The 72,089-nt window shown below is 42.4% G+C and overlaps 1 protein-coding gene across 1 annotated transcript; it reads left to right on the top strand.

The window, feature by feature from the left end:
- The first annotated feature begins 41,021 nt into the window (after positions 1–41,021).
- Positions 41,022–71,438, top strand: LOC147726282 (uncharacterized). The gene is made up of 3 exons (XM_086962911.1): positions 41,022–41,142; positions 41,394–41,635; positions 71,360–71,438. The coding sequence occupies exons 1-3, from the start codon at positions 41,064–41,066 to the stop codon at positions 71,363–71,365; spliced, it is 327 nt and encodes a 108-aa protein (XP_086819037.1). The 5' UTR covers positions 41,022–41,063; the 3' UTR covers positions 71,366–71,438.
- Positions 71,439–72,089: the final 651 nt, after the last annotated feature.

Here is a 72,089-nt window from a genome sequence, read left to right as displayed (position 1 = left end):
CTTCCTGTTTATTTCACTCCTGCAGGGTTTTTATCCCTTTTTTCTCCTTTTGACATTGATTTCCTATCATTCTTTTCCTCCTTCTTTCTCCTTTTTTTCTGCCTGTCTCTCTTTTGTTCTGGGTCAAAGTCAGATGATCGAAGAAGAAACAGATGAAGGGATTTTGCAAATTGCTGCTCTGACTTGTTTAAAGATGGTTGGGAGGGGGGGATTCTAGAACTGCTATTTCTGTATTGACATGCTCGGCATTTTATATCAATGACCCACATGTGCTATTGTAACTGTACTATAAGCTTTGACTGGTAAGCAAAAAAGTTTGTAAAAATAAAAAAATGTCTGCCGATCAAAAAATGTTTTAATTTTTTTTATTTCCATTTATATATTTCTACATTGTCTTTAAACCACTCTTACATTTTTCCGTACTTGTTTCTTTACTTCATACCTCAGCATGTTATACATTCCTGGACATCTGGTAGCTCTTGGTATTTGGTGTTGATTCGGGTTCATACATACAGTCAGACACCCTCCTCCCCAACTATCCTCAACTCCCTCCCACCCTCACTGCTGTTGCCCAGGCAGGGTATTATGATGAGTTAAGCTTGTCTCATCCCCTGTCTTGTATTATGTAACTCTGTGTCTTTCAGGTGTTTTCTTCCGGCCCTGCCTAGTCTGATGATCAAAGATGAGTGCTGGTCCCCAGGAATGGGTGCCAGTGCCCGCCACCTGCACAAACAACAATGATTAAAGCCTTCTATACTGAAATTGATCATTGCAAATAAAGTGATTTTTCTAATTTTACAAGCTATACATGTTTAATACAGCCTCTTATACAACAGAGTAGCGCATTCACTCTCATACTTGTCACTGTGCCCATGTCTTAGAAGTGGCTTTCATCTGCTCATTGCTTTATAGCCAACATCCCTAAGCACAATGCGAGTAGTAGTTTTACTCTTTCCAGTGTATGTATGGCTCCACATGTACCAACGTGCTTGGTTGGTTGGTTTAAAATCCAGGACTGGCTGACTATAACCCTGATGACATAGGATCATTTGCCACCAATGCTCTCTCATGCAGACGTGAAAAATAAATCGCAGTTCAGGGCATTTGAGTTATGTGATTCTACAGCTTCAGCTTTTTCCACATAATTATAGGTTTGCCACATAATCTGCTGCATAATCTAGTAAATCTGCCACCTAATTTGGTTCTCACCTATTGCATAATTCTAAAGGCCCTGGAATTGTTGTACCCCACACATTCATGAGGACATTCTGAACTGAGATTTATCAATCCAAAATGTTCTTAAAGACCTGGTCGGTTTTGAGAATTTAACACCACTACTTTATAAAAGTGACATGTTCCATCACCAATAAAGTGGGAGTAAGAGGCATTCGATTTACCCTTTTAGGTGGTCCACATAATCTTAACTATGGAAAAAGCAAACTGAATACACCAATATTAGATCAGTAATAATCGCCTCATTGCATAAATGTACTTCTCTAGATCAGGCTTGACTTGTAATTTCTTGCTCTGAATTAAAATGTGCAGCTTTGGCCAGTGCCAGAAGTCTGCTTTTGTAACTGGAAAATATTCTTTGTTTTTTAATAGACATATTAACTAAGCATCTTGGCCCTCGGCTAGATGATTACACACATGTCTTGGCAACTCACAGCAATGTTTCCAATACCCTTGGCTAGCGCTTTGATGTTGAATTTCCTTCAAGCCAACTCAGGCAAGATGCCTCGGTTACTCTGTACACTCAGTTCAACTGGGATTTGTAGAAGGGCGCTTGGTATTACATGGACAAATTCCAAGTGAGAAAAACAGAATCAGTCTCGCCTTTGGGACCTCATAGCCATGCAGCACATTATCCTGGGTACTGCGTCGCCAGGGACTGAGGAGCTATACAATTACTATACACTGGGTCATACACTATGACTCAGGAATTCAGGCTTGCCTCGGACACATTTATGGACACATTCCATGGCTTTTTAACGCACAGAATGAAAGACTAGTGCCTCGATGCAACACAAAAGCACTATAACATTCTGTGTGTGACTACATCACTAGAGTATTGAACAGCCTATGAAAAAAAGCAGTGAAGCACTTTCCAAAGGATATGTCACATCCCTCCTCCACAGACCACTATTCACCAGGCACTCTTCCAGAGTTTTCCATTGAAAATGCAGCTCACACCGACCGTTTACCAGCAAGCACTCGGCCCTGCCCTCTGTCCCATCCCTCTGCTGGAACAGAGGGCAGAACAGAGGATGACCAGGAGCACTGCACATAGCAAAAACAATAAAATGCTCCCATTTATTAGGTAGAGTGAAAATAATGAATAAACAGAGATGGGTCGGCATCACTTAATCTCCGCGCACCTAAAAATAAAAAAAATAACCTGACTGTGTAATGTAACTGCTGCTTTTGTAAAGCGCTCCACTACCTTTGGGTCAGTCGAATTCACTTACTACAAAAATTACCCCAAAAATTCATCTGACCATGTGTAATGTAACTAGCACTCATGTAAAGCGAACCAACACCTCCGGATCACTCGAGTTCACATTATATCGTAAAAAATATCTCAGTCCTTGGGGAGCTGCCTTGAACGTGCTTTGAAATTAAGAACTCTGAGAGAAGGAGTACGTCAGAAAGAGGCAGCTTAGCGGGCAAGCAGCGACGTGGGAGCGACAAATGCTTCTCCCATTTGTCAGGTACAGAGGAAATAATGAATAAACAGGGGCGACATCAGAATCCCTTAAATCTATGAGCACCTAAAAACAAAAAAATTAACATGACCTTGTGTAATTTAACTGCTGCTTTTGTAAAGCGCTTCAATACCTTGGGGTCAGCCACGTTTACGCTCCATATAAATGCCCTCAAAAATTATTCTGACATTGTGTAATGTAACTAGTGCTCATGTAAAGTGCTTCAACACCTCGAGTTGCTTGAATTCACATTATATAAACAAGCGTCAGAGAAAATGTGACGTGAGTTGCCCAAGACTTGCTCTTAACTGTGCAGCATGGTTGGGCTGCTCTATGTCTGGTGACCGATGCTCACTAAAGAAACAAGCAGCTAAGTGGGAGGGGCTTGGGGGAAATACTTGCACTTTGAAGTCAGAGAAAATTAAAGAGGCCATTTTTAAACACAACGTATGAAGCATCAGACATTTCATCTCGGTATTTGAACGGGATGGGGAGATTAAGTGAAGGGTAATGAAGCTGAACCACCGAAGAAAGGCACACAGTGACATGAGCAGGAATAGAAAAAAATAGTCCCCCAAATCAACACATAAACACAGAAGCGTAATGTTAGCAAAAATTGGACGATTCCCTTTGGGAGGAAACCAAACACAAAGAGGAAGGATTAACCACTAGCAAACAAGCATTTTTGACTGAAAACCAAAGGGCTCAATAAAAAGGTAATGGGCAGGCTGTAAGTCCACAGAGTGAATACAGCACGTCTCGAAGAGACAGAGTATGCGCTGCCTAGGCTTGACCTACAAAACAGAACTGATATGTTAGATTTTTAACATATGCTTTAGAGAACTGGCTAGATTCTTGGAAGCCGTTCTTTAGAAATATCTTAAAATGAGTGTTCGTCTTTGTAATTGTTTCTAGTTTCCCAACAATTCTTGTGATGGTATTTTATGTGCAAATATTGGGGTTTAATTCATCAAGTATACAATACTCCCAGCAGAACGAGGCCCATACTTATGCCTCCTAGTATTTACCTCTGGAAGTCACATTTTATGGGCCTTATTTATGAACTAACATGGCGGAAGGAATGCAGTAAACCGAAGGTCCTCATGTCCCACCTAAGCTGCATTTCCACCATTATTTAGAGTCTGGGAACAGCTTGGTTACCGTCAAGTCTGGACTGAGTTATTTTCCGAGGTGGCTGGAAGAGTGGGGGGCGCTTTTGTTACTGGGGGCTAGTTTTGGACCAGTGCAGCAGTTTTAAAAACACTGAAGTGTTCCTTGTACAGCCAACAGTTTTCAGGCAACAATAAAGTGTCAAGGTAACTCTGGTGAAAGAGTAGAGTTTTGTGTAGTGGCAGTTTTGACTCATCAGAGGTAGCGCAGAGGGTTAATATGACTGCTGCAAAGAATGTGTACTATGCAGATCACAGAAATAGTATTTCATGTGTATAGCTCATTGGGTTACTGCTTTTGTTACTGTGCAGTTCATTAATTACAATTGGACATTGTGGGCAGGACTACCATCACTCATTTCCCCTGCCGTATCCACCATCCGCGGCACAGCAAAAACAGGTGAAAATTTAGATAGCGTCCACACACAGTGAGAAAGCCTCCAGTGCTTTGGACCATTTACTTTCGTTCAGAAATAACAAACTCAAAGAAGTTTGCACAGCAGGTGCTTTAAATATGGTGCCTGCTATGCGGACTTCATGTCTGAGCGATCTCCAGGGATCTCTATATATGGCGAGTGGCCCTCCGCCAGGTGAACGAAGGACATTCCCTCCACTGCACAGGCCCTTCACAACAAAGCTGTCAGTTCAGCTGAACAAGCCATGTCAAGTGAACACTATGGTAGAGTTGAACTCCTAGTAGACAAGTAGCAGCAGGAAAGATATGTTGTAGTCGTTGGTATAGCTACAGGGGGTATGTGATCTGATAAAATGAGACACTATGCCGAAGTATGCATGCTTAGGAAGGAAGATGGTTCAGAGTATGACTTTGGTCTCCTAGTAGAAGGGAAAAGTAAGGCATTATACTGCTAGGTGTTAGTCTGGCAGGGAAGTAGTATTTACAACGCTCAATAACTCATAAGTCATACACATTCATAGGAAAATACATGCCAATTAATGTTCCTGATATGTTCTTACTGAAAGACAGTCCCAAAAACACACAATAGGTTGTAATAGAATTTAGGGAATAAAAATATGTGAGAAAAGAAAGTGTGAAGTTGGCTGGTTTGGGAACAAAAGCGAGATTGAGGATCAGATCTCAGATCATCTCTAAGCAGGTGATTTGTACCAAAAAGATGCCAAAGAAAAGCATAATATGCAGAGAGTTGCTTAGCAAAAGTGTTGGCAAATGGTAGGCTTTGAGCATAAGTTTATGTCCAAGGAGCACAGTATGTGGGGGAGGTGGTGACACCAGAGAAGGATTTGAAAAAAGATTTGGAATGATAGTGGAAAAACACATTGTCAAATGTATACTGGTATAGAATGGTTGGTGCAGACGTGCTCGCCCAAAACTTTTCAATCTCAGTGTATAGCAACTGCATTTCCTCCTGTGGTCTAAAATGTTCTTACTGTTATTACGGACACACCCACGCACCAGGAGTGTCTAGAAAATAATCCGATTTAGAAAAGGGGGTGGTGATGAACAGAGTGTCTGAGTTAAACAGACCACTCTTACCCAGTCCAAAGATCAGGGCTTGATCCATCACCGTTATTTATCTCACTGCCCCATCCCAGCTCAGAACCTGGCTATATGCAAATCAGTCTATCCCTGGCCCAGTGCATCATGGGAACAGGGCAGACTAAACTACCAAGCCAATTCTTCACCAGAAAGGAGACAAGCTACCGGGGACCGGTTTCTGGCATTTCAGCCTTCTTCGGCCCGGCTTGCTTGAATCCTGATGGAGCAGTGAGAAAGGGACTCATGTCTGAGTATACCCTGCCACACCTATAGTGGCCAAAAACGATTTAGAAAAGGGGGTGGTGATGAACAGAGTGTCTGAGTTAAACAGACCACTCTTACCCAGTCCAAAGATCAGGGCTTGATCCATCACCGTTATTTATCTCACTGCCCCATCCCAGCTCAGAACCTGGCTATATGCAAATCAGTCTGTCCCTGGCCCAGTGCATCATGGGAACAGGGCAGACTAAACTACCAAGCCAATTCTTCACCAGAAAGGAGACAAGCTACCGGGGACCGGTTTCTGGCATTTCAGCCTTCTTCGGCCCGGCTTGCTTGAATCCTGATGGTGCAGTGAAAAAGGGACTCATGTCTGAGTATACCCTGCCACACCTATAGTGGCCAAAAACGATTCAGAAAAGGGGGTGGTGATGAACAGAGTGTCTGAATTAAGCAGACCACACTTACCCAGTCCAAAGATCAGGGCTTGATCCATCACCGTTATTTATCTCACTGCACCATCCCCTTTTCTGAATAGCTTTTATGGTTTTAAACAAAAAAAAAACGAATAAAGCTTATTTTGATTTGATTTGATTTGAATGTTCCTCTTGTTCATGCACTGGGACAGGAACAGACTAATTTGCATACAGCCAGGTTCTGAAACTGGGATGGTGCAGTGAGCTAAAAAACGGTGTTGGATCTAGCCCTGATCTCTTGACTGGGTGAGAGCTTTCTGCTTTATTGAGAGACTCTGTCCCTCACCACCCCTTGTTGTAAATATTTTTGTCCACCCTAAGCGTGGAAGGGTATTCTCAGATGGGAGACCCTTGCTCATTGCACCATCAGGATTCAAGCAAACCGGGCCGAAGACGGCTGTAATGCCAGAAACCGGTCCCCGGGAGCTTGTTTCCTTCCCAGTGTAAGAATTGGCTTTTGTAGTTTGGTTTGCCCTGTTCCCATCATGCACTGGGACAGGAACAGACTAATTTGCATACAGCCAGGTTCTGAAACTGGGATGGTGCAGTGAGCTAAAAAACGGTGTTGGATCTAGCCCTGATCTCTTGACTGGGTGAGAGCTTTCTGCTTAATTCAGAGACTCTGTCCCTCACCACCCCTTGTTGTAAATATTTTTGTCCACCCTAAGCGTGGAAGGGTATTCTCAGATGTGAGACCCTTGCTCATTGCACCATCAGGATTCAAGCAAACCGGGCCGAAGACGGCTGTAATGCCAGAAACCGGTCCCCGGGAGCTTGTTTCCTTCCCAGTGTAAGAATTGGCTTTTGTAGTTTGGTTTGCCCTGTTCCCATCATGCACTGGGACAGGAACAGACTAATTTGCATACAGCCAGGTTCTGAAACTGGGATGGTGCAGTGAGCTAAAAAACGGTGTTGGATCTAGCCCTGATCTCTTGACTGGGTGAGAGCTTTCTGCTTAATTCAGAGACTCTGTCCCTCACCACCCCTTGTTGTAAATAGAAAATAATCCAGCATCACTGAGTGGCCACGCTCTTGCGGATTAGTGTGGATGATCACTGCCACTGAATAGTAAGGACAACTGTTCTTCAGCTGTTACTATATGTGTCTGTTCCCTCTGGGGTCACATTGGCAGACACGTTTTGTTGTTGTAGTGGACGCTCATTAGTGCTGGTGGTGTCTTTTGATGCACAACCACAGACTATCAGTGGTGCCTGGATGGTGGAGTTTGAGATGTTGCATCCCTATCCCACCATGGTTTGTGTGCTGATGCTAAGCAGCAGTTACTACACAGTAGTCCCCCCTGCTTGTCTAATCACACGGCTAGTTACCATACCAACAATTGTGCCTATCAAGATGGTCTGCATAAGCCGTGCTAGTGTGGTGTTGTCGTGACCTTCTCTTTATACCTTGTCCAATCCTATGCTTGCGCCTACAGCAATGAACTGAACTCACCAGTACACTCTGTGCAAGCTATGCAGCAGCTTTTACTGTGTTCTGCTGCCATCAGTAGCAATTACTAGAGAGCAAGCGCACACTTCTGAACTCATTGCATGAAGCACTGAATACTGCCGAACAACTGCCTGTGTCAATCGCCGAAACCATGGTGTTTGCTGAGTTTCAATGCCTACTCGTCTCTACTCAGCACATTGTTCAAACTGTAAGGACCTAAAGAGAATAAAGCAAGATGGACTACTGAGGTAGAACTGATGATTCTACTGAAGCTCAAACAGGGGTTTTGAAACAACACAGCTGTCAACTAGTGGGTACATGCTTGCCTTGTCCATTAGAAGGTATTTGTAGTCAATTCACTCAGGACACACTGTTATGGTGTTGCACAATAAATAAAGCAAGAAACTAAAAGTCAAACTAACACAACTAATAAGCATGTTTAGAACTAATTTGAGATTTCCTGCTGTGCAGGGGATCTTGGTATAGCTTCATGCACAAATATGTTGAATTTAAAAATTAAAACAACTTGGTGTAGATAGCAATTGTAAAATAGTCTTCCAGATACTTTTTTATGCTGAGAAGATTGATATCTTCTGGGCAATGTTTTTTTTCAAGGATGTGAAGAGAGGTTAGACGTCTTGCACAGTTTTCCTTATGAGCGGCTTGGTCATGCCTGTAAACTGTGACACATTTTGGCTTCGGGGTCCACTATCCTACTTTTTAGCACAAGTACAAACAGGTTCTTTGCATCCAAGCATCTTTCAATTCCCTCTGTTACCAGTGAAGACTCTGCAGCCTGGCCTGGTGTCTTCTGCACATTGTTCTTGATTGATGCACCATCATTTTTTTTAATTGATTATTGGAGTATTCTGTGCCTGGTGAAGAAGTTCTCTGAACTTGTTAATCTGGCTAGCTATGGAAGCTTTAGACGGCACGTCTACTGCAAGTGACTGAAAACCACAAGAGGTTTCTTGCAGAGGTCTGTTTCATAGGCATCAAGCATCTAAGGATCCTGGTGCCAATGAATGACTAATTGATAGCTAAAATCAGCACTGATCAGAAGAATCACCACTATTACACTTCAGTGAGGACATGCCAGGCCTCCATCAAATTTTTACATTTACCAGATATATAAGAAAAGCAAATACAAGGGAGAATCCACACCAAACAATAGTCATGTGAAAAGACAGACAGCAATCCTCTCCTGGTGAAGGCTTCTTCCTATGGAACTACCCCTCATGGCTTGAGTTGCCGATTTTGAAACTGAGGAACCAGGTTCAAATGGCAGCCTTGGCTCAACAATGTGCAATTCTTGGCAAACCACTTAACCTACCCATACCTAAAAAAAAATGTGATTGTCTGGTAAAGCGCACTAGTCCCTTTGGACCACATTCCCACTTTATAAACTTGCCGGAAAAACTGCTCCTGTCCCCAGCAAGTCTCCACCCTGCTCATCCTGTTTAAGACTAGCAAGGAGCTTTTATCCAAAATCCCCACTCCATGGCTACCATAAGTGACCATATGGGGCCATCACTGGGTCTCTGGTACGGGAGACGCAGAAGTTCCAATCATATGCTGCAGTCAGTGACTATCTCCCGTAAAATCAGGCGTCTTATGTACATATATAGATATATGCATAATGTTAGTTGTAAGGACACCCTACAAAAAATATGAACATCACACCTACCCTGCGCTTACTACCACTGGACCCTCATCTACTCCCAAACCCAGCTGCCTAGCGCAAAATCTCAATGTCCATCTCCCCTCCACTCCCACCGGGGTACAGCATTTCCTAACAATGGTTTATAAATGTGTTAATGTGTGTCTTATCTTTATCTGACAAAATGGTCCCAGAAAGTAAGTTAATCAAAATCACTTGAATGAATTCAATGCAAATTATAGCAACATTGTTTTTAATCACAACGTGTCATATAAAATTATTCATAAAATTAAATACACAATTCAATCATATACAATGCCCCTAAAGGGTAGGACAGGGAAGGGTAGTGTTGGGATAGTGAAGGTATAGGAATTATAACATAAGTCAATTGGATCTAAGTAAACCAAACATCATAATTGGTAAACACAGTAGAAACAAATTTGCTATATATATTTGCATTAAAAACAATGTTGCTATAATTTGCATTGAATTCATTCAAGTGATTTTGATTAACTTACTTTCTGGGACCATTTTGTCTGCACCAATCATTCACCCAGGTCCCAGGGACTTGCTAGGTTAACCCTAATCTTTACAACATTATCTTTATCTGAAGCAGTAAGTTTGTGAACATGAATCAACGCAGAGTGTGGCTTGGCTGATGTAATGTGAACCTTTCTGATGAGGTCTTGCGGACGTTGCCGTGTCAACATCCTGATCTTCCAACTTGATCTCCTGGATTTAAGGGTATGCCGATCGTGGTTGTCTGTCGAATTCCCCCTAAACACCCCACGCCCCAACCCGGCCCCACCGCTCTCACCTGCATGGGCGGCTCCTGATGCCGATAATGATGGGTGAACCAGTAGGCGTCGCACCCACCAGGTACATTGTGATGTGTCTGTAAAACGGGTCCCGTGCTCTCCATGACAACTGGGGTCAAGCTATCCTGGCTGATGAGGGGTGATGCCCTGAAACCGGTCCTAGGATGCTTGTTTCCAGTCCAGGGAGGACCTGGCCTGGCAGTTTGGGTTGGACTGTTCCCATGGGGAGCAGGGTCAAGACTGATATGCATATGGCTGGGTCTAAACTGGAATGGCATGGGGACCAAAGGATGGATTCATGCCCAGATCGCTGTACTGGGGCTGAATGTTTGACAATGTTCAGCATTCTGTCCATCAATTGTTCTTTTTGCATTAGGAATAGTGACAGCAGACCCCGAAAAGGTTTCACATGGATATTAAACAGGAATGACTCGAGAGTCACGGAGGGGCAGGCATTGGTTGGGTGAGAGAGGGGTGCAGATAGTGTGTCGCAAGCAGGCTTCTTGCTAAGTGGGTGTGGTATTTGGAACGGCAACCTCGCTGTACGCCAGTGTTTCCGTTCCTCTGACGTTGTCACGGGTTCTTCTAAGGCCCTGGTGCCCTGCGTCATTGTGCTGGGTGTCCAATGCCAGGCTCGCGCCAGATTCCATCTCAGCTGACACCCTGCGCTGTTATGTATTAAAATACCGGCTCACGCGCTGGGAACAAACACACGACAGAGGTAAACAGAGGAGAAGGTGAGTGGAAAGTCAGGCAACTCCACCGCAGACCGCTTCAGCTGCGTCCAGTTGGCACTGCTATGGTCCACGTGAGGATCATACGTCATAGCTGCGCCTGGCGGTCACCCGACCCCTCCCCAGGAATGTCAGGATCTCGGTCAGATGTGCAAACCCTCTCTAAGAACAAGCAAAGTCACCTTTGAGCTGCACCGTGACTGACACCGTGACCCCCTGGAGCGAAAGTGCTCACTTTATCGTGGGTTCAACCCACATTTTCAATGTAAATATTTACATACGCGTTCGAGGTAAACAAACAGAGGGCAGAAAGACCTAGGCAAAGGACGTGGATACGTATTTTACAGCGTTTCACCCTTCAAGAGCCGTATTCAGTAAGAGGACACACAAAATCTCAAAGTGCAAACTTACATATGGCAACGGGAGAGTTATATTCAGTTCATAACATCCATTTCAGAACCGGGGTTGTTTTTTTTTAAATTCTGGTATGTACCAGAAGCCAAAAATATGACAAACTTTCTTTAACGCTCCAAAACAGCAGTCAGCATTGAACACAAACAAAAGCAAGCATTGGCCAAGCCAACGAGTTTGGTGTTGGCTACCAACCATTTGGATATTTCTATGCTTGTTTTCTTTGCCCATGAATTTTGTAAAACGTTATAAACAGGGGAACTGCCATGCCATTGCAAATATAAAAGCAAACATATTTTTGGGAGTCAAAATACACATAATACTATAGCAGTCCCTGGCACAGAAGGGAACCACTTTGTGAGTTAGCCAATGGCTGAAGTGGACTGACCTACTGTCCCAGGCTGTATGGTGTCGTGGGAGGAAGAAAAAATGTGGACAACACACAACATACCAATGAATGAAGTTGGCAGGCAGGAAGTCCTCATACAAGTGAATATATATGTCACATCAGTAAAATGAAAAGGTCTTCGGTAATTCCAGACCTAATCACAGTGGATTTTCGAAGAGACCACATTCTCCTATTCTAAGTTGCCTGATGCTTCATGTTAGGGAGAGATTTATTCCCTGAAGGTAGACAGTCAGACATTGTCAATGGGGGAACCGATCATGTAGCCAAGACTTCATTATCATCTTGCCAATTGCTGCCTTTATAGTCCTTTTGGCTTCCTTCTGGGCTGAGTCGTTCAAAGCTTCAGTGAGCTGTGTCCCAACATAAAAGGTCTCTACCTCTTCAACAATTAACTTTTGCATTGACAAGATCTCAGTGTGCCATGTAAATGATACACTGCACTCCTTGGATCAATTCTAGGCTTGCGGAATAGTGTGGGCAATGCTCACATGTCCTCATCTTTCAGGACACTCTACGCCACTCTACATCCTCCCACTCTCTGATACTACTCTATTCCACTTATGCCCCTCCACTCTCTGACACTCTACTCTATGTCTCTCCACTTTGCACCACTCCACTCTACACCACTCTACCTAAACCACTCTGACACTCCACTCTAAAACACTCCACTCAACTCAACAACACTTACTCCAACCTAAAACACTCTACTCTTTAGCAAAAACAGCCCTACACACTTCCAAGTGTTAAATGTTTGTACACATCATTATTTGTCCATCTGCACAGTAAGATGAGTTTACAACAAACAGTTGTTTTCCCAAGAAAAAAGTCAATAAGATCTTGAATTATTGAAGTTCATTCTTTATTCATGTTCTTTTAAAATTTGAAACCGCCAACGCGTTTCGTCCTCAATCGGAATTCTTCAGGGCTTAAAGTGTAAAGTGTACTCATTCATATAGTTGTTCCCAGTGTATTGAGCCAATTGATTTCTAGACTATGTATGTTCAAGTACACAGGTTGTATCGATTCAGAGGCTCATTATGTAAAAGTGTATCTTGAAGATAAGTATGGCCACGCAAATATGTTGTATCGATTCAAGGGCTCATTGATAAAAGTGTATCGGTGAATGTCACACCTGTCTCCATGCGGTCATCTGGTTCGGCAAAGGACCTCGCCCCTGCACCCCTCTACCCCACTCTATGACAGTCTACTCTACGTCCCTCCACTTTGCACCACTCCACTCTACACCACTCTACCTACGCCACTAAATGACACTCCACTCTATAAAACTACACTACACTCGACAACACTCCACTCCACCCTATGAAACTCCACCCTACAACACTCTACCTCCCTCTGCACCTCTCTACACCACTCTATGCCACTCCACTCCAAGCTACTGCACTCTACACCACTCTACGATACTCCACTCTATGACACTCAACCCTACAACACTCCACTCTACGACACTCTACGACACTCTACACACCTCCTCTCTTTGTTATGTGTATTTGTAAAGCGCGCTATCACCACAAGGGTATCCTGGTGCTCAGTAGGTGTGTGCCTAGCTCTACCGATGGTACATTGAGAATTGAAAATCCAGCTTCTAGCAAAATCCAAGAAGAGAGGAGGAGGCTCTGATGTGGAGATGGACATTGTTCCAACTTTTAGGAGCATTGTAAGAGGACGCTCATCCTCCTGATATGGTTCTGTGTATGCATGGATGCTGGGGAGTAGGAGTCCTGTCGATCACAGGTGTCTGTTTGGTAGGTGGTAGAAGATGCGACTGTTCAGGTAGGTGGGGCCTGAGTTGTGGTGTGACTTGAATGTGTGTGTGAGGAGCTTGTATTGAGCGCATTTGTGTATTAGTAGCCAGTATAGTTCCTTTATGGATCTACACTCTAGTGGCTGTGAAGGGACTTCTAGAAGCTCAAGAACACGACAGCATCACACCCATCAACTTCATATTGGAACTAGCCAGGATAGCCATGACTGAAAACTTCTATCAATTTAAAGACTCATTATACCTCCAAACATCAGGTACCTCTATGGGGAGTGTTTTCGCCCCTAGTTTGGCGAACCTTTACGTCCATCTCTTTGAGACCAAGTCTGTACTCGTCCACAGTAATCCATTCTTCCATCAGACGATACTGTGGAAGAGATACAGTGACGACGTCTTAGTTGTCTGGCGGGGAGATACCACCACCATACTCGAGTTTCAAAACAGGCTCAATACTCAAAATCCTTTTCTCAAGTTCACTGTAAAGCACAGCAAGAGTGAACTTCCATTCTTGGACTTAATGATTTTTCCTAAGGATGGTCATCTAGCGAGCAGGCTATATCGAAAGCCGATGTCCAGAAATTCCCTTCTCCAATTTCACAGTCACCATCCACGCTCTCTCCAAGAAAATTTGCCTTTTGGGCAATTTCTTAGGCTACGCAGACCTGAGTACCAAGCTAAGAGAACGACAATACCCAAATGCTCTGATACGCAAAGCACAAAAGAGGTCCTCCAATAACCATCGAGAAGCCCTTCTTGCCCCTCCAGTTGTCAAACCTCCCTTGGAGAACCTGACCTTTGTTACTACGTTTAGTACAATCTCTACAAAGGTACAAAAGATAGTTCGCAAGAACTGGCGTATCCTGAACACTGCAGGGGTGAACATTTCTCCCCGATGTTTGCCTTCAAAAGGAGTCAAAACTTACGTAACCACTTGGTACACACTAGACCTCGCACCTTCTCTCAAGAACCCACTAACACACTATGGAACCTCCCACCGGTATAAGGCCACTATCCATGTCGCGTTTGTTCAGTGTGTCCACAGACGGAGAAAATGTTAACCGTGGACATCGGTACCTAGCGCCCTTGGATACTCAAGCATCATACCAACTGTAATAGCGAAAGGGTGATCTATCTCATAACATGCCCATGCTCCCTTCGCTACATTGGCATGACTACTAGAAAGATCAAGCTCAGAATCAAGGAACACAAGAGCACAATCAGGCGCAACCGACAAGCAACACGCCTCACCAACCACTTCCTGACTATAAAACATACTGCTGACGAGCTGAGGTGGATAGTACTCGAGCAACCCTACATCCCCCAACACGTCAGTGATATATCCCATTATTTGTTTGTAAAGGAACAAAAATGGATTTTCAGAATGAAGTGCGACACTGTGGGGCTTAATGATGAGATCTCGTGGGTCCAAATTTGATGACCTACTGAATCAAGCTTTTCAGAGGCACATTAACATCATTCAGTTGATCATGGGGGCGTCTACCAGGTACCCACTATGGCTAGACCTGCTGCTACATACTATATATAAAACTTAGTTTGAGAGGAGCTGTATGTGGGCTATATCCACATAAATTGGTAGTACATTCACATATACTGGGAGTTTTTACTCCTTTACTCTCTTTTCTATTGAGCCCACTCCAATATTACACCAGTGAGCGAAACCCCCTTTACCTCACAGTCAATTACCTTTGCATATTGCCAACACCAGTGACAGACATTGTCCAAACTTAGTTCCCTTTCAATGTAGTACCACGGACCACTACTTGGCCGACACATTGTGTTATTTCTTCACACTAATCTCTAGCGAGACCTACAGGCAGGGGCTATTGCTTTCGTTGCGCCCCCTTGGTGATTCGCTAGCTGAGTTTATTCCCGTATTTTATGGACTAAGTCTTAAGCTGCGTCTTCGTGGTTTGGTTCAAATTGGCTGCCTTTACAAATCAATAATGTTCTGAGGCTAACGCAAACACATAGGGCATGTATCGACACTTTGTTTACCCCTCACCGGCGGTGCTCGGGTTTAGAAGGGCTCAGTTTCCCACTGGGTCCTCCCAGCCCGTCTTTTCCGGTACATTGCGGAAACATGGCGAAGTGTATTTCCATTTTCGATTTTGTTCGATGCATTTTAACACATTACTGTGAGGAATCGCTGCTCTCTCTGTGGTCCGATGTTCCGATTGGTTATTGATACACGTTAACCTCTGAAGCAGCCCGCTTTTGCAGACACATTTCGGTATGGCGAAGTCTATTTCCATTTCTCGCCTTATTTGTTGCCGCTTTACACATTATCGCGGCTCTCTCTCTGGTCCGCAGCTCCATTTGGTTACTGGAACACGATAAACTTTGAAGCGTTATGAAAAGCAGCATTCCCTTCTGATATGCTCCCTCCCTGCTCCGCACACTCCAGACTTCTTCACGCGCCCAATAGTACGTGATATAACCATCTTTATGTTGCCGACTTTGCCTCTCCACAATAGGGCCGATGCCGATCTCTGATTGGTTATCTTATGAACCAATAACATGACCGATAATATCACTGCGCTGTAGTCACCCTATCAGGCGCTCTCTTAGCAATCTCTTCCTACCCGGCTTTGCGTTCTACCTGGGGCGAGCGAACATCCCTGTATGGTCCGCCCTTCATGTTCAAGTTTAGCATTGCAAAACTTTTAAAGGCACTGCCTTGGTCATGGGTATTTCCAGTCATGTGTTCTCTCTACAGTCCGCATACATTGCACTTAAGCAGTCGACCTGGTCCGTCGAGTTACCTCCCCCTCAGCTCAGAAGGGGATTGAGGTGCCGACGGACAGGTGAGTGCAGCAGATCGCGTCATTCTCAGAACATGCGTTCTATGGAGCATTTCTTCTGCTTTTTAGAGCCCTGTCGTTTGGGGGCCCAACTCTTTTGCCATTTTTGCTGCTTCTCTCTTAAAATCGTTTGATAAGCACTTCTTTGACAACAAGTATACAACCCTATGCCATGGTTTTTCTTTATGAAAATGGAACTTTTTCCCTTTTCTAAAACCCTGTGATTAGATGAAGTGAATACTGTTTCCTCGGATGTTGTCCCGAGCATTACCTTCTATGCAAAGTTGTCGCATGGTTTATTGACAACCTGCATATGTCCTTGCTTACAAAATGTCTTTACTCCTTCATCATCAACCGGCTGGGCTAGCACAGTACCGTGGTCCTTGCCATGTCCATCCACGACACCAGGGGATTTATATAGAGATATATATGTATATATATTATCAAGAAGTGGAATCAATACCAGCAAAGTAACACTATTGGTATTTCTCATTTCCATTTCTTCAGAGCGGGGCCTCATTACCTGAGCGAGTGCCAGGCGAGGTGAGGCCACTCCCAAGTAAATTTTGGGTGAGTGATAACTTTACTAAATAATGAATGAGCAATGTCTCGTTGGCAGATATATGTATTTTTGCTTTCATTTGATACAATATGTGTTTGTATGTACTCTTTCAGGAGAGGTGATTTTACAACCATGACCATTCAACTTACCATATAACATATCTGCAGATGGTAGGTTATTCATGCATGGTATGTAGTCTTTATTACACTTCTTTTTTCACAGTTGCAGTAGTGTTATTATAGGTCCTGAAGAAAGCCATTTTTGGCTGAAACATGTCGACCATTTGATATTCCATCACGATAGTTGTATTTGTTAAACACTATCTACACTCTGCTTTTACCCTTGGCACCATGATGACCGCCATAATAAAATTCAGTTTTTGGCATCATGATAGTCAATTTTAATACATCACTCTTCTTGTAGCACATACACATTTTTTGAGCACTGCAACTCTCTCTTCCCACAGCTTCATATACACCACCACTCTATGGCTGCTCATCGCTGGTGTATCCGTAACTAGAGCTGACTCACAATAACAGTGAGCAACCTAGTGGGTACCAGTTTGCCCTCTAAAAAATCCCAAATGATGAAGCTCCGCCAACAGGTGGGCTGATGGGTTTTCTTTTCTTCACCCTTCATACTTTACAGTACATGCACACATTTCATACAGGAGAAAGTAGACACTCTCTAGCCCTTTTTGACTAGTAGCACCCCTTTCTGTGTTTTTTATTTTCTACACTCTATGAGACTTTGTTCCATGCTACGTCCCTCCACTCTACATCACTCTACTCCACTCTGCGCACACTGCACACTACTCCAGTGCACTCTACCCTATGCCACCCTTCTATATAACAACCTCTGCCACTCAACTCTGTGACACTCCACTCCACTCTACAAGACTCTACCCTACGATGTTCCACTCTACTCCACTCTACGACACCTCTATGCCACTTCACTCTACAACACTCTACTCCACTCTGTGCCACTACACTACACACACCACTTTACTCTACTCAATGCCACTCCACTCTACACCTCTCCACTCCCCTCAACACCATTCCCACTCCATGCTACAACACCATATTCCACTCTATGACACTCCAATCTCTGACATGTTACTCAACGATACACTACACTACTCGGCTCTACGCCACTTTACTGCATTCTGCGCCATCCCACTGTATGCAACTCCACTCCACACCACTCTACAACACTCTGATCCACTCTATGGCACTCCACACCACTCAATGCCACTCCACCCAACTACGTTCCACTCTACAACACTCCACTCCACTCCACTCCGCTCCACTCCACTCCACTCAAAGCCACTCTACACCACATTAGCGCATGGCTCCTGTTTTAACTCGACGCAAGGGAGCACACAGTGGTGCGCCGTATTCTTGTAAATAGAGTGCATCTCTGCGTTTTTTAAAACACGCAGCTCGGAGCAGCAAAATTGCTTGTGGCACTGCGCTGCGCCAATTCATTGTAAATATGCCCTGAAGATTGAAATGCTCCTTGAGCAGAACAAACCCAAGAATAGGGAGGCGACCTATTGACTCAAGAGCAGTGACCTCAGAAAAGAAAGAAAATCATATCATGAGCCAGGGGCGGGCGCTCCCTCTAAGTGTATATTGGACCCTTAGGGCTGGGTGTCAACAGACCACTAAAACTGGCTCTTGGCAAGATCTGAAGATCTTGCTTTGTTTATTGGTCCTGATAGGCAGCAGGTTTTAATGCAAGTGCCTGTGAAGGTCAGCAGATGGGAGATGCTGATGATGGACAGTAGATAGTTTAAAGAAACGGTGTTGCAAGACTCTTTACAAATCAAACAAAGTGGCCGTTGTTTTATTTCCACACAAAATGGCTGTAACACAGGAAATGAGATTCCAAATATCCGTTTTTATGAAGATGCAAATTTGCGGGTGTTTTGAAACTTGCGGTGTAATTTTGTTTTCAGAGTAGGGGGACTTGTGTAATACTGAATGCACGGGTGGTCTTTGTGCATCGGTTTATTCTGTAGGGCATGTGAGGTCATTCACATTTGGCTGTTACCTGTTCAAACGAGGAAATCCCTTTGGCTCATATGCAGCTCCCTATTACAGAAGGTGTCCAGTTGAAAATGGGTGCAATTAGATTGTTGTCCCCTCTGCAGTGCTCTCATGATCTCGGGTAGCCAACCTGGGTTACCTGGCACAGGGTTCGGTGACATGATCGATACTGCACAACCTGATGCCGCACCTGAGAACTCCACACTGTCCATTGAGGTACGGAAGGAGCTTGAGCTCCCCATAAGAAGGCATGCAGTCAGGAACTGCCCCTTTGCTCGTGGGCACCCTTATGCCAGCCTTCAGTCAATGGAGCAGGGGCTCTGCATCAAGAAAGAAGCTTTGAGACATCAAAGGAATGTTGCCAATGCTGGGGTATTTCTCTCTGGAAGGTGACAGTTCCTTGTGCAAGACAATGCAGCTGATGGTAACTAATGATGACATATGCAGACTGGTATACAGAGATAATATCGAGAAAAAATATAGAATTGCACAAATATCGAAGACTGGACAAAATATCGAATGGACAGAATATAGTGAAAAATATCGTTTTGAAGGTAAGTAATGTAATATCGATTTTTAAAATATAGAAAGATAAAATATCGAAGTATATAATATAGTTATTAAGAAATATCGAATTTTTAATAATATGGAATTTTTTAAAGTGTTTTTTTATGTAATGTAATTGTAATTAATTAAATATGTTAATTTATTAGTTGGCATTCATTTTTAATTAATTGCTAATTAATTTTAAATTGGTAATTAACATTTTTTTATTGGTAATTAATTCTTATTAATTGATTGATTGATACTTATGTTAATTTAATTATTTTCTTTTCCATAGCGGGTTATGGGTTCATAGGGGAATAGGGTGGGAAATAATGTAATTGTAATTAATTAAATATGTTAATTTATTTATTGGTATTTATTTTTAATTATTGTTAATTAATAATTACATTGTAATTAATTAATTTTTAATTGGTAATCATTTATTTTTAAATTTATTAACTGATAATTATGTTAATTGTATTAATTTATTTTTGGTAGTGGATTGTGTGTTTATTTGGGAATAGGGTGGGAGGTAATTTAATTATCATTAAATAAATCATTTTAATTTATTTATTGGTATTGATTTATTGTTAATGAATTGTTAATTGGTAATTAATTTGTATTAATATGAAATTAATTTTAATAACTAATATTTATTAGTATTTTCAATTGATTAATTATTACACAATTTTACATTTGTAATTTATTTTAATACATTTTTTTATTGGTATTGATATTTAATTTATTTGTAATAATATAATAAATCTTTACTTTCCCTACTGTTAAACTCACTAGAGTGGGAATAGTAATTTTTACCCCTACACTATCCAACGCTTCCCCTACTGTTGCACTCTCTGGAGTGGGAATAGTAATTTTTACCCCTACGCTATCCAACGCTTTCCCTACTGTTGCAACCTCAGGAGTGGGAATAGTAATTTTTACCCCTACGCTATCCAACGCTTTCCATACTGTTGCACTCTCTGGAGTGGGAATAGTAATTTTTACCCTTCCGTTATCCAACGCTTTCCCTACTGTTGCACTCTCTGGAGTGGCAATAGTAATTCTTACCCCTACGCTATCCAACGCTTTCCCTACTGTTGCACTCTCTGGAGTGGGAATAGTAATTTTTACCCCTACGCTATCCAACGCTTTCCCTACTGTTGCACTCACTGAAGTGGGAATAGTAATTTTTACCCCTACGCTACCCACCAGTACAAATATTGTATATTATTAATTAATATTATGTTAATATATATATATATATATTTGTTAACAAATTAATTGTATGTTTTTTAACTTAAATTAATTATTTTATAATTATAAAATTATTTAAGTATTTTTAAGTATGTTGTAGTTAATTATAGTTATTATTTCATTAATTTTAAATTACTTTTAAGGCATTTAAAAAAATTCGATATTTTGACTAACTATTTTTTTAAACTATATTTTTGATTTAATATTTTTGTAATTACCTGTTTGTAGATAGGAATTCGATATATTTGTATTTGATATTTTAACTTCGATATTTGTGTACGTCGATATATTGTGTAATCGATATTATGTCAGTGGTCCATGCAGATCTAATAGGGAGAAATGGACAGTGTTCTACAAACAGCCCAGGTTCGCTGATGATGCAAAATGCAGCCCAGAAGATGGCCGCTGGTGGGCTCTGTTGGGACTGAGGGCTCTGCCTAAGCTCTCCAGCATTTTTATATTTATGTATCCTGTAATTTTCTCGAATATGATATCATTGTTATTATTACTTTATTGTCTCTGCTCTTTAAATAATTGTAAAGTGTTCTGATACTCACAAGGGTAATTGCTCGCGCTATATAAAACACTCAAATAATAATAATTATGAATTTATAAAGAGCATAGCTGCCCATGGGCTTCCCAGGGCTGAGGAGAAGCAGCAGGCTGGCCGAAATTATTTGGGAAAGAGCCACGTTTTTATTTTTTCCTGAACACCAATTCATCTTTTATCAGTCGTGTTTCTTTGGGTAGGGTGTTCCGCAGCCTAGGTGCAAGGTGTGCAAAGGATCTTCCTCCCCAACTTGATCTCTTTATTCTTGTCTTTTTTATGAGCAGATCTGTGGAGGATCTTAGAGATCGACCCGGAAGATAAGGGATTAGAAGCTTTTTTATTAGGGACGGGCCTTTGTCATTCATGGCTTTACGGGCGATACAAAGCGCTTTAAACTTGATCCTGGCCTGGATCGGGAGCCAATGTAGTATGATTAGTGCAACTTTTGCCGAGTTTTGTCTTGAAATACCTAGCAGTATCCTAGTGGTGGCGTTCTGAACCAGCTTTAGTCTATTCACTACATATTTCGGGGACCCCAAATATAAGGAGTTGCCGTAGTCCAGCCATGATATCACCATGGCTTGAACAACAGTTCTCCGTGTTTGTTCCGGGATAAAAGGTCGAATCTTCCGAATCATGCAGAGTAGTTCAAAGCAAGTAGCTGCCAGTTTTTTGGCTTGTGTCTCCATAGATAGGTTACGGTCTAACCATATTCTCAGGTTGTTTATGGATTCTTTTGGGACTGGAGGGTTGCCTACTACTTGAGGTCAGCTGATAGAGGTTCTAGGGACAGATTTATTTCCCAGGAACATAAGTTCTGTTTTTTCTCCATTCAATTTTAAGCTGCACCTGTTCATCCATTCTGCTACTTTTATCATGCAGGGGGCTTTGTTGCTGTGTGTGGACTCTCAGTCACTAATAGTACGAGCTGGGTATCATCCGCGTATGATACAATGGACAACCCAAATTCCTGTACAATCCTTGCCACTGGTTTCATGTGTACATTAAATAATCTTGGAACTCTGCATGTTATTTGTAGGATATCTGAGAGGTGCTCGCATTCCATTATCTGGAAGGATCTTTCTTCTAGGAATGAGGATAGCCACATTAACGCAATGACAGAGATGCCTGCTTCCTTTAACCTGAGGATCATGATGTTGTGATCAACCGTGACAAAGGCAGCACAAAGATCAAGAAGCAAGACTGCAGCTCTGCACCCTTGATCTAGGATTCCCTTGAGTTCCTCCGTTACCACCAGTAAGGCGGACTCTGTACTGTGTTGTGGTCTAAAACCCATTTGGGTGTGATGCAACACCTAATTTTCTTCCAGAAATCGGGATGGTGTTTGATTGACATGCTTTTCTGCTATTTTACCTAAGAGAGGTAGAAGTGAAATGGGTGTGTATATGACTGGGTCCAGTGAGTCTAAGTGTGGTTTCTTCAGTAGTGGTCGTACTTTGTCGTGTTTTTATATTTTGGGGATTACCCTTTATGTCAGGGAGAGCGAGATGAGTTCCGCTGTTGTCATAATTGCATTTTTCCGTCCCTGTAATAGGATGTGTGGAGGAACCGGGTCTTGTGGAGAGCTGGACTTAATGTTCTGAAGGATCAGGGTCATGACTTCCACACTTAATTCAGTAAAGTGATCCAAATGTGGCTATATTTTTGTTCCAGGAACTTCACCCGTCTCTGAGAGTTCCTCAGAGTTGTCTGAGTCAGTGTTCTCTTGAAGGGGGTTATATAGCTTTTGAACCTTGTTTTAAAAAAAAACATGCAAGCTCGTCACAGCTCTCGTTGGAGGGCAGTTGATGGACCGGCTCTTCGTCCATGCGGGTTAGGTTACGCTCAAACTTAAATAATTCCCTAGAGGAGTTATAGGCAGAATTGATTCTGTCCTCGAAGTACTTAGCTTGGTCAATTTCATTATGATATTGTCTGGTGGCCGTTTTATATTGAGTTTTAATCGTGGAGTGATAGTGTTTCCTCCATTGTCTTTCGATTTTTTGTACATGTTTTCATCATCAGTAATAGGTTTGCATTAAACCACGCTGCCTTTTTCCTGGATGGTTGAGCTCTCAGCTTGACTTTCCATGTGCAGTGTGCTGCTGCCCTGTTAACCCAGTCGGCCCATATCTTATCTGCGACAACTACATCCTCTGTCAGGCTCGGGCCTGAGTTTCCAGGGCACTGATAATGCTAGCTGGTAAAATTCTCAGTAATTTACTTCCTGCTTTAAAAGTTTTATTGTCTGGGTGTGGAGGGTGGAGATTGTCTAAGGTGAATGGTATAACAAAGTGATCTGACCATGGAACTCGTTGGGGAGTCCCTACTTTGATTTTGGGTTCATTGGAAAATATACCATCTAATAGGTGCACTTTTTCATGAATGCCCTCACTTACGAGTTATCTGAGTTGCATGGCTTCCATATGTTGACTAAATCTGTTCAAGGATGTGCTGTCAAGTACGTCTAGGTGAAGATTGAAATCTCTGAGTATGGTTGAGGAAGCATTGCTGGCTATGGTTGTTGCTAGCATGTCAGGGAAGTCTTCTAAAAAGTTTTTGCTGGGCATGGGGGGCCTGCAAAGGAGAGTGCCTGAGAAGGTAACATTGGGGGAAAATGTAATGTTGAATTGTGTAGTATCACAGTTAGTGATGGACAGCTGAAGCCTATTAGAGGCCATGATACCTGATTATTAACTTTTCTGAAAAGTTGTACTTTCACCTTTTTGCATTTTGCCATCCTTTCCAAGAACCAGATCCTGCGGCAAACTAGAACCTACAGAGCAATCGTTGAAGAGAACCATGTACTAACCAGAGTGGTAATCTAGGAGATCACAACAGTGACGTTCCCTGCAGCTGGCCAACGTCTGGGCATGGTAGAACTCCTGATATGATGCATGGGTGGTAGGCTATGAATAATAGTGAAGCAGCAAGAGGAAGAATAAATTCAGCCATTCTGGGCAACCACACCAGCTAGCTGTTGATGCTAATGAGGGTGGTTGCACAACTGACACTGGACTGGTTTATTTGGAAACTGGAGGTAAAAGCACTGCGCCAAATTTTATCCAGGAAGCAAAGCTCACTGCGTAGGCAGGGACGACAGAGGAGGAGGGATCGATTGGATCGGCCTATCGAAGGGAATGTGCCTTCCCTTCCTTGGCCTCAACCTACTTTGATTGGCATCAGTGCAGGGCTACTGAAAATGAATAAGTGTAATGAGCAGCTGATAAATGAAAAGTGGGTTACTAGAAATGCAGTCTTCCATTCCAATGTACAATCTAAATGGAAAGAGTGACTGATGAAGACACTCAAAGAAATTAAGCTAAAAACAAAAATCAATTTGGAAAAAAAAACCTATCAAACAGTAACAAGACAATATTTCATTTGTCTGGGGATCCTAGGGTACCGCGGTACTTATTAATTACAGGGGGCCCTTCAGACATGCAAAGGTATGGACAGACAGAGGTGGGAGATTCACCACCACAGTTAGGCCAAGCGTAGACTACAGTTCACACAGACGTGGTTATAGCAGTTGCGCCTAGACGAGAACTGGTTGGCCTGACAGGCTGCACAAAACTAGATATATCAGTGGGGTGATAAATCAAGTAAGCTGCTCCTCCGACTCTGCTAGATTGCCCAGCGTCCTGAAGCAGTGTTGGTGCTCTGGGACTTGATGGGGGTGCTGCACTCCGAGCCGCGAGAGGTAGTACAAACATTTACAAGGATTTATGAGCCCCTCAACGTCCGACGGGATGTCCTGGCCCATGATCAATTAGTAGATTTTATATATACCATCCCCCCCAGGCCGGTGTCAGGCGCAGTGCGCAAGCAACCAGTGGACCCAATCATGGAGGAGGAGTTGTACAGGGGGTTGGTTGCTCGGCCAGTGCAGGGGCCCATATTATCAGGCACGTACACAACCCTCTAGCTAAGGCGTCTGAGCTGGGGAGGGTAGTGTGCCTCCTGCTCACTGACATGGACACGCCTTTGATTCAATAAGTTAGGACTACGTATTTGTCCTTCTGCAGGCGTTCAAATTCAGCCATGTCTCCTCGCTTACATCCGTCTTCTATGCAGTGACTTGTCAGCATCTGTCCGGGTGGCTGGTGCAATATCCGATTCATTCCAAGTCTGTAGGGGCCCCCGGCAAGGTTTCCCGATGCCCCCTGTACTCTTCGCGATAGCGATCGAGCCAGTAGCCGCATGGGTGAAACGGGATCCACTAGTGCGTGGGCTCGACTGGACGGTAGAGACATCGGACAGAATTGCCCTATAGGCAGATGATGGCCTGTTCTTCCTTAACCCTTTCCATGCTGGGTGGATTCTGCTCATGTGCTATGCTTTTAAAGAATGAATGGCTTTATGACGGCCCCCAGCTGTCATAAGCACACGAGCACCGTGATGCATGACGGATGGGGGCCGTCATCAGCATGGAAAGGGTTAAAGAACCAGCATTTTCTGGTCCACCGATATTACAGATTATGCAGGTCTTTGCAGAAACTTCAGGGATTTACATGAACCTCACTAAACTGTACTATATCCAGTATGTGGCACGCAGGGGTGAATAGCTTTGGAGAAGCAATTGACCAGGGCCACTGAGGGATTTCAATATTTGGGGGTCTATGTTACCCTGGACCCAACCGTCTGCTGGCAGCGTAACATCAACCTCCTCCTACCCCATGTACACATCAAGCTGAATGCATGGTCCCCCCTGCATCTCTCCCTGCTGGGCCGCTCTGCTATATTTAAAATGGTGTCCTTATCACAATTGCTCTACAGGTTACAAAACTATCTGTACAACATACCCAACTCATGGTTCAAGCAGGTGAATGCGGCACTCAATCACTTGCTTTGGGGCGGGGTGGTGTTTGGGCAGCCCTTCCCACATGCATTCAGTCCACTTATTGTGGGGGGATAGTGGCCGCAGATGTGCAGTACTACTACATCGCCTCCCACCTCTTCACAGTTAATGACTGGTGGTATTGCGATCAATCCAACCCTGCATACGTTGTTGAGAGATGGGCGATGGGGAATAGGTCAGCTCTAGACTTTCTATACAACTGGACCGTGTTGATCACCTGCCACAGGCCAATAGCGTGGTAATCCAATTACAAATGCCAAGCCAAATGGGATGGGGAAATAAACTAATGAGAGAGACCTCATTATGGCATGGGACGGTCCTGCACCAGGTTGCAGGATTACAGGGTTTAGGTGGGTGGGACTTATAGGCTTGTCCATGCTGGGAGATGTTATGCAGGGCACTTCCCTGAAGTCTTTTGAACAGCTGCAGGAGGAATTTCACCTTCACCGGAGTCAGTTCTACAAATACTTGCAGTTGTGACAAGCCCTCTCCCCCCATATTCTAGGCTTTACCGAGTTGCTGGAATATGCCCAGTTGGAGCAAAAGTCTGCTGCTTGGAGTCATTTGTTCTCACAAAATCCAGCAGCTATACCAGACCCTGACTACACATAGCCCTAATACAATACAAGCTTTAGGGGTAGCAAAGGGAGAGTGACATAGAGAATCTCAACAACGATAATTGGACGGAGGCCTTGGCGGCCCCCCAGGGTGCTACAATCTCATCACTCTATTGTCTCATCCAATTCAAATACCTCCATAAAGCTTACTACACCAGACACCGCCTATGGCAGATGGAAGTGATCTCATCTCCCATGTACCTTCATTGTAAGGCTTAGGAGGCTACCATTATACATACTGTTTGGGACTGCACAACACTACAACGGTTCTGGTGGGAAGTGCCCTCTGACCTGGTTTGGGTCCTGAGTTGGGAGATCCCTTTGGAACCCAAACTGGTTCTTCTCCATAGTACGGAGCAGATCGGTGGAAACAAGCAACATCTCTTGTTCCTGGGGCTGATTTGGGCCAAGTGGGATATAGCCCGGCACTGGAAAGTGTAGTGCGCACCCTCGGTGAATTAATGGCCCATATCCATGGAAAGGTGCATGGGGAGGGAGGTGACGGTATTTCAGGCACGTGGATGCCCACAGAAACATGAGAAAATCTGGGAGGGATGGGCAGACTTCTGAGATATCCCATTGTCACTAGCTTAATCAGTTGACACAGTGTGAGATATGGAGATGGTCCGGGAGGAGAGTATTTATACCACAGTGGGGCTGACGAAACAACAAAGATGTTGTGGGTGTCTGGGAGAGTGGTTGTCCGTGTTGAAATGTTTTATGGCTACAGTTCTTTGAGGTCATTGAGGTCTGCCGTGTTATTAATTACATCACACTGTGTAGGCCTTCCAGGCCTGGATGTACTCAAAATTGCAATAACATTTGCTTAATAAAAACACAGTAACAAGACCTGCTGCCTACCCATCACAGAAAGATTTGGAAATAATATTCTGTCACATAATATTCCAACTTCGGTGGGAAGGCTAGCAAAGAGCCAAGGGGATGTATCTGGAAGTAGTCCTAACAGAGGACATACCAAAAAAAAAAAAGACATTAATGTCTATGTAACCCAAAAACTGCCTATGGTCATCCCACAGTGAGTGCTGATTTAATGGACGGTTACTGTCTCTGGTTTGCAGCCCAGAAGAATTGTCCACTTTTGGCCTGAGTTCAGCAAGTTTGGTTCTTAATGGCAAGCACAGTTACATGATCACTACAAGGAGTAAAGTGGCAGGCACTGATTTATCTGGGAACATTTGTCACAGTGACTGTACTAGGACTAGGTTAGTCTGAAAGCTACCACAGTTTATGTGGATCCATTCAACTTTGGATAAATGCTTACATGCTTTGCTGGATCTATAATGTAAGATGTATTATGGACCACACATAATACAAAGTAATTGGTGTTTTTCCAAGTAGACTTGATGTGTTATCTTTCTTTGGTTTTAAGAGACTGGTAATCTAAGAAGGCCAAAAGTCGTAAACCCTTTTCAATGGAGGTGTGTCTTTGAGATGGACTTTCTTAAAATTGTTTGGACTTTTGGTATGTTGTTGACAATAATTGACATTTGGTTATGCCTTCCCACTCTTACTACCTCTAGGTTTGTTAAGGACTGAATTAAGGACCGAAACAAGTAGTGAACCACCTATTGTGCTTAAAAGATTGATGGAAGGACAAGCTACAGCTTGCCCAGATAAGAAATGACATGCCCATAGTGCTGCTGTGCAAGGTCCTGGGTTGGTCTGCACCTCTCTGTGTTGGTTCTGAAGAAGCCGTAGATCAGGAGTTGCAAGATGATGCGTTAAGAGGTGCTGCATCGGGTTGTATCATGCTGAACCCCTGACCTACTCCCTAAATGTGTTTGGGTCAGTATTTTTCCTTTCCCCTAGTCCTGGCTCCAAGCAGTCTAGGATGAGGAAGGCAAGGGCAGGACTGGTGTCAGGTTCCTTTGTGTGTGCAGCAGGCAGGGTCCTTTGAAATGTAATCAGTGCAGGGTACAACTCCTAGCCAGCCATTCTGTCAGGAGGACCCTCTCCCCTTACAAGCATGGTTCCTTTATCTCACTCTCTGGAAGCAATTCACAGCCCACAACAGAAGAGCCCTTCACTTACATGTGACCTGGGATACTGGCAGAAAGGCACAGTTAGTTTGGGACAAGAAAATGCCAACTTTCTAAAAGTGGTACTTTCAAAATTGTAAATTAAAATCTGACTTCACATTAAAGAGGATGTTAAATTATGATTCATTTGAAAACATATTAAATGTAATAAGGTGACCCAGTGTTAGTTTATAGGAGAGATAGGCCTTACAGTGAAAAATTACGTTGGGAGGTTTTCACTACCAGAACATATAAAATCTTAAGAATATATGCCCTACTATTTAAATACCATGCTCCCAGACCTATATTCATTTAGGGTCCACTTAGGGGAGACTTATAAGTTGTAAAAAGGAAGGTATATGCTTGGAAAGAGGGTCTATTTTGCCAGATGTTTAAAACTGCACACACAGTCTGCAGTGGCTGGCTGGCAACATGTTTTACAGTGCTATTGTATACAGTGAGTGGCACAATGAGCCCTTCTGCCCAATAGTAAAATATAATTTTAAACTCTGGCTACAGGTAGTAGCTGGAAAAAATGACCCTTGGATTGAACACATGGTTAAAGGAAGGTGGGCAACAGGATTGAAGGGGTAAAAGTGGAAGCGGACAGGGCCATAACTGGGAAAAAGAATTTGTGGAAAAGCTATAAGGTTAGGCGGCTTTCACCCAATTAGGGTATTTATTTATTTATGTATTTATTTATAAAGGGAATGAGCTTTAATTTCATAATTGTCCCATACAATTGTTGTGTGTTTCTCGTGTTGCCCAATGTCATTCTCCTTATGATAGCCAAATCATGCATGTTGTGGGCAGCTTTGGTTTTGCACATATTACTAAATAATCCCACTTGCCTTTGTGCCATATTGTATTTTCACACGGAACCAGCACATGTTTTTGTATTTTATTATTTTCCTGGGATTTCATCTGAACAGCCTAGGCAAGGTCAAACAACATTTTCACTTATTATTCTCTCTGGTCAGACACTAGCACCTAGACATAAAAAATGAATGCAGATTCTGTAGCAGATATAACAGAGGAAAGGGGTTCTGGAAAAACACACACAGATGAAGGTCCTGAGATAAGAGTGCTGCATCAGCTGAGATGTAGTGTTGTGTAGTTCCTAATAATACATAGGATCTGTATGTTTAGACAACATAAACTAAGGGATTGGTCTCCAGACTGATTCCAGACACCCTCAAAGGATATGTTAGCCTTTGGACCAGCTAGCTCACAGTACCACCATAAGCCCCCTAACCTTACCAAGGAGCAAATAGTTTCTGGCAACTATTGAACATGACAACCCTTGATCCTTCAGGGATCGTGGAAACAGTGCAGTACTTTGCGGTCAGTCATTTGTACTCACTCAGTCTCAGAGAGATACACAGAATAAACGATGGGGATGTTTTCAATAAGTATCTATTGAACCAGTGTCAGTCTAGGATAAAACATGTTTGCTGCCACAATCATAAGACACAAACAGATATATAAAATTACAAGCACTGATAGAGTAAACAAAAGGTAGAATTCTACCATGGTGCTAAACAGTAAATATATGCAGGCATATCAATACATAGCAGACATGAAGAGCATACTCCTACAATGCAAACCCTATCTAAGTGTACCTATGTGTACCTAGCATGCATGTGGGTGTAAAGCCAAGAATTCCCTAGGAAAGAGCCAACCCGATTACCTGGTGGGTGAGAACGAAGGACCTGTAGTATACTAAAAGAAGTCGAGTCCAAGTACTTTTCCATAAAGATTTATTGAGTAGCAGATTACATGGAAAGAGAGCACCACCAGGAGCAGCCACCCTGCTGCTCATCCCATACACCAACTGACTCAGGCACTCCAACATTCCACATCCCAACATTCTCTCATGCAATTATTCTGGCTGAGGAGCAGGATACCACGTTTCTACCTCCTTTAAAATGGAAAAGAAGGAAGTATTAAAATACATTAGAAAAAGAGCAAGAAAATAGAGAAGAAAATACACTGGAAGAAAGCATGGAAATGAAAGATGGAAAAATAGGAAATGCAAACAAGAAACGATGAAAAGAAAACGATATATGACTAATGCACCAACACCCTTTCTCACAGAAAGACAAACCCACATCCTCCCTCACTTAAATAACAAACAAACCCAAGTACAAAGATATGAAAGCTGGCCAGGGAAACACAACAATATACAAGGGTATAAGCAATAAGCAAAAAGGTGAAGGAGAGAACAAAAGACAGAAGCAAAAAACAGTGAAAGGGTGGAAAACAGCTATAGATACAACAAGCAAAAAAATAGTTGCCTTTAACTAAAGCAATAGTATGGACAGCAAATCTTAGGTATGGCAGAAAGTGCCACACAGTACATTGCAACATACAGAAATACAGAAGTTGGTGGAGCACACAGGACAATGCAATAAAGAGCAAGGTATGGCAAATAATTCTACACTGTACATTGCAATATGTAAATGCAAACAGTAGAAATAGGTGGTGGAATATACCACAAAGTACAATGAAATATGTACAAAATAAAAACAAGGTGTGGGAAATAACCACACAGTAAAATGCCATACAGAAATGTAAAACTAGGTGTGACGTAAAATATTACATAGTATAACACAAGGTATGGCGTAAAATACCATACAGTAAAAATGCAAGGTATGGCGTAAAATACCACTTGTAATAATGTAAAATGCAGGAACTGTAAAACTAGGTGTGGGGCATGCCACACGGCACAACGTACAGCAAAACTTTGACAGTGGAGGTGTGTAAAAACTACTCCAAACACAGGAAAGGTATGGACAAGCACCACACAGTACAATACCATAAGTAGCAAAAGCAGAGGGTAGAAACTACCAAAGCAATTTTATTACATAAAGAAAGGTTCCCCAGAATACAAAACAGTATGTAAGGGAAACTTGCAGTCAGGAAAATGTAGATTGCGCAGGACATTGCAAGAAAAATAAATAGAGAACTAAATGAATAATTGAACAATGAAGGAGAAAAAATGTCCAAGCAAATTGCAGGTTGACAGCAGGTTAAACAATCCTTGTAGCGCAGCAGGCAAAATTGATGTACAAGAAGGCACGGCCTGAAGAGCGACGACTCGGCCAAGACAAGTAAGTTGAATGTGCAGTCAGAGTAGGGAAATGAAAGTACAGTACCTTGACTGCACCAATTGTAGTATAGTTGAAAAAGCAGGAGTTCCAATAAAAACAACGCACCCAACACGATGTTTAACTTTCCAGATGGAAGCAGCAGATCTCTGTGAAACCAAAAATTGCCACGGTTCTTTAGTAGAGAAGACTTGACTCAAAGACCAATGCAGGACTAGATTAATGGAAACTAAAACATAGGAGCATGAGCACGAGTGTCCACTGGAATTATCCGATGTCCATAAAATAAAATAGAACACACGTCTGGAGAAGAATGCTGATGTATACCAAGGCGCAACAGGGAGAAAATATGGAAGACTTCTTCAGCCTCACGTTTTATTGAGGCAAACAAAAACGTGGTTCCCAGAGGAAACGTGGTTGGCAAGGTGTTGGGTCAATACCAAAATGGCGGCACGCGCGGTGACGCCGCGCCGGAGGGCTCCTGGCATTACCGTGCTTCAAAGCACCAAACAGCAGGGTACCTCATGAACTGACAACGTCACAGAGGAGTTAAGGAAGACATCACTGGAAAGGCTGAAATGAGGTAAGGTAGCATGGGCTCTGTGATGAAAGCTTGTGGTCATTTTAAAATGTATGGCAGCAGCTAAACTGCCAAGAAGAAAACAAGTAAAGTACTCACAATTAGCGCTCTTAACACAGTGACGAGTCCTTCATACTCAAAAACAAGCAATAGTAAAACTGGTGTGCCGCTCTCCTCTCTGATTTATGAAGAGTGTGGGCAGGAATGTAGGCAGGCCGCTACCACGAAGCAGAATATAAGCATGCAAAATGCAACACAAGCTGCAGCAGGTTACTGAGGGCACACAGCTGAGTAGATCACTCAAGGAGACGGCAGAAAACAACCTCTTGTCCTCCGGTTAAGGGTCACTTTATCCTTTACTTAAATAAAGAAAAACTTGTCCCGGATCAGATATTTTCCCCCCAATCTGAGCTCTGTGAAACCTGCTCTGTAACCTGAGCAGGAAACAACAAAGTGAGGGCGACAAATGTTGCAAGAACTGCACACAGCAGGTTAACAGGCAGGAGGAGCTGGTAAAATAAAGATATGAAAGCTGGCCAGGGAAACACAACAATATACAAGGGTATAAGCAATAAGCAAAAAGGTGAAGGAGAGAACAAAAGACAGAAGCAAAAAACAGTGAAAGGGTGGAAATTAGCTATAGATACATCAAGCTCAGCAGGATAAAAAATAACACTGACCGGATCTCGTCCTCATACCTCGGTTCTTGTTCTCTTAGTCCCGTTAAAACTCACAGGTCAGGGAGACAGCAGGAAATGACAGGCAGAAGGAACTGCAGGCAGGTAGTAGGCAGGAGGAGCAGGTATACCTAAATTGTAACTGGCACGGTTAAAGGTCACTGGTGGGGCTTGTTGGTGCCAGTTAAATTGAAGTGCTCATCATAAGTTTCAAAGAGAATCCTTTAGCTTGATTGTGGGTTCTACTTTCTTCAGCCTCTTCTTTTCAGACTGTAGACACCCCACTCCTGGTACCAAAATGTAGTATACAAAAAGTAGTCGAGTCCAAGTAATTTCCCATGAAGGTTTATTGAGTAGCAGATTACATGGAAAGAGAGCACCACCAGGAGCAGCCACCCTGCTGCTCAGCCCAGGCACTCCAACATTCCACATCCCAGCATTCTCTCATGCAATAATTCTGGCTGAGAAGTAGGATACCACAGGACAATGTCTTGGTCTCGAGTTAGACACCCCACAAGGGATGTCAGACCACTGCGTGCTGGAGCTTCTGCAGGCGGGACCCCAGTGTCTAGTGTCAGCGAGGAAGCTCCTCCTCTGGTTACCCAGCGAAGATATGGTTCTTTTATACCCAGAAATTACCCTCAAGGGTTCCACCTAGATATGTAATGGCTTGCTGTTATGTGTAGTGGACCTGTTGTCCAAGGATTGAGGTTAGCTGTGACTTTTGTACAGAGTTATTACACAGAATATGGTAATCCTGCTGTGTACGTCCTGGGCAGGGGATTGAGATATGATACTAGGAATCCTCATGCATAATTAATGAGGCCAGTTTTGGAGAAACTGATCAACATTTATGCAGCCTATAACTAGGTAAAAGGTCAGTGCCAGAAACGTTATGCAGAGCAAGGTAGGACAAATGTAGGTAAAAGGTTGTCAAGCTACTTAGGCCTATATTGGGATACATTAGGGTTCATACCAGTAGAACATCCACCTATGTCTCTTAAGGTACGGGGTCTGCTACTAAACCCAGAGATCTATACTATATAACCAATTAGCTTCAGTAGTACGGGAATGGTTAGGCAGATCTGTCAGATAACATGACAGGGCTTTTTCATGGTAAATGGTTTATTAGCCATGCTGATAATATTATGGATATGTATTTGTTTTCAAATTGTGGTGCACTTATTGCCTCCCAGAGCACAATAGTTTAAATAAACATTGTAAACTTCAATCCTGTCTTTTTTTTATCTTATTGTGACCAAGTACGAGTGGGAGAGGTGTGTCCTGTTACCACGATTCCTAGGAGGGACGAGAGTGTTGTGTTTTGGGGTGCCAAATCACTTGTCTCGCTGGAAAGGTTAGGAGGGAAAGTGAGGTATATAGATAGTCAGACACCAGGTCAAAGATAGCGAGGTTGTATGATGACTCAGTGCCTAAAGACTGTTGTTCTATGGTCCCAAGCATAGTTATGTTCCTGGGCAGAATCCCTGTAACAGAATGACAAGAGACTTTATGCTAAAAAGAAGTAACATTTAATTGTGCAACAAACTGAAGTGAGGTATGGGATGTTTGCAGGAGAACTGTGCAGCTTTTCAAGATCATAAAAAGCTTGTTAGGTTTTTGATGTGACTAACCCTATACTGTTGTACACCAGAGTGATGTGTACACCAGTATACAGTTACTCACATCAAAAGTTGATTCTTGGGATACCTGGACCTTAATAACACTGAGACTTGGTTGCCAGAATGTATCTGTTTGCTCTGTGTGTGGCTCTGGTAATTTTAACTCATCTATTATTCAGCAGGTAATCTTTGAGGCTGCTATGACATAGACTTGTTAACTCCCTAAGTGCTGTTGCTGAATCCCTTTATGATATTTAGGGTTGTTCACGCTTAATCCTTTAACTTTTTTCACACGAGGAATTCAAGTCAAATCAGCATCCTATTTGGTCAATGGGGAGTGAGTGTCATCTTTAAAGGAGTAACCTCATACAACACATAGTTCATCTCATTCTCTGGCAATAGGAAATGTATATAGGCACCAGGCTTCCTCTCAATGTAATGCAGAACTTTCACTTTTTACAAAGCTCTTGACTGTAATTTCTTATTGTTTTATTTGCTACCCAAATGGAGAGTTTCCTTTCTTTGAGATGACCCATTATAAACAAAGATCTGCAAATTTAGTTCCTGGTTTGCCCAGTTGCCGGCGAGGTGCCAGCCCAAACAAAGCATTACTCTGGTGTGGTGTAAGCATCCCTACTCATGACTTCTGTAATAACTGTTCGGACCTGAGTCAAAAACAGAGTGGTAACTGGGCAATCTCACATCATATGGTAAAAAGGAGCTGACTACGTGTGACAGAAGGTGCAACCAGCCCCGGTGGTGGGTTGCAGCTTATTAATCATGTGAGGGGATATATACCCTCTATGTCGTTGGTAAAATTGTGTCTGCTCAAGACGTTATGGTCAAAGTGGATTGTTTGGCTAATGAAGGCATGCTGCTTAAAAAACAGACAGAAGATTTAGAAACGTAATAGGCATAACAATCTACACATTGATGGCATTCCAGAAGGCTCCGAAGGGCAAGATATGATTAAGCTACTAAAACTCCACATTTCCAAATCTGTTGACTTACATGACTCCCCTGACCTCAATAACAAAAGGGCACATAGTATTAGTTCTCACAAGCTTCTACCTCTAACAGACCAAGAGCGATTATTGCCCTTTGTCTACAATATTCAGATCTGATGAAGGTACTATCAGCTGTAGAGCAACATAAGCAAATGCAATGGTCTGACGTTAAGATGCATTTTTTCTTGGTATTATAGGATCCTTTCCCAGTCCTAATCCCCAAGGGAGTGATGTTGGTCCGTCGTCCATTGAGCACTCAGTTTATTTTATGGCAGAATAGCTAAGGGCAGTATGGGTCTGTCAATTATGTGATATGCACAATTTTCTCATCAATAATGGAATTGCAAATGTAGCAGTGATATTATTAATGATCACTTAGAAAATTTCATGAATAATGTAATAGGTTGGGTAGTGCATGGTGAAGTCGCGAGTTAGGTTTACTTTAGGGCAAAAGTTGTAATTACGTGAGCTAAAAATAACTGGTGCATTTCAGTGGTTTTGTACTTTTAAAATGTTATGTTGTAGGACGCGCAGAAGCGAGCCAAGATGGTCACTAGATAGCGATCCTCCCGAAGCACCAAGGAAACATTTTTGCCAGAGTAACAGCTTTTTCAAGGATATTCCCTCTCCGCTTGTCAGCCATGGCATCAGAAGCTTCCACGAGTGGTGCAGTGAGTTTGCACACTTGACTCTGATCTTAGTATAGAGGTTAGCAGTTTAAGTCTGCCGTGTTCATCACAGCAACATTGCTGCTGCCGTTTTAAAAACTCCTGGCCCATTTTCTTTCTTCAACACTCGGCTCTATGTTCAACCACCGGTGCATTTACTTTATTCACAATTTGTTTCTGGCAAATTGATCTGTTTTACTGGCACCAGTTTCCTTTTTCTTATTGAAGACCTTACTTCATTTGCGATTCATGGGTCCCTGTTGCTGGTTTTCTCCTCAACATTGCCTCATATGTAAAGCCCACTTTTTCTTTATGCCTCATTTATTTTCCGCATCTTGCTCTTTCATATAGGCTACTTACTTCATTCTCTTCAATTGTTTCAATGATTCGCTCATAAATATTACCTAACTTTAGGCTTGAACTCTGTGACTCCTCTTGACAAAGTCCTATATAATGATACCTTGCTGATTTATTAACAGACTTTAAAGTCAAAGTCCTCAGTGGAGCCATTTTGTTTTGCCATTTACTAGCTATGTAATCACAATGGATGTTTCGCTATTTTCAAAAGCCCTTCATCTACTCCAAGTGCCACTGGCCGTAAAGAACCTGGTGGAAATGCTAATAAGAGAGTCAAAAAAGACCTAACCCAACCTCCTCCAATAAATCACCACTACCTCTAATGTTGGAAGACTTTATGGACAAACAAATGAAACCATTTGTGGGGGAGACAATTAGGTACCTGCAGAGAATTGAGGAAAAATGGTCTCATTTTGATTCTAGGCTTACCGAGGTTAAACAGCTTGTCAGTGATGCTCAAGACGTTATGGTCAAAGTGGATTGTTTGGCTAATGAAGGCATGCTGCTTAAAAAACAGACAGAAGATTTAGAAACCTAATAGGCATAACAATCTACACATTGATGGCATTCCAGAAGGCTCCGAAGGGCAAGATATGATTAAGCTACTAAAACTCCACATTTCCAAATCTGTTGACTTACATGACTCCCCTGACCTCAATAACAAAAGGGCACATAGTATTAGTTCTCACAAGCTTCTACCTCTAACAGACCAAGAGCGATTATTACCCTTTGTCTACAATATTCAGATCTGATGAAGGTGCTATCAGCTGTAGAGCAACATAAGCAAATGCAATGGTCTGGCATTAAGATACATTTTTTCTTGGTATTATAGGATCCTTTCCCAGTCCTAATCCCCCAGGGAGTGATGTTGGTCCGTCGTCCATTGAGCTCTCAGTTTATTTTATGGCAGAATAGCTAAGGGCAGTATGGGTCTGTCAATTATGTGATATGCACAATTTTCTCATCAATATTGGAATTGCAAATGTATCAGTGATATTATTAATGATCACTTAGAAAATTTCATGAATAATGTAATAGGTTGGGTAGTGCATGGTGAAGTCGCGAGTTAGGGTTACTTTAGGGCAAAAGTTGTAATTACTTGAGCTAAAAATAACTGGTGCATTTCAGTGGTTTTGTACTTTTAAAATGTTTTGTTGTAGGACGGCGCAGGAGCGAGCCAAGATGGTCACTAGATAGCGATCCTCCCGAAGCACCAAGGAAACATTTTTGCCAGAGTAACAGCTTTTTCAAGGAAATTCCCTCTCCGCTTGTCAGCCATGGCATCAGAAGCTTCCACGAGTGGTGCAGTGAGTTTGCACACTTGACTCTGATCTTAGTATAGAGGTTAGCAGTTTAAGTCTGCCGTGTTCATCACAGCAACATTGCTGCTGCCGTTTTAAAAACTCCTGGCCCATTTTCTTTCTTCAACACTCGGCTCTATGTTCAACCACCGGTGCATTTACTTTATTCACAATTTGTTTCTGGCAAATTGATCTGTTTTACTGGCACCAGTTTCCTTTTTCTTATTGAAGACCTTCCTTCATTTGCGATTCATGGGTCCCTGTTGCTGGTTTTCTCCTCAACATTGCCTCATATGTAAAGCCCACTTTTTCTTTATGCCTCATTTATTTTCCGCATCTTGCTCTTTCATATAGGCTACTTACTTCATTCTCTTCAATTGTTTCAATGATTCGCTCATAAATATTACCTAACTTTAGGCTTGAACTCTGTGACTCCTCTTGACAAAGTCCTATATAATGATACCTTGCTGATTTATTAACAGACTTTAAAGTCAAAGTCCTCAGTGGAGCCATTTTGTTTTGCCATTTACTAGCTATGTAATCACAATGGATGTTTCGCTATTTTCAAAAGCCCTTCATCCACTCCCAGTGCCACTGGCCGTAAAGAACCTGGTGGAAATGCTAATAAGAGAGTCAAAAAAGACCAGACCCAACCTCCTCCAATATATCACCACTACCTCTAATGTTGGAAGACATTATGGACAAACAAATGAAACCATTTGTGGGGGAGACAATTAGGTACCTGCAGAGAATTGAGGAAAAATGGTCTCATTTTGATTCTAGGCTTACCGAGGTTAAACAGCTTGTCAGTGATGCTCAAGACGTTATGGTCAAAGTGGATGGTTTGGCTAATGAAGGCATTCTGCTTAAAAAACAGACAGAAGATTTAGAAACCTAATAGGCATAACAATGTACACATTGATGGCATTCCAGAAGGCTCTGAAGGGCAAGATATGATTAAGCTACAAAAACTCCACATTTCCAAATCTGTTGACTTACATGACTCCCCTGACCTCAATAACAAAAGGGCACATAGTATTAGTTCTCACAAGCTTCTACCTCTAACAGACCAAGAGCGATTATTGCCCTTTGTCTACAATATTTAGATCTGATGAAGGTACTGTCAGCTGTAGAGCAACATAAGCAAATGCAATGGTCTGGACATAAGATCTATTTCAGCCAAGATGCAGCCAGAGCAACGGCCACTTGTAGGAAAGAATGTTTGGACTTGCGACTAGCCTTGAGGTCGATGACTGCTCAAAATAGCCTTATCCATACTTGTTTGTTTAAGGTCACAAACAAAGACAAAACAACTCTTTTTGACAATCCAGTGGATTTGAAGCAGTTAATATACACACACAAAGGAGAAGCTATGGAACTCAGTAAAACATGATCTGGTTTATTTGGGTCCCTTAAACTTTACTTTGTTTTCTGCAGGTTCAAGGTATACCTGGATGTTCTCATGTTTCTGTCCAGTCAGCAATATACTGTTTATTTCCTTGTTGGTAATGTCTAAATGTTAGTCATTAACTTTGGTTTTATATATTCATTTTCTATCAATTTCGCTTCCTTGAGTGTAGTATTACCTTATATTCCTCGGGGATTTGCCTCTACTTTCTCGTTCCAACCCCTCCTAATTCAAGAATATCCTACTTTTCTACATTGACACTTATGGCTAAAGTCATTTGGCTTTTTGTCATCTTTTTATCCTTCTATCACAGGGAAGCTTTTTTTTACTCCCTACTCACTTTTCTTTCCTATAACTCCTCTTTTTCCTTTACTTTCCCTTCGTCTTTTCACTTTGCTTTCTACATTTTAATGCAGTTTCTCTATCATTATGCAGCAGCGTATTGTTATAGATCCACCAGACTTCACCTTATCAATTCTCCTAAGGTTTTGTTGTCCATAACACAGGTTTACTTCTGTTGTTTTTGTCTGTCTCCTTATGCCTCTCAAATGAACAATTTAGGTATCATCTCCTGGAAATTTAGAGGACCATGCAATGTGGTTAAAAAGAGGGCCAGATGTACAACCACCAAAAATAGCAACTCGCTATTAGCGAAAAATATTGAGTTGCTAGTCGCTACTTACCAACACCTCCGTCAACAAGATCGCGAGTCACAATTGACTAGCAATGCGATTCGGGACACATCTCCAGTCACCTGAAAAACCTCCACTGGCTCCCCGTAAATAAGAGGATAACTTTCCGCCTCCTAACCCACACACACAAAGCACTTTACGATCTTGGACCCGAATGCCTCAACACACGACTGTCTTTCTACCTCCTCTCCCCCCAGCTTCGATCCTCCAACCAAGCCCTTGCCACTGTACCTCGCATCAACAAAACCACCATGGGAGGTAGATCCTTCTCCTTCCTGGCAGCTAAAACCTGGAACTCACTTCCCACCCACCTTCGCCTTACTCAGAACCACCTAGCATTCAGAAAGCAACTTAAAACTTGGATATTCGACAAGTAATTCCCCACCCTTCTTTAAGCGCCTTGAGACCCTATGGGTATGTAGCGCGCTATATAAATCTCCTGACTTGACTTGACTAATAGCTAGCCGCAATTGCCTCGCAAATAGTGAGACCCATACATACATCGTTTTTGCATGTGCTATTTGCAAGTGTTCCTTGAAAATCACAATAAAGCACTTGCAAATAGCTAAAAGTGAATACATAAAAAAGTTAACTTCCTGGTTGTGTTGAAGGACCCCGCCCCCAAACAGGAATTGGTGCCCAAATTAACTCCTGATCACAAACAGTAAGGGAACCAGGCAGAAACGGCGAAAGCTGAAGCTTGCAGAAAAAGAACTAGACATTATAACAGAAAAATTATGCAATCATCATGACAAATTATTTGGCAGAACATCCCACCGTCTGGGTGAAAGTGAGAAAAGTTCTGGCGCAGCATGCAGAGAAGGATTAATGCCCTGGGAGTAGCACACTGCACACTGCAAAATCGATGATATAAAGAAAAGATGGTATGACCTTCTCTCCAGGGCAAGAGAGAGGGCGGCAGAGCTCCTGGAAGCAGCAAAACAGACAGGAGGTGGACCATCCACATCAGCATACCTGACACCAGCAGAGGCAATGGTGGAAGCGACCCTGGAGAGGGCAGCTCTAGCAGACTTTGGGACCCTAGATACATCCCAGCCATCCATTACTCCTGGTAAGTGAAAACTGTGCATGTGACGTCTGCATATTCACTAACCTCTGTACTGTGCATGCATACTAATCAAACACAAGCATACATCCATGTACAAACAACAAACAACACTACTGTTGCATCATGGGAGATGTAGTCTATGTCAATAAATTTAGTGAGAAAAGGATTTGAGCTGATAAACATTGTTTAAACACTGATACAGTGAAACACATCTTCTTTATCATCATCTGTCATCTCTTTTGTCACATTTACAGCAGAGGACACTGATGGGACACATCGGGTGGCCACGAGCCAGAGGAAATCGAGGAAGGGCATGATGCTGGGGAATCGAGTGGGGACAGACCCAATGACATCGCATCCACACTGGCTGAAACCACTCCATTGCCAACATCAACTGCCAACTCTGCAGCGCAGCACGACATCACACCACCAGGCCCTCAGTCCACCTGTGTGCATCTTGCACGGAGAACCCAACAGTCTCAACGTAGGACCTAAGGTATGTCCACAACAGGGGCATTCAGTCAGGCAATGTCTGCTCCTATTGATAGAGACATGGTGCAGGTACAGCGCCTGCACAACCAAATAAAAAAACAGAGAAATCTGAGAATGTCCCAGGGCTTCCGCATGGTGATAACAAAACTGGCACAAAACCAGTCCAGAATAGAGGCAAAACTGGATGCCATTACCAGCACCATAGCAGACATGGCCAAGAGTTTGCAGCGGAAAGAGAGAACCAGAGGTGCATGGAGCACAGCAGGGGACAGAAAATAGACAGTCTCACCAGGGCAATCAACAGGCTGGCACTTGCCTCTAATAAACAAAGCCAGCACACAATTGGCCTACAAGTGGGAATAGGCCACTACAGTGGCGATGTGGCGAGTGGTTTGGCAAAAATCACAGCTGTAATTAAAACACTGTAGACAAACCAGTTACTTGGAGATGTTGGACTTGGTGGCACTGATAGTGAGTTATCTAGCAGGAGCAGCATTTTAGCCACCGATGCACCTATGTTGCGCAGTAGTAGCAGCGGCAACCTTGGGATGGCTAGTGGCACCTCTGGCCAGGCCACGTGCAGGGTCAGGAAATGACATTTTACTGTTACCAAAACATCTTTCTTGTACATTTGAGTTCCCACTAGCAGCCCGTCCCGACGTTGTCCGGGTATGAATTGCTGCCGGCCAGTAGTATATTGTTTTGTAGGATTTCGTTTTGATAGCATTTCTTATCTGTGACAGGCCTGTGAAACGCTCCGATTCACAGTGCACTTTTGATGCACTTAAGAGTGCGCGTTCAGTAGTGTGTGAACTCGAGTTTCCCTACTTTATTTTTCCTTGCAATATTATATAGCGCGAACTCGACAACGTGGCATGAGCACAATTTACATTACAGAAGAACACATTCATTTGTGGTAGGCACCGGGAGACAAAGCGATTTGCCTGGAATCACAGGATGTTGAGCTGATGCCGAGATACGAACGTAGCTCCCCAGCACTAAAGTTCGCAATTCTAGAACTTGTGGCCGGAGGTGTGTCTAGAAGTGTGTGTCGGTGCTGGCCAGCAATGAGAGAGGCCTGTGCATTTTTGAAATGGGTGGTGAAAAAATATGAGTATGTTGCTGGAGATGTGGGCCGTCGTGCCACCAATGTACTTACCGGGGAAGGGTAAACACCCATTATTCCGCAACTTTCTTTCCGCATACCATCACTCCGCATACTTTCATTACGAAAGCACCATGACTCCGCAATGCCATTATAACGCATGGCATTACATTTTATATGCTTTCCCCACGCATACATTTACAACGAAATTCGTTGTAAATGCATGAATGGTAAAAGCATGTTTTTTTTAATGTTTGGATAAGGTAAGTATGGGTATAGGGGTATATGTTTTGGGGTACTAAGGGTATATGTTTTGGGGTATTTGGGTATTTTAAGGGATCAGATATAGTTTTGGGTTAAGGGGTACAGGGGTAGTTTTAGGGTTTAGGGCTAGGTATGGGTTTTGGGGTACAGGGGTATTTTTAGGGTTCAGGGCTAGGTTTGGGTTTTGGGGTATAGGGGTATTTTTCGGGTTCAGGGGTAGGTTTGGGTTTTGGGGTACAGGGGTATTTTAAGGGTTCAGGGCTAGGTTTGGGTTTTGGGGTACAGGGGTATTTTTAGGGTTCAGGGCTAGGTTTGGGTTTTGGGGTACAGGGGTATTTTAGGGTTCAGGGGTAGGTTTGGGTTTTGGGGTTCAGGGTTATTTTTTAGGGTTCAGGGCTAAGTTTGCGTTTTGGGGTACAGGCGTATTTTAGGGTTGAGGGGTAGGTTTGGGTTTTGGGGACAGTGGTATTTTTCGGGTTCAGGGCTAGGTTTGGGTTTTGGGGTACAGGGGTATTTTTAGGGTTCAGGGGTAGGTTTGGGTTTTGAGGTACAGGGGTATTTATAGGGTTCGGGGCTAGGTTTGGGTTTTGGGGTACAGGGGTATTTTAAGGGTTCAGGGCTAGGTTTGGGTTTTGGGGTACATGGGTATTTTTAGGGTTCAGGGCTAGGTTTGCGTTTTGGGGTACAGGGGTATTTTAGGGTTCAGGGGTAGGTTTGGGTTTTGGGGTACAGGGTTATTTTTAGGGTACAGGGATAGGTTTGGGTTTTGGGGTACAGGGGTATTTTTAGGGTTCAGGGGTAGGTTTGGGTTTTGAGGTACAGGGGTATTTATAGGGTTCGGGGCTAGGTTTGGGTTTTGGGGTACAGGGGTATTTTAAGGGTTCAGGGCTAGGTTTGGGTTTTGGGGTACATGGGTATTTTTAGGGTTCAGGGCTAGGTTTGCGTTTTGGGGTACAGGGGTATTTTAGGGTTCAGGGGTAGGTTTGGGTTTTGGGGTACAGGGTTATTTTTAGGGTACAGGGCTAGGTTTGGGTTTTGGGGTACAGGGGTATTTTAAGGGTTCAGGGCTAAGTTTGGGTTTTGGGGTACAGGCGTATTTTAGGGTTGAGGGGTAGGTTTGGGTTTTGGGGTACAGTGGTATTTTTCGGGTTCAGGGGTAGGTTTGGGTTTTGAGGTACAGGGGTATTTATAGGGTTCAGGGCTAGGTTTGGGTTTTGGGCTACAGGGGTATTTTGTGGGTTTAGGGATAGGTTTGGGTTTTGGGGTATAGGGTATATTGATAGGGTTAAGATGGGTTAGTGTTTAAGGGTGTTGGGGTATTTTAAGGAGTAAGGGTGGGTTATGATTATGGGGTACAGGGGTATTTAATGGGAACAGGATGGGGTTCGCACACGATATGAGACATGGCCTGAAGGGCGGAACGTACCACACGCCCCCTGCGTTTGTCACGCCCCAGCACAAGCCCACATCACAACGCAGACACGCCCAAAAGGGACTACTTTGCTGGCACGGTTCTTTTACCTTTTAAATGTATATGGTGGGCGTCTGCATAGCCTATGTCCTTCTGCTGCAACTGCCCTTTCCAACGCTGTATTGGGTGTTGTGATTGGTGCTGTGATTCCTGAGATTACCCGCCTCAAAGGTTTGGCTCTCTCTTTATTATATTAGTATAGATAGGTGTCATTATACTAAGATTACTGGTGGACATGTTGTCCTACTTTAAAAATGTATGTGTGAAAATTAAAACAACTTAAATGAAATGAACTGCCGAAGGAACTCTGCCGTGCCATAACTGTGCCAATTGCAATGCCATCATAAAAGGCAAATAATTTCAACACCTGAGTCGAGGAACTACTATCAAACTAAGAGTGACTGCAACATGTGACAGTCATAATTTGATTCACATGATTAAATGCCCATGTGGGCTAGCTTATGTAGGAAAAACGGAACGAAAAATCAAAACAAGATTGACGGAATATAAAAGTAATATCCGTACCAGAAGTTCCAAGTCACCACTGTCATCACATTGCAACACTCACAACCATACTCTGAGCCAAATTCGATTTTTGGTATTAGAACAGCCACAGATCCTCCCGGGAAGAGACAATACACAGAACCTCTTAAGACGTGAAATATTCTGGATTAATTTTCTTAATACCGTTTACCCGAAAGGATTCAACGACCCGATAGATTTCAACAGTTTTCTGTGATCAAGGGCATTGACTGTAATATCTTTGTGACAGTGAAAAATGAAACCATAGACCATCATTGATTATTCATTATTTATGTTGTGTACTAATATGAACATTTTGTTTTGACTATTGGGTACATCTAAGCACTAATGCATTTGTTACTGTGTTTGTAGACATGTAAAGGGGTTGTTCAATTTTCAATTTCACCAGTACGAAAAATTGTTTTTTACTTGAGATCAGCCGTTCCACCTATTATGTTTATTTTCTTTCACATTTCCCTGACATCCACCTCGAGTTTTATGCCACATAGTTTTTTCTCACACTCGTTTAATTTCAGTCCGGGAAGCTTTTTTCCACTGGGTCTCGCTACGTTCATAGTATTGTTTTTATGTCGAACGTTGCTTTACGCGCTTTTTTAACACGTCACACTCCTGCAACCATTCTGACATCCGGGTTCCACACGGAAGCTACAGAAAACGCCAGAGGAACCTACACGCTACACATTTGGGGTAAGGCGCATCCCCTACCATTCACAATTTGTTGGTCCGCTAACATTTATTTATTTTGCATCTTGTATCGCGCAAACTAAAACCCGAAGGTGTCAAGGCGCCTAACAAAAAAGAACAGAAAGCGGGCACTCATGCACTTACATGTACGCTTGAACAAAAAGGCGTGTTTTAAGGGCAGCTCTGAAGGTTTGAAGGGAAGGGAGGGACCTAAGTTCTAATGGAAGGTCGTTCCACCATTTAGGGGCCAAGATCTTGGTATTGTATAATTATTGTATCTTTCTAAATTTTTTGTAGATTACAAGGCCTGTTTTCAAATCCCGGGATATAAAAGTTTCACTTTGAAATACCCGTAAGTGAGATTTTTACACCGCGTGTCACTTTCAACCAAATACGTGATTGTCACTACTGTAACCGTTTTTCTTGCACATTTCCCGATATAGAAATCCCTGCACGTTTTTTGCCATCCACATTGTGCTACCTGTTGCGATTTGAAACTTACTATACCAGCCAGTTAAGGTATGAGTCCATGACGTCTTCAACGCGCATTTACACAGTTACTTGCATGTTTTTCATCATCTGGTCGACGCGAGAACACGCTGACCATGACACTTCATCTGCATCTCTATTTTCCTTCATCTTTTATTTTTTTGGCACCAGATTTGTTTTCACACTTTCATTGCCTGCTTTCTCTTTTAGAAACCCCACCCTCACCTTTTGACCTTTCCTCACATCTCTCGTTTTCGTGTTCACAAAAGGGAAGATGAGGTTGATACCTCCACACAAACCAGCATGACAAACAGCTTTTTTGCAATGTTTTACTTGCTTTATTTTTAAGTTGTGTATATCTTTTTAAGTTGTGTATATCTTTCTTGACAGAATATGAACCCCCTGAGGAAGGGCTAAGTGCCCGAAATGCATTGGTCAAATGATACATATGTGTGGAAACTATTGATGTGAAGATAATATCATGGAAAGTTAAAGCATTTACAAGCAAATTCAAATAAAACTTTATTCGCATGAACCTTAAACAAAAGTGTTAATTACTCGTTTTCAAAAATTAATAGTTCTTGAGTGCTTCTGGGGACGTGTTCACGGTTGGAATAAAGCTACACAACTGAAAATTAAAACACCCATTGGCATTCACAATTACTCATGTCTTTTGTATAGCTGAGTGTTTAGCTGGTGTGTATGTACCTTTCAGAAATAGTTGGTTGCAATCTGGTTCCTTTGCCTTCGCCCCTCTGCTGCAGCACTAACATCACTTAGTTGTTGGGCAGGTGGTCCCGGACCATTATCCTCAGAATCTGTGTTAGACACATCGATGTGCAGTCCACCCATGTTATGCAGCATGTCGCATGTTGCTACAATTTTACATGCTGTCTCTGGCACATACTGCAGAGCTCCACCCGTCTTATGTAGGCATCTAAAGCGCAATTTCAGTATCCTAAAAGTACGCTCAATCACTGTCCTTGTACGCCCGTGTGCAGTGTTGTACTACCTTTCATGGATGTTGTTGGGCGACAGGTATGGTGTGAAGATCCACGGATGCAGAGCATACACACTGTCACCTGTTGTGAGACATGGGATGTTGATGTTGAATGCTTACAGACATGTTATGACATTAACAAAAGTTTGGGAACAGGTGATAACATTACCTAGGAGGTAGCCATCATCAAAGTCACCTCTTTCTAACCTTTGATGTGGACCACTTTGCCAGAAAATGAATGCATCATGGGTGCTTCCTGGGTATTTGGCTACAATATATGTTATGATGTTCTTTGCTTTACACACTACTTGTATATTGAGGGAATGTGTACTTTTTCTAGTACAAAAAATATATTTGATGCAGGATGGTGGACATATGGGCACATATGTACCATCTATGCACCCTACTACCCGTGGGAATCTTGCTAACCTGTAAACATCCATTTTTGTTTGGTCTAATTCCAGATTGTCACAGGGCAAGTATATGTGTTGATGTATGTGGTGTAGCATTGCGTCTAGGAAGTCGTGGAATAAATGCTAAAGCGTTCTTTGAGATACACCACCAGCCGCTGCTATGACATCCTGGTGACTACCAGTGGGAAGAGGAAGAGGGAGCACAAAACCTGCACATGTGTGTGAATAGCATTGCTGCGCATGGTTCTACTCTCAAGTTGTGGCTTCAAGATGTCAATGAGCTCTAGTATGGCCCTGATACTTAGCCTGTACTGATCATAAATCTCCTCTTCAGTCTCATCCAACAATGTCAGCCTGACTCTGAATATCCTCTCCTGTATTCTTCTCCTTTGCCATGCCGCCATTATCCACCTCCTCCTTGCTAACAAATACAGGACAACCATTGTGGAAAGGTATGTGATGCATTCTGGGTGTCTTTTTATAGGTTGGACCTGATTACCACTTGTTGCTGCTTAGTGGTAAATTGCATGTGCAAAATGGCCTTTTAGCGAGTTTTCTCAATTTACAACTGTTCTGTACATGCAATTTCGTGACACACAAATTACGATACGCAATTTGGTAGTCGCAAATTGCATGAGCTACTATTGCTTGTCGGTATTTACTCGCAAATTGTTTGAGGCAATTGCGAGTGGCTTTTGTACATAGTAAATGACCATTTTTAGCATGCGCAAATCATTTTGCGACCGATTTAGTGCATGCAAAATGGTCGTACATTTGCCCCAGGGGGTGCTTACCCAGCTCCCAAAATTGAACTGCCAAATTGCTCTCTTACACCTTACACCTTAAAGAACAGGGCAGTGCTTGTTTTCATCAACACTGGGTTGGACAATTTTTTTGTTCTCCTGCTGGTATAATAATTCTGCTTTCACAAATTCTTACCTATTCAGATTATGAATGAAGTTAAAGATGACGCAGGCAGATGGATTATACTGGTCCTACAGGAGTTGACCCACAATTTTGGGATCGTTTCTCTTCTCTACTATCATCATGTCTATTAGATAACCTCATAGGAGGAGGAGATTGTAACCAAATAATGGAGACCCTTTTGTAGATTGTCGCTCTCAGACCAATACACCCTCACTAAAATGCAGAAAGCCTTTCAGAAATCAATAGTTTCTAGGGGCTTAGTAGATACTTGAATAATCTCCCATCCTGATGTTTAGGAATTTACTTTTTATTTCCCTTTTAACCACTCACATTCCAGAATAGACTATGTATTCCTTATATAAAATGTTTTCCAGTTTATGCTGCACACAGAAATAGGGTCAATCTTTATATCTGACCATGCCCCTGTCACAGTTGATTTAGACATCCCAACCGGGATGTTTTCTAATATATGGACACTCAATACTGCCTTATTACAAGACAAGTTATTTATTGAACACTTTAAAGTTTTTGCTCATGAAGTTTTTACGATTAATCTACCTTTGGACACTCATGAATTTTATATGGGACGCCTTTAAAGCTACAGCTAGGAGTTTTAGTATAGATTATATAGGAACGAAAATTAAAAAAAACCTTAAAGAATCCTTACAATTGCTCAAACAGATTAAAACCCTTGAACACAAATATTTTACCTCTAACAAAACAAAAACCCGATCCAGATTAATCCAGGCTAAATTACATAATAATAAGTAGTCCTGGGATAGTGCATGTGGCACTTTAATCAAAATTAATGAAACATTTTATGGCAGCAGAAATAAAGCCGCTAGAATACTACCAAATAATCTGAAAGTCAAGAAACAAAAATCAAAGATATCTGTCTTAACTGATAAACATGGGGCCAGACATAATAATGATTTAAAAATATTGGAATGTTTCAGATTATTATACTAAATTACATACCCCAGAGACTTCTCCCACTGCAGAAGACTTAGATGGTTTCTTTCAATTTATCCCTAAACCAGTTCATCATAAGGTAGATCATTCTTCTTTAGACACCTTAATATCTGAGACGGTGATCATAATAGTCATCTCCAAACTTCTAAAATATAAAGCTCCCAGGCCCAATCGATTTTCAATCGAGTTCTATTGTAAATATGCACATCTTTTAATCTTAAAACTATTACTTCTATTTCCGTATTTTCTAACCTAAGACCAAACACAAGTTATGTTGTCTGAAGCTATGTTTTGCCTACTCCCTACGTAGTTCAAAGATCTACCCATCTGTGGAAATTATAGACCTATTTCCACTATAAATACTGATTGTAAAACTTTGGCAAAAAACTTGCTTTACGCTTCAACCAAGACATACCAGACCTAATCGGTAAACAATAATCAGGCTTTGTGAGGAGAAGGTATATCTCTGGCAACTCTAGAACCTTCCTCAGCATTTTTCACATGGCCTTCAAGGTCACTACTCCCATAGCTGCCATAACTTTAGACGCAGAAAAAGCCTTTGACCGTGTTAATTGTGATTTCATGTTTGGAGCATTGGAATGGCATGGCTTTAGTTCCCATATCCTCAAATATATCCACTTATTATACTCTGTTCTCTCCACCTCTTTGTTAATGAGAAGCAGTCACAGTACTTTCCTTTACATAGAGGCACCAGACAGGGTTGCCTATTATCTCCTCTTTTATTTATATCATCTCTAGAACCCTTCCTGGAAAACAATCGATGATCACCTGTTTTTCTGGTTTAAAACATAAAGACATCGATATTAAATGTACAGCTTATGTGCATGGTATTTTGCTCTTTGTCTCAGATCCTCAAAATACAATCTCAGAATCTTACCTTTATTCAGTGAAAATTCAGCTGTATCAGGTTATAAACTCAACATAGAACAAGCATTTGCAATGCAATATGTCTCGCATTAGGAAAGTTTGAGCTATTGGTCTTGTAAATGACAATTGTTTTATTTATGTGTTGGTTTTGAAAATAGCTAAATTAATAGCTTTATCATTTACAATGCCAATAGTTATTATTTTCGCGAATGTGACACCTATAGCATTTGTAATGCAACATGTTTTGTATTTACGTGACTTGGATGTATTGATATTACAAATTACAATGGCTTTTAATTTTTTAAAATAATTAATACTTAAATAAAAGTGATTGTAATTTATAATGGCAATAGCTTAAACTTTTGTAAATACCTTTTGTGAAGACTATGTTCAGTGTATTTTATTGTGACGAAAATCCAAGAACAGAAGTGAAATATTAACATCTTCTTTGACATTTTTTGTAATGAAGCTTGAAACATTGAGAGACAGACGATATTTGAACCAGTTGTTGTTGAATGGTTTCGCAGATTGATGCTGGGATGGCACTGAGAGATGCTGTACTGGTGCTGAGTGATGCTGTGGTGGTGCTGAGTGATGCTGTGGTGGTGCTGAGGGGTGCTGTGGTGGTGCTGAGTGGTGCTGTGGTGGTGGTGAGTGAAGCTGTGGTGGTGCTGAGTGATGCTGTGTGGTGCTGAGTGATGCCATGGTGGTGCTGAGTGGTGCCTAGGTGGGGCTGTGGTGGCGCGGAGTGATAATGTGGTGGTGCTGAGTGATGCTGTGGTGGCGCTGAGTGATGCTGTGGTGGGGCCTAGTGATGCTGTGGTTGCACTGAGTGATGCTGTGGTGGCGCTGAGTGGTGCTGTGGTGGCACTGAGTGATGCTGTGGTGGCACTGAGTGGTGCTGTGGTGGTGCTGTGGTGGTGCTGAGTGGTTACGGGGATGGTGCCGAGTGATAATATGGTGGTGCTGAGTGGTGCCGAATGATAATGTGGTGGTGATGAGTTATAATGTGGTGGTGCTGAGGGATGTACCATGTTACAACGCATACCATTACGACTACCTACTGTTACAACGCGACCATTACAACGCATACCATTACAACGCATAGCGCTTTGAGGTGCTGGATAGTGGTAAGTATAATTTACTATTCTAACTCCAGTCCCCGTGGACACTAGGGAAGGTGTTGGATAGTAAATTATACTTATTCCCTATCCTAGAGCGCCCCCCAGCGCAATGCGTTGTAATGGTATGCGTTGTAAAAGTTGCGTTGTAATGGTCGCGTTGTAAAAGTTGCGTTGTAACAGGTGTATACCGGTGCTGAGTGATGCCGTGGTAGTGCTGAGTGGTGCCGTTGTGGTACTGTGGTGGTGCTGAGTGATGCTGTGGTGGCGCGGAGTGATAATATGGTGTCGCTGAGTGATGCTGTGGTGTCGCTGAGCGATGTTGTGGTGGCGCTGAGTGATGCTGTGGTGGCGTGGAGTGATGCTGTGGTGGCGCGGAGTGATGCTGTGGGGGCGCGGAGTGATAATGTGGTGGCGCAGAGTGATAATGTGGTGGCGCTGAGTGGTGCTGAGTGATGCCGTGGTGGTGCTGAGTGGTGCCTAGGTGCTGCTGTGCTGGTGCTGAGTGATAATGTGGTGGTGCTGAGTGATAATGTGGTGGTGCTGAGTGATAATGTGGTGGTGCTGAGTGATAATGTGGTGGTGCTGAATGATAATGTGGTGGTGCTGAGTGATGCCGGGGTGGTGCTGAGTGATAATGTGGTGGTGCTGAGTGATGCCGAGGTGGTGCTGAGTGGTGCCCTGGTGGCGCTGTGGTGGGTACCTTAGGCGCAGTATTGCATCGCTTATAGGCGCAAGATGCTGGAATTAATTAATCTGCGGACTTTGATGAAAAAATAGATTTCAGTCCCCAGGAATTACTTTGTTTACGTGACCGAACAGTCAGAACCGGAGAAACCTCCCATTCAGAACGGAAAGCAGCTTCCGGGGTCACCAGCTCACAGGGAAACACCTGAAATCCCCGTGGCCAAATCCATCACCGCTAAATTCACCATGTCTAACAGTACACCAAACAGATGGATCTCAAAGTATTGTCGATAAAGCAGACAAAAAAAACTGTTTTATCCACATTAAAAATAAAACAATACAAAGGTTCCCCTCATGTTCAAGCTAAAATAGCACATAACATCTCATCAACTTCCTCTCCACAACACTCTCAAGATTGCTTTCTGGAAACGTGATTTAATCTGGTAAAATATGCAGTAGCTGCTCTTGGTCGGGTCAGAGCTGACAGTGAACAATGGCCTTCCACATTCTCCTAAGCGCCATAATCAATTATACATTTCTCCCATCCTCCAGAGGAAGGGGGTTTACTAGCAAAAATAATTTAACATTTCGGACTTTAGAAATAAAAGGAAGCCGAACGTGCAGGCAGCCTCATTGAAGCTAAGAAATCGGGATAGAATCCGCAAAAGAAATCCAAAGAATGGCAGAGGGGCAGAACGCAGGCCCTCAGTCAGGGTGCAAGCAGGGCCTTTAGCAGACCAGGCAGATAAAGGTCACTAGGCCAGGTCAGCATTCACTTCGTCTTCAAAGCACATGCTGCAATAGTAGTCACTAGCCCTGAAGCGAGTTAACTTTGAGCAGATGTGCACCTTGAGAAAGTAGAATGTCATCACACACAGTGGAGTTAGACAGTGGGTGCATGAGGAAACCCACTACCCCATATCATAGGCAGTAATGGGCAGATACAAATGTGAATGATACAGCAATATAACAAGGGGGGGTATAAATAGCTTTAATAAAATCAAAAGGTGCTGGATAACGCCACGACCTTTTGATTTTACTAATCATAATTTCCTAACACCAGACATAAAATGAAAACACGAAGCTATCCGGGGAAACTGGTCCAATCTTGGCGGCGGGGTGGGGGCTGTCACAGAATTCTAATGCTTAGGAAACAGCTTACAGTTAAAAATAGACCCGCACATAAAGCTGGCGACCTCCCGCCAGGCAATTATTGAGAAGTCGGGTCTTTTCTGACCACAGATCAGCTGCATCGTAGCATTAAATGGTTGTCTTGGCGTGCTTGGGAAGTTGAAAGTCTTGTCCAGAGACGATCAATAAGTCAAGCAGAGCGGCTCTCACGGGCTGCTGGCATTAGCATGAGAAGATAGCCAGTGCCCACAATCCGACAGGCCTGGTGAACAGCTCACTCCTACGTGCAGTATTGCACCGGCAACACAGTCATGTTTACAGTCTACACCATAAGCACATAGAGCTGCAGCCCAACACTTGTGTTATCCACATGAATGGGCCGAAGCCAAGCACACCCTCTCCCCTAACAGCTCTGAAACCGGGAATACACCGAACTACGGGGGAAAGGAAAAACAACAAGCGCAGAGTGCAGTCTGCGGCCTTCATAGTTAGACACCACATTCAAATACCTGCCACCAAAACATGAACGAAGTACGACCACGTAAAAAAAACAAATGCAATGACAGGCTTTCCACTCCAAAGGCAAAGGGGAATTTTTAAACTGGAAGCCTGAAAGTCTGGTGGGTTTTCCCCATTTCATTAAAAAAGGATGACAATGATGGAATGTATCTGTGAGATTGTGCTAAATGTGTATTTGTCTACTGAAAATACCAGCAATGTGCCATCTGTTGCGATTTCGGGAAAATATTTACTGATCGGGGCAGAGCTGCCTGTAGCAAGAGGCAGCAGGTCTGCGGTTGCCTCCGTGCCTTGGACACAGTTCGGTGCCTACACCCCTTCCCCAGCAGCGGCTGTCCGACTACAAGAAAGTGAATATTCCTTTCAAAGTTCGGCCTGCCCTGTTGGAAGAAACGCCAGGCTGCGTGCACGCCTCCGGGGGGAGGTTGGATCGTCTGTGCTTAGCCCGCTCGCTTATTTTCACCGCAAATTCAGAGCTTAAATGCAATCACCCAAGAATCCCTCCCTACGTGCAATCCGGTCATTCCACATTGCTTCTAATGCAGAAGCAAGCACAAACAAAACAACCCGAGCACTGGCAGTAGAACCAGAAAATGCAATTGTGGTTTCCAGCTTTTAAAAAGACAGGCATGCCCAGATTACAAAAAAGACTCAGCCCTGACTCAAGTGAACAAGCTCTTGGCATTGCTGTGGGGAGGGGGGAGGAGAAATGCGAGACACTGCCTGGCGGCCCTGAAGTGTGAAGCAGTGGGCAGGAGGAGGAGAAATGGGAGACACAGCCTGGCGGCCGTGAAGTGTGAAGCAGTGGGCGGGGGAGCCCTTTGAAGTGAAGCTCTCCGAGAGAAAAGCGCATGCTTGTGTTCACGTGAACTGTCGGAAATCCTCCCGATGGTTTGAGAACTTATTTTGCACACTAAAATTCGACCCTATCCATTCCTTGCGGAATGGGATAGGCTTGACCTAAAAATCAGACGTTCTGCCACTGAAAGAATATTGTTTTCAGGAGTTGTTTAAAGATACTGGTTTTACTAGTAATTCCAAAATTAAGAAATGTTAAGGCATTTTATATTCCAACTCCATCAAATACACTATTAAACCTAATCTCAGTGAGGTTAAATCTAAAATATGTGTGACAGATGGTCTCCCCTATATTTGCCCTGTGTCATCAAAATGATGTTGGTGCCAGCAATTGATTTCTATTAGTCTTTGCTCCCAGTTACACTCCCCCTAATTTTCTTTCAATCTATCAATAGTCTATTAACATGGTTTTGATAACATCGGATTCTTATCTTTTCTTACCATCTCTAATCACTCTTAAGAATCCTGGGCCGACTGGATCTTTTTATCTGCTGTAAAATTTGAAGGGGAGAAAACCAATGCATTCACCACCATCGGCATGGACAAATCAATTTAGGGTCTAAAAGAATCACTGACTCCAAATTAAAATTTAGGGGGTTATTACAAAGCCAAAAATAACAGGACATGCAGACACCTCATGGAGAGGTTAAAGAAATACATCAGCACTAGTACAAAGTTCATTCTACACACCAATGGGATCCGCTGTAGCATAAGAAGAATAAGCAATTCTAAAAGGATTAAACAAGCGACAACAGCTCCAATATCCAAATCCGTCTTCATTAGTTGCTACCGAAAGGAAACATAACCAGTTAACTTTGTCCCTACACTAACAATAAGATGGCATCCCAACTTAGCAACTCTCAGGCAAGACAGAGGAAAGGTATAAGCTCGTGAAGACTTCCTTAAAAGTACAACCATGTTGCAAGGGTCAGTAGCCAAAGCTAAGTATTCTTTCTGAGAATCGATCTCTTCTTCTACCCTCATAACGGCTCTCTGTTAGCTTATCCCTCGCGGCACTGTCCCTAATACAAAACGAACTTTCAATAGAACACGCCCCTGTAAAACTGCGAAAATCGTATTTTTTCTTTATAAAAATAAACCGCCGTAGGAATGTGGGTCATATAGACCGATTACGCTGATAAATTCAGACGCAAAAGCCTTTGCAAAAATCTTGGCCAACCGGCTAGCTCCTCTTATGCCTGAACTGGTTAGTAGTCAACAGCATGGGTTTGTAATAGGGAGAGACACTACTGCCCACATCAACATGGCTACTACAGCGTTTGATGTAGCTTCAACTAATCTCACCCCACTCGGAATGGTTATGCTTGATGCTGAAAAAGCATTTGACAGGGTGGGGTGGGAATATCTTTGGGCAGTACTAAGGGCTTATGGTATGTATGGGCAATATCTAGGATGGATTTGCTCACTTTACGATCGACCAACAGGTAAGATTAGCTATATAGGTACCAATTCTTCCAATTTCCCGATAGAGAGGGGAACAAGGCAAGGTTACCCTTTGTCACCCTTGCTGTTCGCCCTCTCCATGGAGCCCTTTTTAAACTCATTGGTGGCTCAAGAGGATATCATCCCTATACAACATGGCGGGAATAGTTTAAAAATAAGCGCATTTGCGAATGATATTGCGATCTTTACCACTGATGTAGCTAAGGCTATTCCTGTGATTATTGAGGAAGCAAAAACATTTGGGGACATTTCAGGTTATAAATTGAATACAAGCAAGACTCAAGTAATTGCCAACTAAAAACCAGCAGTTCCGGTTCTTGGTCTATGCTCAAATGCTGTCTATTTAGGAATTAAATTGACGGCAAACATCGAGGAAATACTAACACTGAATTACGACTCGCTGTTAAAGGAAGTAACGCTCTACTTAAAAAATTGGCATAAGATACCACTTAGCTTGTCAGGGCATATTAATCTGATCAAAATGAAAATTGTGCCTAACTTTCTCCATTTATTTAGAGCTATTCCATTGCAACCTAAAATTCTTTTTTTTTTAAACTAGAAGGCATTTGTAGTAGTTTTGTATGGGGCTATAAAAAGGCACGTAGATCAATCAAGCTTTTGAAATTACCTATTGAAAAAGGAGGTTTACATTTTCTAGATTTCAGATTGTATTTTTTTGCAACTTTCCTTCGTAGAATACGTAGTCTTATGAAAAGTGAAAGCTCACTATTCTTTCAAAAATTTATGTTGGGATTAGATTGTAAGCAATTTCTGTTGCGTATACATGACCCGAGCTACTTTAAAAGAGTTAAGTTCAAGACTGCAAAACACATTATAAAGATTTGGAATCAAATCATGATGTTGGATAAGATATCTTTTTTTAATTCTGAATTACAAATATAGGGAAATCCCGGATTGCCTGGAATTTTTTCAGATGGAGCGGGGATTCTTTGGGCAGGCCACGGTATTAACACTCTTGGAGATCTCTATGGGTCTGATGGTCTATTAGGATTTACTTCATTGAAGCTCTTGTATCATTTAAATGATGGTATGTATTTAAAATGTATTCAAATACGGAATTTCCTAGTTCGGAAAATGAAAATTGCTGAAGTTAGGTACTCAGATTTACTAAAATGTTTGTGCTCAGATCGTACTAAGTCACTCATGAGTGAGAGCTACGGCTATTTAATTCTAGGCAAGATTGAAGACTGTGGTAAAATGGCAGCTAAATGGTCTAACAGATTGGGAATTAACATTAGTGCTAATCAGAGCTCTTCTTCTCTTTGTCAAATTAATACGGTGGTTCATTCTTCAAACTTAAGGCTACAATTATATAGAACCATCTGCCAATTATACTATACTCCCCAAAGAATTTCTAGTTGGTTACTAGGGAATCAATCTAATGAGCACACTAAGTGCCCTTAATGTAACTTGGAAGCAGCTGGCATAGAACATGCACTTGCCCTGTATTGGGAAGGAATTACTGAGGCTTTAAGGACTAAACAAATTATATCCCCGCCGCTTTCCGCCCACTTGATTCTACTAGATATACAGGACACTAACATCTCAAACAAAGATTTGATATCTATACTGTATGCTTGTGCAATGCTGGTTATAGCTAGATCTTGAATCTCTATTCTGCCTCCACACGTTATGGAATGGTGGGCTCTGTTCATGGAAATTCACACAATAGAAATTGCACTAGCCAATTTAAGAGGATATAGGTCATTGTTAAAAAATGAAAAGATCTGGGGAACGTTTATTTGATTCGACTAACGGAATTTTTGAGACCAGCGTAATATTTATTTAATAATGAATTGTCTATTCTTATGCTATGTCTACTCATTCTTTTATTCTTAATTTTTTAATTATGTATTCTTTTCCTCTGTTACAATTAAGCCGAAACGATTTACAGTTATTTTTGTTTTATATCTGTAATGTTTGTGTATAAACTTTCTCTTGCAATAACAATAAAAAAGTTAAAAAAAAAAAAAGAACACGCCCTGTAACACCTACTCTGGCAGGGCACCTCACATAGGTAACCTTCCACCGAAACTTGTATATAGTCCAGCAACGGTTGATGTGCTCTTGGGTCTTCAGCGGATTCCTAATTATCGGCATTCCACGATACACTGTTTCAGGTCTCCTCCATACCTAACTCCTAAAACAAATAGCAGCAGTCTAGCTAACGAGAACGATGTCCTTGCACCTGCAACAGAAGCATGTGAATGAAGTAACCTTGCACACACAAGAAATTTGCTGACTGTCTTCAACTGAGAGCTCTTCCAGGGAAGCACATTTTGGGCCTACTCAATTCAGCTATCGTAAGAAATACGAATGGGCCTTCCATAGTAAAATGTAAATACTCGGTTAGGCCTTATACAGCAAGAATTACACACAGTAATAAACATTGCAGCTATAAGTATTTCATTCTTCACATTAAGGCACATTTAGTCAGTTCTACACGTGCAGACTTTATGGTGCACATTTAAATCTAATGCATTATATTACATATGAACTGATTCGTTAGGCATTTGCAATAAGCAGTTTACAATCAAATGTCATGTTACTTCTTCACTAACACGAACTAATTTTCTAACATTACTCTTACATTGTTCATTATTACGTCCACATTTCTAATGATCGGTCCTTAGGTCAACATAAGCATATATGCGGGTGCGGATCATCCGTGATTATGATGCACCCCAACAATTTCAGAAGATCATGACTCTCTATCAGTTTTTAGGGAATATGCAAAAGTCATGTATTTCATTACCCAAACTTCAACAACCAATTGATAATGGAGGGATCTTTCCAAATCTCAGGCAGGCTGTATAACTCTGCTTTTACTCTAATGCAAATCTGGACTTCCCTCGCTCCCACTTCTCATGATCAAACTACCATCTGGTGTCAACTGGAACATTCCCAAACCACATCCTTCTCAATTTAGGACATAGCTTACATTTCACAAAACCCTAAGTGCTTCCTTTTACCATTACTCACTCATTCTATTTCTATTGCCACACCTTTACTCACTCGTTTCAACCATCCAATAGAAAATCTTGAGCAAACTCCTATATGGTACAACTAGCAGCCCGTCCTGAAGTTGTCCAGGTATGAATTGCTGCCGGCCAGTAGTATATTGTTTTTTAGGATTTCGTTTTGATAGCATTTCTTATCTGTGACAGGCCTGTGAAACGCTCAGATTCACAGTGCACTGCTGATGCACTTAAGAGTGCGCGTTCAGTAGTGTGTGAACTCGAGTTTCCCCACTTTATTTTTCCTTGCAATATTATATAGCGCGAACTCGACAACATGGCATGAGCATAATTTACATTACAGAAGAACACATTAATTTTTGGTAGGCACGGGGATACAAAGTGATTTGCCTCTAATCACAGGATGTTGAGCTGATGCCGAGATTCGAACGTAGCTCCCCAGCTCTAAAGTTCACAATTCTAGAACTTGTGGCGGGAGGTGTGGTTAAAAGTGTATGTCGGTGCTGGCCATCAATGAGAGAGACCTGTGCATTTTTTAAATGGGTGGTGAAAAAATATGAGTATGTTGCTGGAGATGGGGGCCGCCGTGCCACCAATGTACTTACCGGGGGAGGGTAAACACCCATTATTCCGCCACTTTCTTTCCGCGTACCATCACTCCGCATACTTTCATTACGAAAGTACCATGACTCTGCAATGCCATTATAACGCATGGCATTACATTTTATATGCTTTTACCATCCATACATTTACAACGAAATTCGTTGTAAATGCATGAATTGTAAAAGCAAGTTTTTTAAAATGTTTGGATAAGGTAAGTATGGGTATAGGGGTATATGTTTTGGGGTACTGAGGTATATGTTTTGGGGTGTTTGGGTATTTTAAGGCTTCAGATATAGTTTTGGGTTATGGGGTACAGGGGTAGTTTTAGGGTTTAGGGATAGGTTTGGGTTCTGGGGTACAGGGGTATTTTAAAGGTTCAGGTCTAGGTTTGGGTTTTGGGGTACAGGGTAATTTTTAGGGTTCAGGGCTAGGTTTGGGTTTTTGGGTACAGTGGTATTTTTAGGGTTCAGGGCTAGGTTTGGGTTTTGGGGTACAGGGGTATTTTTAGGGTTTAGGGGTAGGTTTGGGTTTTGAGGTACAGGGTTATTTTTAGGTTTCAGGGCTAGGTTTGGGTTTTGGGGTACAGGGGTATTTTTAGGGTTTAGGGATAGGTTTTTGTTTTGGGGTACAGGGTATATTTATAGGGTTAAGATGGGTTAGTGTTTAAGGGTGTTGGGGTATTTTAAGGAGTAAGAGTGGGTTATGATTATGGGGTGCAGGGGTATTTAAAGGGAGCAGGGTGGGGTTAGCACACAATATGAGTCATGGCATGAAGGGCGGAACGTACCACACGCCCCCAGCGTTTGTCACGCCCCCAGCACACGCTCACAGCACAAAGCAGACACGCCCACAAGAGACTACTTTGCTGGCACGGTTCTTTTACCTTTTAAATGTATATGGTAGGCGTCTGCATAGCCTATGGCCTTCTGCTGCAACTGCCCTTTCCAACGCTGTATTGGGTGTTGTGATTGGTGCTGTGGTTCCTGAGATTACCCGCCTCAAAGGTTTTGGCTCTCTCTTTATTATATTAGTATAGATAAAAACTTAAGATTGAATAACCGAGTTCTCTCATGGAAAGAATAGATACATACAGGGATTATACCATAGGCCATATATTCTCTGATGGTCTTCTTAAATTTCAGGATATTCAACAAAAATGTGCTATATCTTCCTGTTGTCGCTAAATATCAACACCTCAAAACCCTTCTTCTTCAACTTTTCTCCCAATCTTCACTCTTGCACAAATGTCCTCTTCTACTCATAATTTTTCCTCATACGTAAAGGCACTTTTTATCTACAAAACTCTCAATAATTTCCCTACTGATAAACCAAAGTCTAACGTAGAATTACAATGGGAAACGATCTCTTACCAAGTGTTCTCTCAACTTACCTGGAGGAAAGTATGGTCTAAGATTCACACTACATCTTGTTCATCAGGTACAACCCAAACAATATTTTATTTCTGCAACAGACTTTATAACCCTATGTCTCCTCACAGGTTCAAATTGTCTAAAGATACTAAAGACCACATGTACAAACTTTTTTTCATGTTTCACCATTTGTGAATGCAAAAAAGCTTTTAGGCTTCAACAAAACCCAAATAGCAATTCAGTAACTTGTTACTGAATCTTAATTTGGGTTTTACGATTAAGTATTAGTAAGGGGCGTGTTAAGGGCGTCCCTTCCTAATAGCGACTCGCCGTGCCTGTTGCGAATGTTTTGCAACCGCATTTCGCATTTTACTGTCCGCTTCAAGTAGGTCCTAACCAAGTCACAAACAGGAATGTGTTCCCAGGGAACTCCTTGCCCTTAGTTAATGGTTGCAAAAATGTTTTTACGAGCAGGCAGTGGTCCCAATGACTGACATATTTATTTTTTCTTTCTGAAACGGATCCCATTTTCCTTTATGGAAAAAGGACTAATTTAAAATAAAAAATGTTGCTTTATTTAAAAGCCAAACCATCCCAGTGCTTTTAGTAACTCCACATTGTGACCTACCTCATTAATACTAATAAGGTACATCAATTGCGACCCACTGGAAATTGCAAATGAAACTTAAAGGTGTTTTATACATTTGAAATAGCGATTTCCTAACTATTTCATTTTGGTTACAAATTTGGGATATAATAAACAAATTGAGTCTACAGATATACCTTTTAACAACCTACAATTATTTTTAGGAGGCTCATCTTCCATATGGCAGTATTAAGTTATTGTTGGCAAATTTGTTGACTTGCTTATTGCAAATTCATTACAAATTATCACTTTGAATTGGAAAAATACCACCAAAATATAATTTTTAGGATGGTGGAACATACTTTGTCACAATCATAGTTTGGATAGAGCTAATGCCAACACTACAAACTGATTATTAAAAGAGATCTGTTATGACTGCTGCTCACGTCCTTCTTATCCAGACAAGATGTCATACCCTCACTTACCAATACCACTTTCGAACCCCCATGATGTTTCTTACAGAATATATGGTTGCTATAAGTATTATCTTTTGATTGTTTAGATTTTCATTTCTTAGAATTCATTAAATATTTCATCTTCTCTTCCCCCCTCCCTTCTCTTCTTCTTTAATCTTCCATTATTAAAACTTCTTAATATGCTACTACTTGCATAGTACATCATTCCAGCATCATGTATTATACACAATGTATTCTGCAGTTGATATGTTAGTAATTATAGTACTGCATGTTTCCAATTTTCTCCAATAAAGTATTATTGAACTAAAAACTAAAATGTTACGTTATCACTGGAATTCTCACCTAACTATAACATTACTTTTACCTCTGTTTTTTCAGTGATTTTCTAGGTTTTTTTTAACATAAAGTAATATTTAGTTAGCATTCGTAAAGTAAACCATCCATCATGCACAGCCCTGCATCCTATCCCACCCGGAGGCAGTTAACCCAACGCTGCACATGGTCTTCAGCCGTGTGGCAGCAGGGGGATTGGCCACACTGCCTGCCGCACCACGCACCTTAAGGCAACTATAACCCTGCCATGCACAGTTGTCTCATCAATAATTTCATTGCAAATGTTGCAATGATATTGTCGATGATGTCTTCGAAAATGTCATGAGTAATGTAATATGTGGGGTAATTAGCAGTGCATGGTGAGGGCACGAGCTATAGTTACCTTAGGGCACAAGTTATAGTTATAAAGGCTAATTATAACTGGTGAATTCCAGTGGCTTTGTGGGTTTAAAATGTTAGTTGTCACTGAAATTCTCAGGTAACTATAACAATACTTATTTTTTTCCAGTGAATAAATATATATGTATGTGTGTATATGTTGGAAAGTGATTATTAGTAGTGGTAAATATGCATCTACCACTGGCAATAAATATGGCCACTAAAACAGTATAGGGCTCAAAATATGTCTCCGAAAATTATTACCATGCTCAACCCTTGGTAGCTTGGCTGTGAAAATGCAGGCTTAACTTCAGAGGCAGCTTTGAAAAGCACTCAAAAACACAAGTTCAGTAAATAATTAAGACACAACATACAATAAAAATGCAACACCAATATATAAAAATAGGAAATATTTTTATCTTAAAAATGACACCAAAATCAAAACAAAATCCAATGTAGGCAACCTTAGATATGCCTTTTTAAAGAATAACACTTTCTAGCACTTTGTCACCTAATGGAGTTTGTTTCCAAAGTTTTTTTCCAAAGTCATCTAATCTTTTGGAACTTCTTCCTGAAGTTCCTCTTGAGGTTCCATGGGTTCCAAAACACAATCCAATGGTCTGGAAGCTCCAAAAAGGCTCTGGAAGGTTTAGAACCACAATTCCCACAATCCACCTGGCCAAAGCCCTCAGAAAATCCACTGGATGCACTCCAGGCTCAGGACTGTTGGTGGAGTTCACCTAGGTGAGCTCTTTAACTTGTATCTTGCAAAGAGCCCACTCTTTACTCCTCTTGAAATAAGATACATCCAAAGGGCTGTAGTTCCAGACAATGCAGCAGGCACAGTCAGTCAAATTGCAGCGTCTGATGGTGCAATTAAGTTTCCAGCTTGGCAATCCTTCTCCATCTCTCAGTTTCAAGCAGCAGAGCTGAGAGGCTCTGCGCCTCTCAGATACTAATTCAGTGTTTCTTGGGTCAATCAGGAAGGCACTCCTGTCCAGTGAGGTGCAGGACAACACCCCAGAGCATGATCATTTCAAGCACTATTTAGCAAAAATTTAATATGGCTGGAGTCTCAGCAGAGAAGCAAGAGCTAGCTAAACCATCATCCAAGTTGGCTCTTTCAATTACTCCCCTCCCTCCTGAATCTGCACATTCTTCCCTTAGGCCTACCATCTAGCTGGGTTCAGAGTGTAAAGGAGGTAGATGGGCCTGTCCTCTTCTACTCTTGAAGCTGAAGCTTAACAACCCTCTCCCCTGCGCTGGCATTCCTGTGGAGCAGGGTCCTCTTACAAGAGATAACCTTTTCTCCCTGGGTGCCACTTATCACTTCATCACAGCAGCCTGGCTAATCCACTTAACCCTGAAAAATCAGACAGACCACTGGAAGGCTGAATTTTGGCTTAAAGACAAGAACGTCTTATAACTTCTTTTCTGTGCATTTTAGGATAAATTCAAAAACAGCATATTGTTGGATTTAGTAATAACATTCTCATAAATCTTTGAATTATATTTTGTACTGACCCTTGTGCTAATTATGAATTCATAAAATATTGCAATGTTAACCTATGTGGCTGGGGATCTACAATGGGAAAAAATAAAATGTCAAATGTCTCCAAAACCAGGCCCTAAAACTGCTTTTATAAGGACACTGCTTATATCTGCATGACCCCCAATCCCAGGGACATCTAGGGGAGGCTTAAGGGGGGTTGAATATGAAAAGAATAATGTAGATCCCCATTTAACGGTGCTCCTACCACAAAAGTCGATTTTGGGAAGCACTTTACCACAATAAGGGAAGAGAAATATGCAATTTCTCTATCCCCAGGGCATATAAAACATATTTTATAAGGGATCTCTTTATAAGTACACGCCCTGCACCCCATAGACACCTAGGGGAAACCCTGGGGGTACCTAATATTTCACAATATTACATTTTATCAATTTGTATGTGCTCCTAACACTAAACTCAAGTTTGGACACAATTTACAATTGAAAGCAGTTCTGCAACCGAGGGCTGCTGTTAAAATGACCTCAGGCTCTCAGCAGTGCACACATGCAAGTGCAGAAAGGGCTGCTGGCCTATAAAACTACCATGCCCTATAATATACTAGGGACTTAAAGGTAGTTTTAATCCCCCTGCCCTAATAGGTATAAGAGCCTTAAAAGGGAGGTCATGCCAATTATATGAGTACCGTAACCCATAGTGTACCTCTAGTGTACGCAGGTGTTTTAACTGTATTCTGAGTTTTTTTCAGCATAACACTGGCCGTGGGCCTAGTTAGACAGAGCCCAGGGACAGTCAGAGTCAGGTACCACCAGTACCAGTCAGCGTGAAGAAATGTGGGTGCCCAGGGCACAGGATGACTTTGCAATGAATATATATTTATTTAAAAATATATGTACATGTACATATTGTAGGACTTGGCCTTTTTGGTTAAAGTTCCCTAAACTTTTTGCTTTCCCCCTAGACCGGTTTCCTGACAGAGAATAGCCAATTTAGATGCTGTGAGTACTCTGACACTGCTGATCAGTGACAAAGTACCAGAATTCCCTGTTTAAAATGTAATGGTGATTGGTTGGCCATGATCGGTATGTTTGCCTTACTAGTAAAAGTCCCTAGTTTGGTGCACTGTGTGTGCAGTGGCTAGTAAGGCAAGGGCGCGCAGAGAAGGGAACTCAGGCCTTCAGGGTGGGGTCTGCCCGCAGAATGCTAAGTTAGCATGTTGTTCTGACAAGAGCAACCACTTGTCAGGCCTGACATTCCCTTTTACATACACATTGTGTATGTAAAACCTACCCTGTAACCCCTTGGTATGGTGCAGTGTAGGTAAAAGGCAGAACTAAAACTGAGGTGTGTGCTATGTTCTGACAGTGAAGAACTCTTCATTTCGTTTTTCACTGCTGAAAGGCCATCCTGCTCACAGGACAGAATGGGTGAGGCTGGGTGTTGTGTTTGTTAGCCTAGTTTCCTGTCAGTTTATAGTGGAGAGGTGAAGTTTAGTATATATGAACTCACAGTGTCATAACACATGTTTCTGTTAAGGTGGTTTCGTCATTGTGTTTTCATAAACCACTCTTTTAGAAAGTGGCTGAGTTTTGTGCTCTGAGCATTTCTGTGTGTCTCTGAAATGTGGATTGTCTCTCTGGAACTGAAAGGTGAGAGGAGTTGGGAGAGGTCTCGACCTAGGGAGGGACTGGGATGGCACCATGCTGCCGTGCATCTGGAGAGTAGGGGGAGGAGAAGCCCGGGAGGTGAAAAGGCCTGAGCTGGCGCTATAAAACAATTGACCCATCTACTGCTGAGTGATTAAGGATCCAGACCCCCAGTATCAAAGGGAGAGAGGTGAAACTGTTTGGGAGACACCCAGAACGGATTTAGGGAGGGGTCAGGGACCCCTGAGAACATAGAAACTTCAAAGACATTAAAGGGTATAACTAGGAGAGCTGAAAACACTGAAAGTGGGAATGAAACAGATATGGATTGAAACTGTAAAGGCTTGGACCCATTCTGTGGTCAGCCTCTACTAAAGAAGGTGCAACTGAAGAGACTGCTGTGGACAGACCAATCCTTGCTTCGTGATCTGGGGTAGGTCTGCAGTTTGCTGTTCTAACTAAGGGGGAGGCTATTGGGACAGTGCTTGGAGGCGCTAGAAAAAGACTTTGCTGTGTGCGGTGTCTTGTAACCCCCATGGGCCCGAGGTGAGCTGGCTCCCTGTTTGTAAATACAGGATCATAAAAGTTTCTGGAGAAGTCCCAAGCAATGCGGAATGCGGTTCGCTCTCCGAGCACTCACAGGGCACTCTCCGAGCACTTCCCGTGCGCTGACCTAACGATTTTTTTTTTTTAAATAAACATTATTTTTGACCTTTGGAGTCCTTTAGAGGCCCCCTTGAGAAGGCCTAGGGGGTCATGGACACTCAACCCTGCTCCCTTTCCACGTTTTCATAGTTTATTGTTCACTTTCTTTTGAAACAACCAAATGGCGGCGATATTGCACTCTATACTACAAGTCTTACATCATACCAGAATCACTTGGCAACTACCTCATAAATTACAAACAAACACTTCTTACTTTCTAAATATAAATGTAATCTTCAGAATTTTCAAAATTTAAAAGAACTTCCAACATTAACTGATCTGGTATTTCTTCTTCATTCACATCTTCTGGATTCTCCTCATGAAAAGTCTGCAAAGAAATTTCCTGGCACTCTATGGTGTCCAAAGATTCTACTAATTCATCATCCACAGACTGATCAAAGAATTCCACCAGGTCTTCGCCTCCAACATCATCTTGATTATCACTGATACTGTCAGTTCCTGGTTCATTGATAATCTGAATATAGGTTGCTGAAAATTCCTCATTGTGGTGATCCATTTTATATTTAAATTTTCTTGCTGTAACTTGGAAAGAAAAATAAATCACTTTAATTTATCGTTTTTAGAAATACTTAATATTAAACTAGCTTTATCAAGTCTTTAGTAATAAGGATAGTGCACTGCTGTTAGGGTAGTATAAAAAGACAAGGCAGCATTGGTATTTCTAAAATTACAGCAATGCAGTTACATTTACACGGTTCCCATACTATCATGCAATCTCCATGTCCTTACATTTCAATAAGGCTTAAGGATATGAGTAAACTTACTGTATAACACAAAAATGTTGCACTCTATACTACAAATCTCACTTCATAGAACAATTATTTGACCACTACCTCATAAATTACATTTTAAAAAGTATAATTTCTCGAACAAATTTTATTTACTAAATATAAATTTATTTTTGGGAATTTTAGAAATTTAAATAATCGTCTAACATTGCATCATCAGCAATATCAACAGTGAAAATCTCCCAAAAAGAATCCTCAAACTCAATGAACTCCAAAGCTTCCATTAAATCTGAATCCAAAGATACATCATAGAAATCCTCCATGCCTTCTCCTCCATCATAAAGTTCTCCTTCAAAAATACTTTTATCAACAGGAACATCAAAGACTGAGAGAAAAAAAACAATATAAAGAGAAAAGAAAAAGGAATAAGTGAAAATTTTGCGGCGTGCGGTGTAAGTTCGCAATTGCGAACATGTAGGTGCGGCGGGCAGCAACAATCTCGCACTCGCGAAATTACAAAAATTGCAATTCTGCACAAGAAATCCACTAGCAAGCAGCATAGACCTTCTGAAAATGCTGATTTTTTATCAGAATAACTCCTCAGGTTGACATTTGCCTGCACTTTTTTGGATTTGAGGCCTTTTGACTTCTTTGGATCACTTTTGGATTAGAAATCAACTTTCACAAGTAAGCTTGATTGGGGCATTACAGTTGCTGTAATGCTGTTCTGCAGAAAAACGAGTTTTGCAAAAGTGAAAGCATTCAGCAGGTGCAAAAGTTCAAACTCATCATTAGTAACCATTCCCTGTAGTGCTTCCTGACTGGGGCCCCTCCAGAGTTCAGTTGCTAGTTGCAACAATTGTATGACCCTGCTCTGACCCTCACAGCAGGCTCATAGAATAGCTACAAGTAGGCCACAAAGGTCCTGGAAAAAAAAATTGCACTGCAACAGAAAGCAAATTACAGATAAGGAAGCAGGTGCCAGACTGGAATTTTAAAACAGTGACACCTTAATAAATCAACCCCAAATTAATTCATGTCAGTTGAAGCAGGGCAGGTGTGCTTGCTTTTCCCCCCCATAATCTACAGTGATGATGAACCAGAGGGTGACATTGATGTACCAGAGGGTGGCATGGGTGAAACAGAGGGTGGCAGGGGTGAAACAGAGGGTGCTGGGAACCTGTGATGATGAACCAGACGTAGAAACAACATAATCGCGACCGTTGCGAGCCGACATGTAAGTTCGCAATTGCGAACTGGTGCAAAACCCTTGCGAACTGGCAGAAATCCTTGCGAACACAAAAAAATCCGCAAATTCGCGAGAATTTGCGGATTCTGCGGAATGTGAGTTCGCAAATTTGCGAACGCCAGATTCGCAAAATTCGCCCATGCTTAGTAGCCAGGGCATTGGTGGGGAGCACTTGGGCATTGTGTGCACCAACGGAAGAAGTGAGTCTCGGACACCCGGGGTGCGTGTCGTGGTGCGGCCCAGGTGTTGCTGAAGAGCGCCTGGGCATCATTGGCACCAAAAGAAGAAGTGATTCTTGGACGCGCTGGTTAGGTGTCGTGGTGCAGCCAGGGCATTGGCGAGGAGCACCTAGACATTGTGTGCACCAGAAGAAGAGGTGAGACTCGGACACATAGAGTGCGTGTCGTGGTGCCGCCAGGGAATTGGTGAAGAGCGCCTGGACATCGTGTGCACCGGGAGAAGAGGAGAGACTCGAACGCGCAGGGTACATGTTGAGGTGCAAGCGGAGCGTTGGTGAAGAGCACCAGATTATCGTGAGTACCAGAGAAGAGGCGAGTCTCGGGTGTGCGGTGTGCATGTCGAAGTGCAACCTGAGGCACTAGTGAGGAGTGCCTGATTAGGGGGTGCACCAAATTGGAAGTAAAGTCTCCACAGTGCTGAGGACCGATTTCGGTGTGGACTGAGACCACCGGAAAGAGGGCCAAGTCATTGGGCCCTCGGCATCAACCGCAGCGGCCCAGACCTGCAGCCATGGAAGAGCTGAGCCGCCGTACCCCGTAACGGAGTTCTGGATCAAGGCCCAAGTCGCTGACGTCGGCGAGGAGAGTGGGGTCGTGCTCCCGCAGGTAACGTGAATCAACACCTGGGGTGGATTGCGGGCCCGGAGGGAGACGCTCTCGGCCTCCCGTTTTAGTCAGCTGCGCGACCAGCTGCTTCGGCTCGGATCCCAGCCATGCTGACCCAAGGAGGGTCAGTGCTGGGGCCGGAGTGGGAAGCAATACTTTTGTGTCACCATTTGATCCAAAACGGGGGCACTGGTAACAGACCACGTAAAACTGTTGTATACACTTTGCATTATTGCTGCTAACAAACTATCGAACTATCTTATGACGCCTGACCTCATTTGTGCCTGACGAACTACATGCTTGGTGCGCTACACACTGTGTTATTTTTCCCTTGCATATTAGCTGTTTGTAACGTGGCGCATTGCATTATCTTTTCAGTGCACAGTATCTGAGTACAACGTTGTGCAGTGTATTATTTCTTCATTGCACCATACAGGGTTGTAGGGTGACACATTGGTTTGTTTTCTCCTGGTACAAGGCATGCTGGTGGTGATACGCATTGCATTATTCCTTCAATTGCAAAGTACATGACTGTGGTGCTACATATGGCATTGTTTCTCTGTTGCACAGTATAAGAGAATATCGTTACGCATTGCAGTATTTGTTTCCTTTTGCAACGTGTGTTATTCCAACAATACGACTGGCCTAACCTTTTGGAAACAGTAAGAAGTGAGCTTAACGGTTGGTTAGAAGTGGTGGTTGGGATTAGAACCTACCAACCCAACGGAAAAAATACTACCCATTCTTATATGTTGATTTTGTATCGTGTGGTCGTATCTTATAATTGCTTATATAAAGATTATACTCATTTTATCAAAACTCGTGTGGAGTCTATTTGTGGTGACATCATGGGGTTACTGTGAGAGTGGTTGCATATACTGAACACTCGTGCCTTGGAGATAAGCCTGGCTGCTCGTGCCAAGCTACTAGTGAGCAGGACTATCTCAGTCAGTGTCCTTACTTAGCCTGACGTTGAAGCGAGGGGTCGGGATGCCCACCTCCAGCATTTGATGTCAGCGATAAAGACGCCCACTTCCAACATATATATAAATATATATATATAATATTGCCCAACAACTATCAACAATCCATAATATGAAAAAATACCAGAAGACCTGCAGAAACTGATCCAGTCAAGCATGTTACATGCAGATCCCAGAGCTGCATTCACTTCTGGGACCTGAAAAGCACATTACTTTAGCCTATGTTAGGGAAACAAAACTGAAGCCAATATAGGAACACGTAGCAAGTGAATAAAATTACATTTCTAAGTCTACATCAAAAGCACAGGATGAACAAGCGTTTGCAAATAAAAAATATGATCCCTTTTTATTAAAACTGTCAAATAAAGAAGAGTGGCTAAATGTTGAAAGAAGTTAGCACACAGTCTGTAAAGTGTTTAGCAGATAAAGAGTTGAGCCAGTAAGGAGTACTGCCAGTAAATAGCGCATTCTGCAAAGAATGACAGCCAGCAAAGACTGCAGCGAGTAAAGAGTGCAGCCAGTTAAACAACGTAGGGTGACAATTTGGCAGGCAGTACCTTAGCATAGCATCCCCTGTCAGGCGGTGTTTCCCTCTTATCTGTTTTAGCTCCCTCAGAGCTTGGTGGTCAGGATGGAAAGCTTGCACTTGGGGAGGTAGGCCCATCCCCCTCAGTGAAGTCACTTCCAGGGCTGATTTGTTGGTGAATAATCATGTAATGAAAGTGTTGTGGTTTTTATTTTCTCTTTTTCTGTGTTGCAGGTGTAGTTAGAGGTCCATCCAAAGGACTTTGGTGTGAAAAGCAACGACAAGAAAGAGCCTAGAGGGGTTTCAAGCCTACACCCCGGAGTCCTAACAGCAGGGCCCCGGAATGCAAGTGACGGCGCCCCGCTATTTCAACAGCAGGCGGTTGTAAGCCTGAGCAAATGGGGGAATTTGTGGTAATGCTCTGTCTCTGGGCGTGAGTTCGTTTCCTGGACTATGGGGTCCACATGTAGGGTGAAGCCCAAAGGTTTAGCACCAGATGTTGTGTATTCCTGGTCCTGATTGGCTAATCAGTTGGGCAGCCAGCTTAGGTCATGTCATCACTGGCTTCCCTTGGATCACCCGTAAGTGAACCCATTACTGTACCAAATAAACTTGCAAAATCACTTTCTGCAAATAAACTGAGGTGATCTCAGTGTTTTATTTGTGGACCTTTCCTTTGCATGCATTTGTTCAGTATAAGTTAGTGTGTGTGCCTGGCTATGGGATATCTGTGCTAAGAAGCGGGTAGAGAAGTAAGTAGACATTTTGTAGAGCAACCTAATTGCCGAGGCATCTTGACGTTAGTGGTTTCTGAATACAAAACTGACTACGAATTTCAATTTATTAACGGGCCATGCTTCTTTCAAAAAGCCATGTCTTTAAAGACTTTCTGAAGGAAGAGTGGTTCAATTCTGATCTCAGTCCCAATGGCATCAAATTCCAAAGTTTGCAAGTTACAAAAAAA

The sequence above is a fragment of the Lissotriton vulgaris genome, chromosome 3_1 (genome assembly GCF_964263255.1).
Source record: "Lissotriton vulgaris chromosome 3_1, aLisVul1.2, whole genome shotgun sequence".
NCBI classification, from domain to species: domain Eukaryota; kingdom Metazoa; phylum Chordata; class Amphibia; order Caudata; family Salamandridae; genus Lissotriton; species Lissotriton vulgaris.
The sequence above is the reverse complement of the archived record's forward strand: the minus strand, read 5'-3'. Positions and strand labels throughout refer to the sequence as shown.

Excerpts from the sequence above, each read along its gene's own strand:
- LOC147726282 (XM_086962911.1), top strand. The coding sequence starts at position 41,064 with ATGGTGGAAGCGACCCTGGAGAGGGCAGCTCTAGCAGACTTTGGGACC. Across the intron at positions 41,143-41,393 it reads CCAGCCATCCATTACTCCTG|CAGAGGACACTGATGGGACA; the intron begins GTAAGTGAAAAC and ends TCACATTTACAG.